General features: G+C 42.3%; 2 protein-coding genes across 4 annotated transcripts; one reads left to right on the top strand and one right to left on the bottom strand.

The window, feature by feature from the left end:
- Positions 1 to 443: 443 nt before the first annotated feature.
- On the bottom strand, positions 444 to 35,525 carry LOC124135299. Of its 3 annotated transcripts, XM_048398998.1 has the most exons (4): positions 35,394 to 35,525; positions 28,163 to 28,271; positions 12,290 to 12,704; positions 444 to 2,543 (listed from the first exon to the last, which is right to left on the bottom strand). In XM_048398998.1, exons 3-4 carry the CDS (start codon positions 12,587 to 12,589, stop codon positions 1,179 to 1,181), a joined length of 1,665 nt encoding a protein of 554 aa, XP_048254955.1. In that variant the 5' UTR covers positions 12,590 to 12,704; positions 28,163 to 28,271; positions 35,394 to 35,525; the 3' UTR covers positions 444 to 1,178. The 3 variants fall into 3 exon arrangements, with proteins under 3 accessions (XP_048254955.1, XP_046356525.1, XP_046356527.1); XM_046500569.2 differs by lacking the exons at positions 28,163 to 28,271; positions 35,394 to 35,525 and adding an exon at positions 17,524 to 17,650; XM_046500571.2 differs by lacking the exons at positions 28,163 to 28,271; positions 35,394 to 35,525 and adding an exon at positions 16,656 to 16,818.
- Positions 35,526 to 42,994: 7,469 nt separating this feature from the next.
- LOC124135300 (dynein regulatory complex subunit 4-like) lies at positions 42,995 to 52,394 on the top strand. The gene is made up of 10 exons (XM_046500572.2): positions 42,995 to 43,088; positions 43,533 to 43,646; positions 44,648 to 44,845; positions 46,078 to 46,284; positions 46,984 to 47,244; positions 48,555 to 48,722; positions 49,134 to 49,220; positions 49,715 to 49,924; positions 50,999 to 51,064; positions 51,713 to 52,394. Exons 1-10 carry the CDS (start codon positions 43,086 to 43,088, stop codon positions 51,860 to 51,862), a joined length of 1,464 nt encoding a protein of 487 aa, XP_046356528.1. The 5' UTR covers positions 42,995 to 43,085; the 3' UTR covers positions 51,863 to 52,394.
- The last annotated feature ends 19,695 nt before the right edge of the window (positions 52,395 to 72,089 follow it).

Here is a 72,089-nt window from a genome sequence, read left to right on the forward strand (position 1 = left end):
GGAGTTCGATAGACATGGCGTGGATTTATCACTTAATTCCAATGTTGTTCATTGTCATCCTTTCGTGTCATGCTTGTCATATTCTTGTCCCTGATATCTCCATATCTTGACACAAAAGGTCCTCTCTTTTCGAATTAAGTTATTCGCTAGAGTCTCAGCTAATGATGATTGTATCCACATATTGATGGACCGAAGACAGTTGTTACCTCCATGTATAGATGCCCTACCTGATAGAGTTCAACTCATAAGAAATGTACAAAACCAATGCAAAGTGGGTACTTCGCGACCAGTAATATTGTCACATTCCCTTGGTCATCCAAACAATTATCAAGACGTTATTTGTTTTTGTAATGTGCGAGGATTTAACACGCCACACACAGGATCACAAATACCCCAAGGGCGGCCATATCAAGAGATCTGTTCACGAAAGGAAGGCTTTCAGCTATGCAAAGCTCTGCGATCTCGAGCCAATAAGTACCTGTAGCCCAGGTCCAATTTTATTTGTCTTGTGGTGTACCCCAAACAAAGAGATTATTAAGAATACATGAACATTGTGCACAGTGCTATTGAAATCACCCTAATAGTAGAGACGTTCCAGACATCTTATCAAGACTCGGTCTTACCAATAGCCATTCCGACGTTAAGAGCGTGGTGAAGTCCTTCATTTTAATAATATACATGTGTGTTGTGTTGAAAATATTTCTATTAAGTCGGCTTATTGGTTTATTGGCATCCGTCGGTTGATGCATGGTACAGCGTTGAACAGTGTCCAGTTAAAGATGTTAGTGTAAATATCCTGAATGGAAGGACTTAGCAAGGAGACCGTCTTTCTCAGAATGGAACTTACAAGTTCTGAAAATTGCTGGAGTCCTGAATCCCAGTTAGCCATGGACGAGGTTTCTGGAGAAACTCTGACTCTATAACAACGAAATAGTCAACTATGTGTTCTTCAAAATTGTACTTTGCACAAAGGTGACATCTGCGTTTTCAGACCATTAGGTGGTGGTTTGAACAATTTGGTTGGATACACTGCAAACTTACACATGTTAATCTTGAACCTTGACTTCAGCGATAAATCATTCTGCGTTCTTGCTTCTGAATATGCAGTGTTTATGATCACAGTCTGAAACAATTCGCGTAGCACAAAGCCATTATGTACTTGAATATTGTTATAGATTCTATACGTAAGTATGCACATTACTCTTTTCTAAAGGTGTACCACACATGTCACAAATCTGTGTTCCTGGTGGGTTTTCGTAAGTGCATTTCTTACATTCTGTGATGCTGTCGCCGCACTTAGGGCCGTCAATTTCTGGCCCTCTACTTTTACCGCAGACTCGACAGATCGCAATCTGGTTATCGTTCATCCCCGAACAGAAGTGACAGTTCCACCTCCCTGTATCAGGGACACCCAGATCATTCATTCGCCGAGCCATTGAAGCCCCTACGTCCCCACTAGTGGTGTAGGTCTGTGGTCTGTAGCCACCATCTCTCTGGATTATGTTGGGCTTCCGCGCCATTGTATCAATATTTGGATAGATTTTGTTGGGGGTAACCCCCCTCGCTACGATTGGAACCTGCGATCTAGCAGCACTGTTGTAGGATGTTTGGGAGACGTATGCTGAAGTGCCTACAGATGTCGCTCCTGGGGACAGGGGTTGGGGGTGATGGGCGGGTCCTGACAGAAGATTACTTGGGGGGTAGAACACCTGTGAAGACCCTGTCCTATAACCTGAAGACTCTCTCGCCATAGTCCTGTCCTGAGAGACACTTGTGACCTGGGACCTGGGAGAAATTCGTACTGGAGGATGTTCAATATTGACAGCGGGAGGTTCTTCTTCAATGTCAATACCTTCGTCGGATTGTTCATCTCGGGGTGGAAGCCTAATATGTTCCCTTGAATTCCGGATCACATCTCCTCTTGCTCCATCGAAATATTTTGTTCCATATTTGGTCTCCAGGCCTTCGCGCACAAACGCCCAGTCGTCGGACCCGCTCTGAGGGGCAGCTTGGCGTTGAGGGTTCTGACTCAACCTCTGCAGGCTGGCCATGTAGTGCTCATCTATTGTTCCTTCCACATATCCAGTATCGTCCACAAAATGATCATCCTCATCAATGAAAGGCAGGTTCCTAGGAACTCCCCCGGTTGCCCCAGCCAAGACTACCTTGTTCCTGACACTACTGGGGGCGGCTGATGCATACGCAGAGTCTATTCTACTTTCACCTTCTCTAGTTTTAAAACCGTTCCTGTCTTCGTCTTCAGTGTTCTTGACTGCCGGAAGTACTCCTGTGTCCCGCCACCTTACGACATCTGAAACGTTCGCTCCTCCTTCCTTCATCTTCCTATGAAACTCGGAAAGCATTTCACATTCCACTGTAGCCACTACACATTCAAATGCTACTGCTATTATAAGCTGTAGGTCAGGTTCCCCTTTCAACACGAGTGTGTTGGCTGTGTCTGGTTGGAATCCAACGAGGCAAATAATTGATTCAGGGTCTTCAAGATGGGACCTAATTTTCGACTGGAAGAACCCACAGTAGGTCTGAAACAAGAAACAGTATTAGTAGAATTTAGTGAGAGGTGGAGTCCGGCAGAGCTCGAGATAAGCTGCGTATTTGCGTAAAATACGCATTAATTAAACAGAAATACGCAGACAAATCAAATCCCAGGGTATCAAATATGCAGTAAACACTATAAATACGCTTTTGAAATAAAATTGATGCGCATATTACTTTTAGACAAAACGATTGCGTATATAACAACAGTTAATTAAAATGATTGTGTATCAGCCGATCGTGAAATTCACTTACCGACAGTTACATTCGGAAAGGAGTGAGGGAGTGAGTTTGGTTTAACGCCGCTTTTAACAGTATTACAGTTATATCGCGGCGTGTCAGCTTAATGTGGGACGAAAGCCCGAAGTGATGCAGGTCTCAGACGTTTACCACTTCGGTGAAACCCACGAGCACGGGTATGGTGCTGACAAACCTAGAAACATAATCGGGGCGAACCGGGATTCGAACCCACAATCATAGGTTTCTGGCGTGCCCAAGGGACGCAACTCTGCACAGCGAATCGCGGCGCCTTAGACGACTGGGCCACCCGTGCCCCCCCATTCGGAAAGGATTGTGTGACAACCATACTAATAGATGCCAGTTGAAAAGCACATCATACCTAGTCAATGTACATGCTGTATCTTAAACAGTCGCTGATTGGTGATTTACAAAAGCGCCGTTCTTACAATGCTAGGTGTTGCAAACAAAAATGGTTTCCCGGAGAGGGAGCCGCAAGCAGACACAGACGGGTATAATACTATTCACATAGTTTAAGTCTTTAATGATTTAAGGGGATTGTTAGGAAATAGGTTTTAAGTTAAAATACCAAAATGTGATGAAACAGGTGGGTAAATTATTTTGGAAGACCCTCTAAAAATTGTGGATACCCAATCAAAACTCATGGGTAAAATACCCAAATAATCAAAAGCTTATCTAGAGCTCTGGAGTCCTATATTATATGTTGCTATATTTCACCAAGTCATTGCAACTTGTGTGAGTGGCCTAATGATTTTGTTGAAACGCCGTTTTGAACAGAATTTCAGTCATATCACAGTGTGTCAGCTTGATGGCGGGTAAAAGTCCGAAGTGATGGTCTAAGATGTTACAACTTTGTAAACTCCACAAACATCGGAATGGGAATGAGTGCTGTTTTACGCCATTCTAATCAATATTCCAGGATCATGTTAATATGGGACTGAACACACCAGCTACTATCCAAGTGAGTGAGTTTGGTTCTACGCCGCTTTTAGCATTATTCCAGCAATATCACAGCGGGGGACACCAGAAATGGGCTTCACACATTGTACCCATGTCAGGAAGCGAACCCGGGTCTTCGGCGTGACGAGCGAACGCTTTAACCACTAGGCTACCCGACCGCCCCCTACTATCCAAATCATTGGGTACGAAGAAATGAGCCCATTGTTTAAGCATGACCAGACGACCCCTATATTAGTCAGCCAGCTCTCTTTTAATAATAGTCTTGAGTGAGTGAGTGAGTTGGGTTTAACGCCGCTTTTAACAGTATAACGCCGCTTTTAACAGTACTCCAGTTATATCACGGCGTGTCAGCTAAATGTGGGAGGAAAGCCCGAAGTGATGCAGATCTAAAACGTTTACCACTTCGGTGAAACCCACGAGCACGGGTATGGTGCTGACAATCCTAGAAACATAATCGGGGCGAACCGGGACTCGAACCCACAATCATAGGTTTCTGGCGCGACCAAGGGACGCAACTCTGCACAGCGAATTGCGGCGCCTTAGACGACTGGGCCACCCGTGCCCCCTAATAGTCTTGAGGTACTGGGAACCGTCACTGACCCGGAATCCAAACGGGGACATTGATGTCATCTACAAATCGACACACAATCACACAACACACAATCCAAAAATAGAAATCTATGGTGAATGCAGCAATAGACGTGAATCAGGAAGTACATTGTAGAGCTAAGCTCACATTAAACCGAGTGCCTTTATTTACTACACGGATGTTCAATATGCAAACGATAGTCATAAAAGCCGTGGAATGTCAGGTAATGCATTTCTTTATTTTGTGTGTGATCAATCGTGTGAGGTCTGTAAATTCAGTGCCCCACATTTAGGACACTGCATTGTGTGAGTGGACGAAGCCGGAAAATAATCGTTTGGGCACGTACTTAATGCTGACTTATTCATATTTCCAGAAACCCTTTAATCATTTAACAAATCATAATCATCATCACCATCATCATCAATATAAACTGTTCAACTTCTTTCGACATAAATGGGTATATACAAAGTCAGACAAACTTTCTTAAAACGAGGAAACGTTTCAATCATCATCATCATCATCATCATCATCATCAATACAAACTGTTCAACTTCTTTCGACATACATGCGTACATACAAAGTGGGACAAAGCTTCTTAACACGAGGAAACGTTTCAAATCAGGTTACGGTAAGTCCAGTCATTAGCAACTGTATATCATTTCCGCATGGGGAATTGTTGCGGTAATGCATTTAAACTTCCCACTCAATATTTCCTCAAACTAACAAAGACCTATCCGTCTACACAGAACCACAATACAGACTAGTGAAACAGGTTCTTCAGCGATAATTTGGTCAAGATGAATATTCAGATCACAGCTCCAAACCGCATGTTTTAGCAACTTCCTAGATGTGTATGTGCACACTCATATTTGTTGCCTCCGCATTGGAATAAAGAAATTCTCCGGCGATGTATTTAACAAGGACCGATTTAAGTTTAGCTTTTCAACCAATATATTAAAGCTGAGTGACTATTTAGCTTTACAATCAGTTTTAAACACGATACCCATTTAGGGATTCGAACCTAGGATAACAAGCCAACGAAATGGTCACAAGGCTGCCGATGTTTGGGGAATATGTATACTCCATTCAAATACAGCCTATAGAATTTAACAAGTTCTTAAAAGTGATAAGCTGAGATCAAGATCAGATACAAGACTCCACTCCAGTTGGGGAGTTGATGCCATGTAACATACGTTTATCGTACGAAGTGACAAAATGGATCGGGTGCTCAGACGCGGTGACTTGGTTGATTCAATGTCATCGTACACCGCATGTGTTGGACGTTGCTCATATCAATCGGTGGTTTGTCTGGTCAATAATCGAGTATTTACAGGATGACGCGATACAGCAGTAATACTGCTGGCTTTGGCTCTAATCAAACAAAACACGACACAATATTCGCCTTGACATCGTCCATATCCAACAAAAAAGTTACCATGTACTAAATAGTCTATCAATACACAACTACTCCCAATAAGGGCAGTCTCCTACGACACTAGTACCCACTAGTCGGTAAACTTGATACCACTTCAACTTTCTTTGATCAACAGAATTTTCACATCTACTTAACACACCGAAGCTTTCTAAAGCGAGTTGAGTATAACGTTGCTTTGAACAGTATTTCAGTTATAGCAAGGCGTGTCAGCTAGCTGGGAGGGGGGAGGGGAGGGGGGAGGGGGGAGGGGGGGGGGGGGGGGGGGGGGGGAGGAGCTCCATGTGATGCAGGTATCCGATGACGTCTGACGCTGAAACCCACGACCTGGAATCGAACAGCACAGAGATCGCGGCGCCTCAGACAACTGGACCACCCGTGTCCCTATAAGTTCCTGACCGCCTCCGTGGTCTAGTGGTAGAGCGTCCGCCCGGAGAACGGAAGGTCCGGGGTTTGATCCCCGACCGCGTCATACAAAAAGACGTGAAAGGATGGTACTTGTTGTTACCCTGTCTGGCGCTCGACATTAAGGGGCTAAAACAAGGACTGGTCGGCCCGGAGTCAGTATACTGTGTCCGAGTGGGGTATTCATGTTAAACTGCGGCATGGTATCTCAGTGAGGTAGCACTATAAATCGGCATCAGTCCGGACTAGTACAAGCAGCCACACAAACACACACACGTGCATGCACGTCGCTATATAAGTGCAATCATCTTGGACGCGACGTTAAACCCAATTTCACCACACCACACCACACCACACCTATAAGTTCCTTTTCTCTCATTCTAGTAGGGTAGTTTAGACATTGAGTATTTACGTGGAAACAAAGTCACAAACAGCTTGTAGTACCAGTGAAGCTATGAATGATATATTCATCATAACTACATTTCATGCTTTGAGCGAAATTTACGGGTCATTATAATTGTGCAGACCCGTGAAGATCCGGGTTAGATATGTTCTTCACAAACCCATGTTTGTCTTTAGAGGCGACTAACAGGATCAGGCGGTAAGGCTCGTCGACTTAGTTGATACACGTCATCATATCCAAATTGCGTAGATCGATGCTCATTGTGTCAATCACGGGATTGTCTGATTCAAATATTTACAGACCTCCGGAATATTGCCGAGTGCGGCGTCAAACAACAAACAAACAATAATTGAGCATGTTTCATGTATCAGACGCGGAAACAATATGCAATTATGAATATCAGGCTCAGCAGTAAAGAAAACCAACAATAAACTGGAATAATCTTTCTCCATTTCTTGTTTCAGCGTATCAGGCCTCAACGTTTAGATTTTTACGAAGTAGACACATGGCTACAAGTATTTTTTTCCTGGTAGCCAGTGTTAAAATCAAGAAGTCAAGCCAATATTGTAGGTAGCCAAAAACATTTGAAATTATCTTTGATCAAATAACTATTATAATATGTACAAGTCATAGCAATAGTCTTGTATTCTAGTGGAAACTGTACTTGATTTTTGTTATTTGTGACGTGAATTTACGTTACAAGATTATATAGGTATATCCCTGCTTATCCATTGAGCATTGTTGACTAAAATAATATACCAATTAAATTAATACTTATGTATTTCGGTTCAATGTCGACTTTAGGGGGCATTATTTGCGAGTACAATTATTAAGAGATGTTTCTTCCAAGATCAGCTGTTATTTATTTTTGTGTCAACATATGCATGATATGCGTAGCAACCGAATTTAGTCGCCACAAGATATTTTTCAAGGTAGTCATTTGGCTACCTCTGAATTTTAGACAGTGGAAAAATTGAAATTTAGGTCGCATTAGCTACGAAACTTTGAGGCCTGCCGTATCCATAAATCAAGTAATAAAATTAAAAAGCCTTTCAATATTGATGTAGTTTTTGTATAGTGGCTGCATTGTTGTATCACCTCATATATCGAGCAAAACACTTCCTGGTGTACAATCTCGTTTGACTGGTTGTGTATGTTCAGGGAATTCCCCTTAAATGCCACACTGACCTACTAAAAGCAATCACCCGATAATTAACAGACGTCGTATTATATTTATGTGTGGATTGATCTGAACACTGCTGTATTTGCTAAGGGCTGACTTCATTCCAAACATGGCACCAACACACTGCAAACACCAGATTACTAAATTCACCCCTTTGGGAATCCGGGTGGGACTAGGTATCCAGTGACTAAACATGTCGTAACTGTCAGGTCGGGTGGTCAGGATCGATTGCACGCCATCGTACCCTGGCGACGCGTGACGTAAATAATAATAATATCAACAACTATTTTATTCTGGTCTAGGCTTGATTATTAATTACAGGCTGTCGTGAGAGAGCTTGAATTTTGCTGAATACGCGGTCAATCAACCAACCAACCCACCAACCAACAACGCTCGACTCACTTCATGCAGAAGAGCAGGGATGGGTATTGGCCTGAATTTCGTATTGCAGTTTATTGGAACGATTCATGTTTTGTGACACGTACAACAGTATATTGTATATGTTCATCTGTCTGCAAACTGTTATGAATCTGAATAAAATAGACACATCCATCGGAGCCCGCACATGTTTGTCAACTTCGTAGTCCGCCATTTTGCTGGATGTTGCTATGGTCACAACGCATGCGTAATAAACAAGAGTGAGTGAGTAACGTACAACTTCTTTCACATTAATATTCAGATTGTACGAAAGCAAATATAAGTTCAAAACTTCAAGGACACACAAGTGCACTTTCAAGGTAGCTTCGCGTTAAAGGAAATCATGTAACAAAGAAAGAATAGGGAAGAACACGAGGGCTGGAGCGGCATGTCACCACACGGAAAATACATATGTCAGGAGTCAACTATTTCAAACACGTGGAAATAACTCTAATTTATGTCTCAGGGGTAGAACATGATATATCAAACTTTCATTGTGACAAAGCAAAGGGCCTGATGTCCTAAATGTTAGTGGGGGGTCAGGGGGCTTAGGGTACGATGCGATAACGCAGTAGGTCTTGGCGTAGAACATCCATCGTAAGAGGTCAAAACGTATATTTTGGCTTTAAAGTGCTTAACGAAGTAGGAGAAATTTGCACAAGAGATCTCAGCGTTGAACCCCCGGGTTAGAATGGGTCTTCAGCAACACGTTTGTTGTAAGAGGCGACTAACGGCATCGGGCGGCCAGGCTCACTGACGTGGTTGACGCATGTCATCGTATCCCAATTGCGTGGATCGATGTTCATGATCTCTATCACTGGATGATCTGGTTTGTTCTTTAACTCAACAAAAATGCAACAATATTACAGCGATTCTAAAATAATGGTGTTTTGATCAGTCGATCTGAAATTCCCACGGGTGACTGTCAAGTAAAGCAGGAGTGAGTTAGTGAGAGAGTGGGATAAATAGAACTAAGGACGTTCTCTATTACCGACTTGGTGACACCAATGTGCAGATGTGGTGTTGACGGACCAAGGATTATAATCGGGGATAGCGGATCCTGGCAAGATGAAAGGAAGCAACTCTGCAGTGTTAACTGGGAAGGTGGCCCTGTGTCCCATCGTCAATCCATACCCACCTCAATTCGTCTTGAAGGAGCATATGTGTCATGACCTACTGCTGTTACACAAGGTCGACCTAATACAGGAAATTATTCATATAGCAACCAACCCTTGTATAACATTTAAATCGTAAGCTTCATATTGTGTAATACGTGTGCGCTTCGTATTTCAGGAAGCGGATTTAACTGCTGGTTTAATGTGCATAAGCGGCCATGCAGAGATGAATATATGGCTGGACTTGCTTGTGATGATGTTAACTACAGGTATTTAACCAACGTATATATCCTGTAGAACATTCACATTGAGCAGTGGGCCCTCCGGGAAAGAATAGGCGCAGAGTACACTGTATTCGTGCTTGGAACAGACACTTCTTCAGGTGTTGGCCGTTTTCGTGTTTGAATGGCTCTTGGTCAGCAATCTTTCAGTAATACTGCAAAATGGCAGGTTGCCATTGACGATCTAATACAGGAAAGCCCCACACCCCACCGCGCATTACCAAGTCATAGCTCTGACCATGAGAATATGATAATTCAAGGAAGTAGAATCAACGAGGCTGGGCCTATTTTATTACTTATACGACGGTCATGGTTGATACATAATATATCTCTAGTTGTGTAAAAGTTGTGTTAAAGTTACTTGATAAAATTGCTCTATCATAATGGCCAGTAAAATTCATGGTCCAGAATTAGCTGTGGCGTGACGTCATCATATAGAATACATTCAGGGTTGTAGGTCGGTCAAGTGTTCTAAGTTTGAACAGTGATGTTGGAGCAACGCCTATTTGTACACTTCAGACAGTGCAATGTGTGCCATGTTAATTTGCTAAATAATGTCATCAGATCAAATAGAAATACATACATACTCGAAGTGATATGATTTTGTTTGTTTATTTGTTTGTTGTTTAACGCTGCACTCAGCAATATTCCAGCTTTATGAAGGCGGTCTGTAAATAATTGAGTCTGGATCAGACAATCCAGTGATTGATATCATGAGCATCGATCAACGCAATTGGGATACGATGACATGCATCAACCAAGTCAGCGAGCCTGGCCACCCGATCCCATTCGTCGCCTCTTACGACAAGCATAGTCGCCTTTTACGGCAAGCATGGGTTGCTGAAGACCGATTCTAATCTGCATCTTCAGGGGTCCCAAAGCCTATTGGCATGATTGGTACAGTACAGACAGTGCAAAATATGCTACGTAAATTTGCTAAATAATGTCATCAGATCAAATAGAAATACATGTTGTTCGTAGTGATATGATTGAAAGAAGGGCACATGCAAGATCTACATGATAGAGGGACAGGTTGACATGCGTGTCTGTATGAGGTTGTTGATTCTGTAGCATCGTTCGGGCGTTAAATGCCCCTATGTATTTCTATATCACGGACCGGGGCTTAAAACGGAAACAAAATAACTAATGCTGAAATAATCTTTCTTCCACGATATCCTTACAAATACGCAAATACGCTATCTGATACGCAATACACCAGCAATTATAGAATATACGTCTCCTCAGACGCAACTACGCAGTATACTAACAAGTAACAATTATACAACTGACGTTTTGTCACAGGCAAACATGCAAACACGCAATACACCAAGAAGCAAAGTCCTCAAAGCTACATGACCAACAGGAAAGTACATATAATGTGGCATTGCTATGTCAGTGTAAGCATATGTATGTCCTAAAACATATACAACCACATTTGACAATTTGTGGGTCACTGCAAGTGAATCTGATCTGGCAACGAGCTTTGTGTTACAATCAGTATATGTGTCAGGAGTCAGTGACTAGGTTCAAATGTCAGAAAGTGACGAATGGGTTCACGGACTTTCCATTACGTGGCCTCTCGATGCCCAGAAATAGACACCTCAAATGGCGAAAGGATCGCAATCATTTCCTTGAAAAAATCTGGCAATGGGCCAAACAATTTGCTATTTCATTAACGATTCAAGTCCTTATGTTCCTGATAGACACTACGTCGCTATATAAGAGCAATAATCTTGGACGCGACGTTAAACCCCATTTCACCTCACATCTGATAGACACGACAGAATATTGAGACTGGTAAAATAACACTAGAATTGGTTTGTCATATATACTTACGACAATAAATAAGGGAACTAACGATTTGCATGTTGCCATTATTGAGGTGTACATGTACAATGCGGTGGCGTTGCATCTGAACGCAACACTTAATCACAATGAAATTTCACATCATGCATGAACAGCACCTGGTGCACCTACACACAAAAGCCAAAGTGTGTCAGCCTTCCGCGGAACTCACAATCACAATGCACATGAGCTGAGCACACGCTTGAGAGAACCCCCGAGACAGTATGGCAATGGACAAAATGGTGACTTGTGGCTATGATAGAGGGGGGCATCAACATCCCAAGTTGACGGACTTTTTGGCAAATCCAAAAATGTAATTTCTCGACTGTGGGACAAGTACCGTCAAACTTGTGAGGTTTGCAATGAGACCTGGGCGGGGCAATACCATGCAAACAAATTCTGTAACCCATTGCACCCCACACACTTGATACTAAAGTCTTACAGTAAAGGTCTTGTCCATTTCCTATCACAAATCCCCAAGTTCCCATCCAAAGTCTTCTATTTCCTGTCCTAAGACCCCTAGCCTATCCCCTATCCAAAGGCCTCCGTTTCCTATACAAAGGCCCCTATATCCCATAAAAAGATCTCTATTTCCCATACAAAGGCATGTTTCCTGTCCAAGGGCCTCCAATTCCCATCCAAAGGCCTCTGTTTCCCATCCAAAGGCCTTTATTTCCCATCCAAAGGCTTCTGTTTCCTATCCAAAGGCCTCTATTTCTTATCTAGAGGCCATAATTGTGACAAAAATGTCGCAATTTTATAACAGTGTTAATATATCATGTGAACCTGTATGACTATAATGTACAGATAATACAGACTACAAAATCAATGTTGTCGGAACTCACCTTCAGTTTCCTAAATTCACGCTTCCATGGCATCTTGTATAAGAGAATAAAATATTTTTCAAGATTTTTGAAGGCCTCCGCTGCTTTATCAGGAATCAACTTCCCTCTCTCTGCTGTCTTTTCAATGACAGCCCAAAACTCCTGATATTCAAATCGACACTTCCTTTCGATGCGTGACAGGGAATCTCGAACTAATTTTTTAACAGACTTTGACACCTGCCCCATCGTTTGAGACCCCAGCGCTGTTTCATTGTTGAAGGATTTTATGTAGAGTACCCTCGCTTGATCCTTTCCTTCCATGTCTAGACCTGGCCTTTTCTATATCCATACAAAGCTGAGGGTGTTTAATACCAAATGTGTGCCTGTTCCTGGGTGCCTGTTCCTTCTGGTGTCGATGGTATTGCCCATGCTTTGTCTGAAACAGTCAGGACAAGTCAGGGAGTGAGTGAACTGCTATAACTGCATGATCAACAATATTTCACCCATGATGTATGACAACCGGTTGAGTACACACAAACAAAGTCATGATCCTGTCACAATAATATAATTGACTGTTCCACAAAGCTACTTTTGACTGAGTGATGTATATCAACATGACAGACCTCAAAGATGGCAAACAACAGAGAGGTCAGGCTGAAGTATAGATGAGAAAAAAATAATAAAATCTGGGATACATAAGGTCTAAAATTTGTGATTCAGAAGAGGAAAACATCATTAACATCTTTTACTCTAAAACCAGAGAAGATCCGGGTAGTGAATAGGTCTTCAGCAACCCATGCAACGACAAACCTTCCCAGTGTCTTAATTGATTCAACTTATCTACATCCTTCCCTGAAGAGATACTGGAATTCGCGTCATGAAGATAACTCAATCACTATGTTTATTTCGTTGAGGTACATGTTATCAGTTATCCTGTTATCATGACATTGAATTGTTTTGGTACATTGTGATATCATCAGTGTTAGAAATAATGGGGTTGGGGAGTCCTCTTGAGGATACAAGTTATCAGATCATGTTGGGGATAATGGTGATGTGGATTCATAATAAGATCAGTGAGGTAAAATGGGGTTTCAAGATTTTTGCACTTATATACCAGCCTGCATGCACATGGGAATGGCTGTGTGTGGTTAATTGTACCAGTCCATATTAATGTCAGTTTAATAGTACCAGACCTCTGTCATACCATGCCACAGATCAGTATGGATCCCCCCTGCATACACAGTATACGGACTCCAAGCCAACAAGTCTTCGTATTAGCCCCTTAATGCCGAACACCATGCAGGATAACAACAAGTACCATCTTTTAACTTCTTTTGATATGACACGGCCTGGGATCGAACCACCAACCACCTGCTCCCTGGGCAGATGCTCAGTCTTCTAGACCATGAAGGCGTTGTGAGAAGTCAAGGAGGCTCTGGGGTCTGTGAGTTTTGGTTTAAGTTCCTGAATCTATGTACCCCAGAGCTATAGATAAGAAGCATATTTGTGTAAAATACTGGGGGTACCCCCTAAAAATATTCAAAACCCAATTATTTTTAATTAGCTTGCGTACAGAAACACATGCATTAAATGAAAAACTCAAAGGTATAAAAACAGCTTGTGTAAATACCCACTGCAGCTTTTTCAGCATGCATACAAAGGAGCCAATTTCCGAAACACAGTTATGAGCTAATGTACTTTCCGAGTAAAGCCTATATATTTAGAACAGTTATCTAAAACATTATTTCATTATTTTTAAATCTTAAAATGTTCTCTAAATTGGGGAAAAATCCAATAGTGTGGTGAATAGGTGAGTGAAAAAGTATTGGTTACCCAATGAAAAATGTAAAAACCCAATCGAAATAGAAACCCTAGAGTAAAAACTCAATTGCTCAAAAAGTTATCTGGAGCTCTGGGACCCCTGAAGCTGTAGCATATACCGTATTCGACGTAATAAGCGCCCAGGGCGCTCTCAAAATTAGAAATAGGGGGCTCTAATTAGAATATTATTTTGGTGGAAAAAACAGGGCTGAAAGATCGTAAATTTCGTTTATGCTGACAGCCTGAAATGTTGACATACGACAGATATATTTTTCCAGAAATTAATTGCCCATAATTAAGGGTGCATATAACACATAAGTGCGTATTATACACGAATACATAAGTCTTGTGTACATTGATCAATTGGAAGGGGTGCTGATTGGGATTGTTCACTAGCCAATATATTAGCATATATTGCCGTGGGCGCTTATTAGAGCGGGGCGCTTATTACGTCGAATACGGTAATGAGGGTTATGACAAGAGCCTACTGCCTTTCATTTCTTTCCAATTCTAAACTTCAGTTTTGCAAGAGAGTTGAATCAGAGTTTAAAAATAGTGGCAATCGTGTCTGCATAACATGTATGTAGTTTCTACATGGGTCTGGGCAAAGCTCTTATCTTTATGGCAGAAATAAATGCGTCTACTCCTCCAACTCGTTCGTTTCAACTAATTACAACTTTAAGTGTTGCACCTCAGAACAACTGGCAGGGACGCTCATCAAAAACAGAGGTGAGGTGAAATGGGTTTTTACAACGTGTCCAAGATAATTGCATTTGTAAAGTAAAGTGCATGCACATGTGTGTGTCTATCTGTGTGGCTGCTTGTACTAGTTCGGACTGATGCCGGTTTTATAGTCCTAGCCCACTGAGATACCATGCCGCAGTTTAACATGAATACCCTACTCAGACACAGTATACTGACTCCAAGCCAACCAGTACTTGTTTTAGCCCCTTAATGCCGAGCGCCAGACAGGGTAACAACAAGTAAAATCTATTAACGTCTTTTGGTTTGACGCAGCCGGATGGAACGATTGTTTCAGTAACATCATGCAGTGTGAAGACAACAGAGCTGCAGGTCAAAGACATTTCCAACTTTGCTAATAAATCTATGAGACCAGAGCTGTAGGAGTGTAATCCGTAGGTAAGATAAGATTCAAATCCACTACCAACAGCTCCTGGCATGATAAGGGCCGTAACTCTGTATGTCAAATTGCAATGTCATAGATCAGTGAATTAACAAATCCGTATGAACAAAATATGTCAAAAGTAAAACAATAAGCACTTAAACCTAAATATTAGTTGAGGCCAGTTATATTTTAGAAAACACAACACAATTATTATAACCTCCAGCATAAGGCCCCAGAAAAGCAGACAAAAAACATCACAAATCCAATGATTAAGATGTCATAACCAATCCATCCTTATGTCACCATGACCTAATGTCAGAAACCATTGCTCATGCTATCAACCATTGATTTCCCTGATCACCAACACCATCATCGAACTGTATAACTTAGTGCTGTGAAACAAGTTGAATACTTATTCACACACTCAAGAGGCTGAGTGTTTGCACCAAGTAATGCAGATCCTGTCCTGGGGCAGTCAACATCCTTGTGCATGTAAACACAACCACTCCAACATAAGTTGTAGATCAATGGACAAGGTGTCCTTCACGACCTTCTGTGGAGATTGACAGGTTTCATTGTTCATTCATTCATTGGACTTCCATTGTCCACAGCGGGATTAGTGTCTATGTAAAGAGGGGTTTCAACGTGCTCTGTTCTGTCATGTAAGTAACTGGATGCTGGCCCATTAGTAAAAAGGAGTATCTATTGTCCTAAATGATACCACTAAAGACATGATTTTCTTTGTTTGTTTGTTGCCTAACGTCGCAGTTAGCAATATTCCAGATAGATGACGGCGGTCTGTAAATAATCGAGTCTGGACCAGACAATCCTGTGATTGACATCATGATCATTGATCCATGCAATTTGGATACGATGACATGCATTTTTAAACATAAAAACAAGTAAAATCCTGCTATAACCCCCATTACCAACAGTTCCGGGTACCCGATGAATGCATGATAGACACAGGTGAATACCTCGATGTTAATTACGTGCACTGTTCCATGTAACGTCCTCGTGTATTGAAACGCGATTGGGATATGATGACATATGCATCAACCAAGTCAGCAAGCCTGACCACCCATCAGTCGCCTATTACCACAAGCATAGTCGCCTTTTTATGGCAAAAATGGGTTGCTGAAGATCTATTCTACCCAGGATCTTCACAGGTCCTAAAGACTAAAGACATGAAAAACTATTTGACTAACACACAAAATAATATAAACGTGGACTGTTGATGTAATGATGTCTGGAGCAGACAAATCGGTGGTCAAAAGAATGGACATCAAATTTACAGAGAGTCAGTTTACAGTGGAACAGTATTTTCATCAAAATAGAAAGTATGACTGGTGACTCAAGCATTTGAACTACAAGCAGATCCTGACATGGCTAAGGGACACAACACCACCCTATAATTGGAAGGAGTAGAAACATACATACCTCCCTGAATCATACATAGCCGTCTCACTGATCTCCAAGCCAGGAAATAATTTATTGCAGCATGGGTTTTCCAATAGTGTAAAGAGGTTACCCAAAGTTACAATTCAAGCCACTAGTCCAACCTTAAGCTGAGCACATGATTCGATCTTTCTAGGCCAGCACATCCTGCTTGGGCAGGCATACACTTAAAAATGATTTGACTATGAATAACTAAATTAGCATGACTGAAACACAGTGGCAACCAATACGAACCCCCCACCCCCAAGCTTTTCTAGGCCAGCACATCTCCCCCCCCCCCCCCCCCCCCCCCCCCGCCGCGAACATGATCCAGACACACATCTCAGCGCTTCAGGTAACATCCTACCTGTTGAAGGAAGCGGTACGAAGCTGTACAATCTGGTGAATACTATTGTTCTATTCAGTAAACGCTGGCAACTAAAGGTTTCATATTGATAGATCTTATGTAGGCTACAAGTCTAAAGGTTTCTTCGTTGTGTTGTCAAACCTGTAGCAACTGGTTTAGGTCGAGCGGTAGTATCGGTGTATGTTAGCAATATCCCGTTCTGCGTATCCAACTCGATATATAACATTTGGACGTACTGGGAATACTTAATGGCTGAACGAGTCCCACATCATTCGTGTATATGACACAGCAGTATGGATTGTTGAACAAAAATCTCGTATCAAGCCGGAGACTCGAGAGTGAGGTCACCGCGTCCCTATCGTATGCCAGTTCTCTTGGAACGTTTTAAAACCAAAACACCCTGTGGTGATTTGTTAAGTGACAAACTGACATTACGTTTCTCTTGGAATAACATTCACGATTAAAACAAATGTATATATCAAGCTTGCGACGAAATAGTCTCACCTCGTATTCTGGAATGTTACAATGGCGTCGTGTCGGACGAAACAGGGGATTCCCCTAAAACTTGAATCATTGACGTCAGCATTTTCTGAGACCATACAACCGGTTACCTCCCTTGTGATCGGGTTCATAGAAAACTTGTCGTACGAATGCGGATTGTTTACTTTCAAGGGAGCGTTCATTTCAGTACAACATTTTTCTATTGTGTTACTATTTCAAAGGCCGTTTGTGGCAGGAATATGTCCTGCCATTTGTTAATTATATAAATGCAATCCGAGGAATGGCATATAGGCATAGGGTTCACTGGGTTGTTGTTTTGTAAATTATTACTTAACATTGTCGCGGATCAACATTCAAACATGGCTTCTTATATTGCAGAAGGAGTGAGTGAGTTGGCTTTAACGCTGCTTTTAACAGCATTCCAGTTATATCGCGGCGTGTCAACTTAATGTGAGAGGAAAGCCCGAAGTGATGCAGGTCTCAGACGTTTACCACTTCAGGGAAACCCACGAGCACGGGTATGGTGCTGACAAACCTAGAAACATATTCAAGGCAAACAGGGATTCGAACCCACAATCATAGGTTTCTGGCGTGCCAAAGGGACGCAACTCTGCACAGCGAATCGCAGCGCCTTAGACGACTGGACTACCTGTGGCCCCTATTCCTGAAGGACCTTATGTTTATGCGAGTTTGTATAGTTTTTATTTGTTTTTCTTTTGCTGTTTTTGCCGCACTTTGCAATATTCCAGCTATATGACGGCGGTCTGTAAATAATCGAATCTGGACCAGACAATCCAGTGATTGACATCATGAGCATCGGTCCACGCAATTGGGATACGATGACATGCATCATCCAAGTCGGAAAGCCTGACCACCCGATCCCCTAGTCGCGTCTTACAAGCCTATTCTACCCCGGATCTTCAAGGGTAGAATCCATATAAGGGTAGAATCCATATTGGAACTATAAGATTTAACTACAGGACTTGGCGTCAGTTGTAACTGATGAACTATTTGTTCGATAGATATAATAGATATAATTATAATATAGATATAATTTCTATTAACCATAAACAATTTCTTTTCTTTTCAAAGCCGTACGTCATGTATATATCCGGCGGGAGCTTAAGTAAGCCTGTGCAATATTGCTGCCCCATTGCTGCCCGTGATTTAAGTAGGGATAACGGAATAAGCCGAGTGGACCCGCCTATCAGAATCCACAAGTCGTGAGTTTGCATCCCAAAACAGCTGGTGAACGCCCATGAGCGGCGCCACTATGGGCTACCTCCCAAGCAGGCTAACAATCTGAAAAATTGTTCGAGGCAGCGTTGAAAACACGACTCGCTCACTTTTGATGGACAGAGGCAGAGTAACTTGTCTCATGTCCAATTTCTCCACTGACAATGTAATTATCGCCATGTGATAATTGTACCAATCTGTAGCTGTTTCCCAAACATCTATAACACCACAGCAAGCAGTTAGCCATCAGTTACAATAAACGAGTATGTGAGTGAGTTGGGTTTAACGCCGCTTTTAACACTATTCCAGTCATATCACGGCGCGTCAGCTTAATATGGGAGGAAAGCCTGAAGTGATGCAGGTCTCAGACGTTTACCACTTTGGTGAAACCAACGAGCACGGGTATGGTGCTGACAATCCTAGAAACATAATCGGGGTGAACCGGGATTCGAACCCACAATCATAGGTTTCTGGCATGCCCAGGGGACGCATACAATACACGAGGCTTCCGCCTGTGTCTCTTCACCATGCTCTGGTCGTTGGCGGTAAGGGGCGGTAAGGGGTAGGTAGCCAAGTAGTTAACGCCGAGGTTCCGGGTTCGATTCCACACATGGGTAAATTGTGTGAAACACATTTCTGGTGTCCACTGAATATCAGCGTCAAACTGGTTGTTCTAGATTTCAGCAAAATAAACATCCGACCAATTAAGTTGTTAAGACACCAAGTCATTGCCTTGCTATATATCCCCACCTCGGTGAGATAGTCCAGTGGTTGGTGAATGACTCATGTCGCTGAAGACCCGGATTGGTACAATGTGTGAAACTATGAGGAACTGGTGTGTCTGGTCCAGGTTCGATTCCGGGTTTTCTAGAAACCCAGCAGTCTATGCTCGTTGTAGGATGCAACTTAACGGATCGGGTGGTCCGGCTCGTTTGTTCGTTCCCCGACAGCGCGGATCGTTGCTCATGATATCAATCACTGGACTGTCCCAGACTCGATTATTCACAAACCGCTGGAATATGGCTGAGTGCGGCGTTAAACAACAAACAAGAAAATAAAGTTAACAAATTATATACCTACAGGTTTACAAACAATATGGCTTCCTCCCAAAGCTGGCCTAATATTATAGATGATGTCCAATCTATTGATCAAAAAAGCATGTATTGTATTACAAAATAGCCATACTATGTTTCTAAAAAGGATATACACGAGAGCTACTGAACGTTTCTAACTACTGACAAAATCAACAAAAATTCAAGATGGCCGACATGTTTCCTGAACATAAGTTTAGACTGTGGGATCTTTTAACTCTAAAACAGTATGCTAGTACTCATATTCATAATATTAACTTGGCACACTAATACACTGAAGTATAGTTAACACTTATGGATATGAAACCCCGTCACCAGAGCCCTCAAATTTTTTCAAGATGGCCGCCAAGAGATTGATGGATTGACATGGAACATCAATACACTATTGGTCTGGACATATTTGAGTGATTTGAACTTCTACTTTGAGGTAAACAAACCCAGGGATGTATATAGAATACTCAATCATTTGCATAAATACAATATAACCACCAAATAGCAACATTTATATCTAAATTGACATGTTTTGGTGAGTTGAACTATCAATGTTGATTGTTATTGTCTGTATCTACTTATTGGCAAGACAGTAAACACTATAACAACTATTGTTTTCATTCATGTAAATATGTGTTGAAAGAAAGTATGACCACGTGAGTTTCTCTCAAAATTAACCAAAAACCAGAAGTGGGTGAGTTATCTCCCTTACAGTTCATAGTTATTAGTTTAACTCCAATATAACCACCAAATACCAATATTTGAATAAAAATCTGAAAGTGTGTGACCCACTGCTCATTTAAGTACATGATTGTCTGATTCGTGAACATAATTACGCGAATAATAGTGGCAAATTTATCACGGTGTATGTTGAAAATTGAAATTGCAGGGTCATTTTACCTAAGTCTCAGGTTCGTCATCGTCCTCTAAGAAGTCTGGTTGCTATGCATTGATACAGCTTGCACTAGAGCATTCCCAAAACACAACACTTAAGTGAGATCATATTTCCGACACGTGCTTCTGTTTGTATAAGTCTTTTTTTGTTGCAATTACAGCAGATGATGTCCAGGAATGCTGAAGGTGCTGCAGGCTGATCTGTCGGTATTGGTAAGCATCGTCCATTTATCATGTGCGATCCCCACTCCAATAGATTCATATTGAACCCTTTCTACTCCATCATCGGATTGGGTGGTTTGTTGTTTAACGCAATATTCCAGCTATATGACGGCGGTCTGTTAATAATCGAGTCTGGACCAGACAATCCAGTGATTAATATCACGAGCATCGATCCACGCAATTGGGATCGATGACATGCATCAACCAAGTCAGCGAGCCTGGCCACCCGATCCCGTTAGTCGCCTCTTACTCCAAGCATAGATGCCTTTTACAGCAAGCATGGGTTGCTGAAGACTTATTCTACCCCGGGTCACGTTCATTATCTGGCAGTAGACACAGGGGCTCGGGTATCTTATGGCTGCAGATGGTGGTGGCAGAGTTTGTGGCTCTACATGTGATATATTCTTCGTCACCTTCTCAGAAATATCACTTGTACCGTAAGCTATCCAGCCATTCTTCCTTTGATCCGCCACATAAATACACAAGTTATTGTTCGCAAGTTTTGCTTGAACAGTGTTGCACCCAGCTCTCTCCAGTTTGTCACCCAGATCATCTTCCCCAGGCAAGAGAGTTAACTGACTATAAAAGTCCAGTTTCCAGCCTTGCCGAACTAGGCTGGTATTATGGAGTTACATTTTGACTGGACTAATGAGTCTATGCATAGTCCAGTCAAAATCGCGCATCGAAATCGAAATCCGGTTCGTAAACTGTCGTTCAGATTTCGGTCGATTGCAGGGTTTGCAAAGTATGTGCACCGCCAACTCGTTGTCAGCAGATATTTTCCAAATCTTTTCATGTTTTTAATCAAGGTGCTCACGTGATTTGATGCATTTCGCGATGTAAGACCCGTTTTATGACACTATAGATCTTGATTATTGATCAGATCGTCCTGACTGGGCGCCACCATTTTGTTTGAAGCAAACGCAAGTGATACGAGAGGTGGAATCTGATTGGTCCACAGGAGAGGCTTAGAAGGGACATAAGTTGTAATAGACACTGGTGGCGCTACGATCGAGCCCAGTAATTCAAGCCTAGTTCGGGAAGGGTGGAAACTGGACTTTTAAAGTCAGTTAACTCTCTTGCCTCGGGGAGATGCCCCCATATGGGCAATAAAGTGCTGTTTCTTTTTTCGTTGTTCAAGACTGCTTCCTTCTTCGATCGAATGACCATTTCCCCTGAGAAGTGGGTCAGGCTCAGAAATGACAGGGTATATAGAATATCCTCAACAAGACAATTTCGCGGCATTTGTTACGTACATTCGGGAAAGGCGGTTTATACTCGTTTTCGAGATACAAAAATCAGTTTGACATGAATACCCCACTCAGACACAGTATCCTGACTCCGAGCCGACCAGTCCATTTTCTAGCCCCTTAATGCCGAGCACCAGACAGGGCAACAACAAGTACCATATTTTAACGCCTTTTGGAATGACGCGGCCGGGGATCGAACCCCGGACCTTCCGCTCTCCACTAGACCACGGGGGCGGGCTCAATAATATTCCAAATAAATAAGGCATGAGGAGCTCCAATAATATTTACAAGTATTTTATCCTCCTGACTCCCATAACCTTCTTACCACCATACCCGTGCTCGTGGGTTTCACCAAAATGGAGAACGTCTGAGACCTGCATCACTTTGGGCTTACCTCAAGCAACAAGCTGACACGCCATATAACTGGAATGCTGGTTCAAAGCGGCGTTAAACTCACTCTCTCCTGCTTACGATATCCCATAATGGTTATGGCCATGTTTGAGTGAGTGAGTGAGTGAGTGAATATGGTTTTTAGCCGCTTTTATCAATATCACGGCGGGGGACACCAGAAATGGGCTTCACACATTGTACCCATGTCGGGAATCGAACCCGGGTCTTCGGCGTGACGAGCGAACGCTTAAACCACAAGGCTACCCGACCGCCCCTGTCCATGTTTGAGAGAAAAACAGGGCCATGAAGACAGGTGTGAAACTTAAGTTATATACATTTCTTATACCAAGTGAATTCTGACAGAAGTCACTCATATCCATAGTAAGACTTGTGTAAATTGAAAAGTGGTTGTGGGATATTACGTTTCCAGTGCGTTAACTTTTGCTACAAACTACATAACACAAACAAGGTGAGCTACGAACAAATCTCGGTTTAAAATAAGTATTACCAATAATAGGGTATTCCAAACAACTTAAGTTGTTTTTCCTGTTATTTTCAAATTCGTAATCAGTAACTACAAGAAAGTTCGTGAAATAGGTACGTCATAGTTATGTATCGAAATATTATGGAAATACCATAAACATTATACATTCTTAAAAAAGAACAAATCTTTCAGGATGTTCTGTTGAACTCATTGTTATCTTTACAGTTTGTTACATCCTTCTTCTGAGACGACTGACGCACTATTTAAATTTATTCATTACACTCAAGGGGGCATGGGTAAGTCGTCTAAAAAGGCGCCGCAATCGCTGTACAGAGTTGCGTCCCTTGGACACGCCAGAATCCTATGATTGTGGGTTCGAATCCTGGTTCGCCCCGATTATGTTTCTAGGTTTGTCAGCACCATACCCGTGCTCGTGGGTTTCACCGAAGTGGTAAACGTCTAAGACCTGCATCACTTCGGGCTTTCCTCCCACATTAAGCTAACACGCCGTGATATAACTGGAATACTGTTAAAAGCGGCGTTAAACCCAACTCACTCACACACACTCATTACCCTCAAACGACAGATAATCCGACGAATCATTCGTCACCACTCGCCCCTTTCCGTAACCTATTAGGCTTGTCCCGGAATAACACGAGTTGGCCACGAATGCCGACGAATATATCTAACATTTACATGTGGTTTGTACTCTTGAACAAATTCAGCCCCGTGGGGATTACGTTGAAGAAATAGCCTCCAGAATGCTAGGATACCGTATGAGCTTACTAATGAGTGTTTGTTTGTTTGTTTGTTGTTTAACGCCGCACTCAGCAATATTCCAGCTAAATGACGGCGGTCTGGAACAGCTGATCCAGTAATCGCTATAAACTAAATATAATTGTTGTTGCGATTTGCATGCAATCTCAGTTCACATATTCAGTCTTATACGATTCACGTAATGTTGTGATAGATTTTATGCCTCTTCAATCAGATCACAAAGTTTACTGACTCTTCTTGAATGAACCACGATTCTAAAGACTATAGTAGTGTCCTTGATGTTGTTTGACGGCGGACTCTATTACATATATAACTATGACGGTGTTGTGTAAATAATCGTCTGAACCAGACAATCCAGTGATTGACATCATCAGCATCGATCGGTTGCTGGTTGCCTATATTTCAACGGATTCCTGACGGTCTGTAAATAATTCATCCTAGACCAGAAGAACTTAAGTTTGTTTGTTTGTTATTTAACGCCACACCCCAATATTCCAGTTATATAACGACGGTCTGTAAGTAATCGAGTCTGGACCAGACGATCCAGTGATCGACATCATCAGCATCGATCCACACAATCTGGATACGATGACATGCATCAACAAAGTCAGCGAGCCTGGCCACCCGATCCCGTTCGTCGCCTCTTACGACAAGCATAGTCGCCTTTTACGGCAAGCATGGGTTGCTGAAGACCGATTCTAACCTGTATCTCAACAAGCTTGAGCACCCGATCCCGTTAGTCGCCTCTAACGACAAGCACGGCTTCCTGATCTACCCGGATCTTCACGGGTCAGATGACCCTAAGAGCGGACCACACCTTTAAGCCATTTGGTATTTACTCACGTGTTATCATTGAAATTGGGTATCAATAGTTAACAATATATTTTTTACAATATATCTTTGGTCTATTGGGTCCAGTCTGTTGAGTAATGTCTCATTTGCATGTGTTTAGTTACTGCCCCAAGGGAAACGTATCGGATGGCCTCAAAACCAATGTAGTTATTTATTAATAGTTTATGCGCAGTCCTGCACACACACACTCCTTTCTGGATCCGCGTGGGAGTCCACTGTTTGATAATATCAACAACGCCCTCGACTTTCCTTCACGGTATGACTGAGCGGATTGTTCTTTAGCGTCAAACAAACCGCTCACGAGGGATGGGTCTCATGCATTGTATACAAGTCTGACATCAGACCCAGGTCCGCACACGCCGAGCCGACGCTGTTTATGAGAACACCACCAAAGAGTTTTTTCTTCATTTCATATTCCGCTAAATATATAGTTTTGAAAGAAAAAATAACGGTAAAAGACCGAAACGCATTTAGCGCTATTCTGCAAACACCCGACCTTCTAGATCACGTGTCCTGACGTCATAGACATTGCCGTACATCATGACCATTGCTGTTCTACATGATGGTTGCATTGTTGGATACGGCACAAAGTCGTATGAGTCGTGGGTTCTGACAACATTAGTTGACTGCATTCTACAACAAATGTCCATAAATTGGCGTTCCAATATGGCCGACGTGTCGGCCATTACCAAATCGGAAGCTGTTGTTACTGATGCGCCATAACATCAAGCTTCGTTGCACTAGCCTTGGCTGGGAGATGTATGCCAGCATCATACAGCCCAGATATTATTGTGGCAGCAATTTTGAAAATCAGACAATCTGTTGGGCATATTTCAACCGTAGATTTCCAGGCCAAAACTGGACAAAGTGGCGTGGACATGGGTGGCGTGTGGCGTGTGACCCATTGTTAAAAAAAAACGATTGCCAGACAGCAACCAGAACCAATAGATGTCAGAACTCGAAGGCTCTGAAGGCCCTGACAAGGACTCCGGGGCTTTTCCGTCATGTTGGCGTCAGTTGCATTGGAAGGGCATAGCTAAAATACTTTAATTAAAGAATAAAAATGAAATTTAAATATGGCAGTCCGATAGTGATGACAGGCTTACGATGAGAATCATGACTTGTTCGAGTAAGCTTAATCACTTCAGTGACCAGTCGCCAGGGTCAGTGAATCACGGACATTTATAAATATTATAGGGTTGATTCATGAGCTTTGGGTGTGAAATGAAAGTGAAAAGAACCAAGACAAAAAGCCCCCTTGCATAACCTTTAAATATCCCCCGACAGGGCAGCTTGTTCAGTGACGGCTGTCGTAACGCACCGTTGCATGTTTTACCAAGTTCCATTCTGTCAAAAGGTTTGATTTTTCAACTTTGTACACCACTATCCCACATGACAAACTTAGGAAAAACTTAATTCCTTGATCCATGGAGCTTTTGTTACAAAACGTGGTGAACTCAGATATAGTATTTATATTCAGAGGTTGAGGACAATTTGTGAAAAATGAAAGCAAATGCCATCTGAGGTTTACTGAGAAAACAATATGAAAATGCTGGACTTCCTCATTGATAACATCTACGTAAAACTTTGAGGTAAGACATTAAGGCAAGAAGCATTAAGCACCAACTGCGCTCCTCTTCTTGCGGATCTGTTTCTTTATGATTGTGAATCTGATTATGAATCTGAATTCGTCAATTCGTCTGAATGAGTCAAAACAAGGTAATTTGGCCAAGAGGTTTAACTTAAGCTTCAGGTATATCGATGATCTGATATCGTTCAATAACAATCAAATAGCCAATTCCCTTCCACTGATTTACCCACCTGAACTAGAAATAAAGGAGACGAGTGAGACCGCTTCATCTGTGACAAAACACTCTCCACAAGACTGTATGACAAGAGGGATGACTTTCCAAAAGTCAACTTTTCCTTTATGTCGAGCAATATTCCAGCAGCTCCAACTTTTGGTGTTCACAACTTTTGAGATAAAATCGAGCCAAGCTCTTTCTACCAAAGAGCACCACACGACTCTTGCTCAGAAGTTGTTTGATCAAGGTTACAACATTCAAGGCCTCAGTAAAGCTTTCAAAAGGTTTGATGGTAGACATGTGGAGGACATTTCCAAACTGACAAAAATGATGTCCGATGCAATTCCCTATTTTGACTTGTACCACATGTTCCCGTGTTATTTTCAGGTGAACAATTGATTTGCCCTTGCATGTGTTTGTGACGGGTGCCCCCGGTGGGGCAGGATACGCTCATCTTTTCCCGAATACCTGATATCATTACTATTTGATAGTGATTCATAAACACATGCTCATGATAATTATAGTCGGCATCGTACAATCGACTCTGCTTTCTGCAGAGATTTCTATTGGATGTGGAAGGGGTTTTGAAGCTTTTTTTACAAGAACATGTTTTGACCGTCATGCAACAAATACACGTGCTGGAACGAACTTCATCTCCCCATTTTGTTTTGAAATATTCGCTTCATACTGTTAGTGTCGTTACTCCTCCTGCAAAGTATCTTCACGCCATAGTTATTGTCCTTTCTGTAGTTCCACGTATTCAACATATCGCCACATGCTTATGAGTCTCAACGTGACGTTCAGAGTTCCCATGCCAGTGAGATGCTAAAAACTACACACGTGTTTTGACTGGTTATTATGCTTATATCGACCTACGCGATTGCGCTAGCTACAGATTCGGGAATGTGAAAGTGCGTTGAAAATATTTTCCAAGAAAAACGAAACGAAAAAACAAATGATGGTGACACCTGAATTAGGCCATTAGGATCTACAAAAAAATGAAACTGCTGGCCCGATAAGAGTTTGACATGGGCGCCAGGCCTACGAGCAGGTGGTTATTTCGGACGCTCAAGTATTCAACTTACAAATAATATCTTGATTTATTGTTATTATTTTGAAAAACGTGAACTAATACTATTGTTGAGCAGCAGTACTGTCAACCTGTCACTGCCATCTTAAATTTGTAAGTTTGAATTTATGGTACGCTTCATATATCATTTAATGATATGAAACTGTAAAAATGAATTTGAGTTGATTTGAACACTGGGTGTGTTCTGGTTCAATGTCATAAGAAGCCGTGTTACTCTTTATTCCTTATTTTATGACATCAATAACTCACTGACTCACGATTTTGAGATACCAATAAATATATTTATTGATATGACAATTTAGATTATTAGATATCAAAAACAAATATTAAAAAATGAGTTATTGAATCGTAATTCGAAGTTAAGATATCAATGAATAATCTGTCGACATGACAAATGCGAAACGTATTATTTTATATTCGAAAATCTTTTTTTTACGACAGCAAAAGTTTCTTCTTGATACAACATGTCTGTCTAAGATGAGACACACGCCCAACCCCACCCACAAAAGTTATTCTAATACGAATACTTGCTAAATCTTTCAACTCTATCCGTACATTACCTTGAGTGGATGTAGAATATAGAGGTTTGGTTGTCCTTTAGCATATCATGTTCCAGGATCCCTGTGTAGGCTGAACAGAGTTCAAAAACTCCTGCGTTGTTTAACGTCGCTAAAACATAAAATCATTATAATTAATATATTAATCATATGTCATTAGGGTGGCGGACATCCCCGCCGCAAACAGGATCATCCTATTTCGGGAGGACGGATAGTATTTCATCGTCGCTAAAACATAAAATCATTATAATTAATATATTAATCATATGTCATTAGGGTGGCGGACATCCCCGCCGCAAACAGGATCATCCTATTTCGGGAGGACGGATAGTATTTCATCTGTACTACAACGATCTACAAGTAACTTTTGAGTGAGTGAGTATGGTTTTACGCCGCTTTTAGTAATATTCCAGCCATATCACGGCCAGGGACACCAGAAATGGGCTAAACAAAAATTGTTCCCATGTGGGGAATCGAACACGGGTCTTCGGCGTGACGAGCGAACGTTTAAACCACAAGCCTACCCCAACGCCCCGGGTCAATGGCGCATTCATTTCACCAGAAATGGGCTTAAGACATTGTACCCATGTGGGGAATCGAACCCGGGTCTTCGGCGTGACGAGCGAACGCTTTAACCACAAGCCTCTACCCCAGCGCCCCGATGACATGCCTCAACCAGGTCAGCGAACCTGACCACCCGATCCCGTTAGCCGCCTCTAACGACAAGCATAGTCGCCTTTTACGACAAGCAAGGGTTGCTAAAGACCTACCCTATCCCGGATCTTCAGGGGTCTTATCTGCCATGTAGCTATGATATGTATATGTGTGAAATCATTACTAATAAGATGCTAATTCCCATAGTTAATGTTCATGTATAAAGTGTATCCATTGTATTCCACATTTACTGTCAAACTGAACGAACAACTATAATTCCAGAATTGCAGTGAACAAGTTTCCAGTAACATTATTTTAAGATATTCCCCGAAAATTATTCGGACCTGATTTTACCCCAGACTTGTATAAATTGAATTATTAAACATATATCACTATCTTGAAACTATGAGACATGTGACTCACTTCGGGCAGAACATGAACACTAAGTAGAAGTTACCTGAAACGACATAGAAGTAGAAATATTTCAAATTAAATAATAATCTACTCACAGGCTACAAAATCCAATAGACTGGCCCCAAGTAAGTAAATAATATATTAAATACCACCCCCCACCACCACCCCACACACAACAAACATACAATTAAACTACGAAACAAGTACATAAATAAATAAATAAATAAATAAATAAATAAATAAATAACCAGTGTTAGAGTAAATACTCGCTGGCTCAAAATATTAACTGGAACATTGCGGCCGTTATTAACTGAAGTCTGCAATAACCTCTCAGACACCTTGGCTCCAAATTCGAACAAAATCAAAGCAGAGGTTCTGGAGATATCTCGCCAACAGTTTCCGGAGCCAAATACTTTGGCTGTCGCTTCGCACACAAACACGTTGGCGGGGGACAAACATCCCAGAGTGAATCATGTACAAACATTCTCCCATACAAATAGAAAGGCAGTAGATATAGCTAGCCTACCTACGTGCAGTGTGACGAGGTGTTACCTCCAGATACTACCAATGCATGCGGAGATGATTATTGACCACGATTGCCCCTTTCCGACTCGAGATAATTAATTCTTCAGGGCGTATTTTCAGCCTGGCGCTCTTATAGTTGCCTTTCACGGGAATTCCTTTTTACTATATATATATTAACTTAGCCAACACCCGCTCTCATTATGCATTGCAATGCCAAGGGCGTAACAATAGAAGTATCACACAGGCTGAGGAAAGGGATATTTCTCACTTTGATTCTACATCCTTAACAGATCGACCTCTGATGCTGTAATTAGCGAACAGACATGAGAAGATACAGCAAGCAATTTCCTTCCTGTCAATATGACTAACGGCACAGTCATGGTGGGGTTTTCCTTGCCAGTTTACGAAGCACAATGACTTATCCATCTTGATTAGGCATTGTTTGTTTGTTTGTTGTTTAACGCCGCACTCAGAAATATTCCAGATATATGACGGCGGTCTGTAAATAATCGAATCTGGACCAGTCATCAGTGATTGACATCATGAACATCGACCCACGCAAATGGGATACGATGACATGCATCAACCAAGTCAGCGAGCCTGACCACCTGATCCCGTTAGTCGCCACTTACTGATTAGACACTAGCGCCTTCGGCAACGGTATATAACTAAATATAGAATACTAAACGAGCTCCCGTGTAATACCAATTTTATGAAACGAGTGAATGGTATCTGACGAGCGACAGCGAGTCAGATACCACAACTATTTACGAGTTTCATAAAATTGGTTTTACACGGGAGCGAGTTTAGTATTTTATTTATTACTTGCCATTTATAACGTTTTTAGAATTATACTGTTGAGTATGAATAGGCTGACACCTACACGATCCACGGCATAGTCCAATTAAGTTTAACAGAATAATACTTCAAACACGTCAAAAGTTGAAACGTATGAATTTAATACCATACAACGGTCCATCTTTAGAATTCACAAAATTATCGTAGGGCTAAGACTATCGCAACTCACATAGCGTCGCCTTGTGGAACGGGCCTTGCACCTCAAAGTTTACAATAACGTCACAATACCCGATGACGCAATTTGTGGAATTTTGTTGCAAGATCCATCGGCGAAACAATGCCATGTGACGTCAGCCTAGCAACAAGGTTGCTGGGGTCATCGAGTGTGCATAAGTTCCTTTCAGTGATCTATCAACTCCACACGCAATGTCGTTGAATTAGCCAAGGGGTGTTGAGAGCTTTCAATATTTGTTCGTGAAACGTGTTCCGAGAGTACATAAGCACGCGTTTTGGTATTACACAATATGTAATACAGCTGTATGTTTATTAAACGGGTGATCTCTTCACGGGCAAGTAATAAAGGTCCGTATCATACAATCATGCTTTTAAACAGGTTCCCTTGACTTGGCAGGCGCAGACAATTAATAGTTTTATAAAACCTGACCATTACAAATTATGAGTACGAACCGTGGCAATACCGGGTTAGAATTGTTCCACAACAATGTTGGTCGTAAGAACACTTAATGGATCGGGTGGTCAGGCTCGGTGCCTTGGTTGATTGCGTGACTTCGTACCCCGACGGCGAAGATCGTGGCCCACATCCATCACTGGCTTTTCTGGTACAGACTCGAATATTTACATCCTCTCATATAGCTGGGTGCAGCGTTAAACAACGAACAAACAAAACATGTACAATAATAGCTTTGAAGTCAGGTTTAGTTTGAAGAAGATCGCCATGCAAATACATTTTCTCTGCAACGCAGATTAAAGGGAAACGCCGTCAATTGGCAGTCTCAGAAAGTTGGATTCATGTCTTTTTAACACTGGCTACCCCAGTATTCGGATGTTTATGAGTTTTGCACGTTAAAACCTTTAATTAAATAGAAACAATGCCCCAGTATCACAAAAGACACGACCTACAAGTTCTGGCGTAATAATAATGTGCTTAGAGTGAGTGAGTTGGGTTTAACGCCGCTTTTAACAGTATTCCAGTTATATCACGGCGTGTCAGCTTAATGTGGGAGGAAAGCCATGCAGGTCTCAGACGTTTACCACTTCGGTGAAACCCGCGAGCACGGGTATGGTGCTGACAAACCTAGAAACATAATCGGGGCGAACCGGGATTCGAACCCACAATCATAGGTTTCTGGCGTGCCCAAGGGACGCAACTCTGCACAGCGAATCGCGGCGCCTTAGACGACTGGGCCACCCGTGCCCCCTAATGTGCTTAGATATAATGCGCACCCTAAAGCATGCAGAGCTCCAGATAACCTTTTGAGCAATTGAGTTTTTACTCTAGGGTTTCTATTTTAATGGGTTATTACATTTGTCATTGGGTAACCAATATTCTTTCACTCATCTATTCATCATTCTATTGGTTTTTTTCCCACAATGAGTGAACATTTTAAGATTTTTTTAAAAATGAAATAATGTTTTAGATGTATATAACCGTTCTCAATATATAGGCTCGACTAAGTAAGTAAATTAGCTCGTAATTGTGTTTCTGAAATTAGCTCCTTTGTACGCATGCTGAAAAAGCTGTGTTTCAACATTTGAGTTTTTCATTTCATGCATGCGTTTCTGTACGCAAGTTAATTGAAAGTACTTGGGTTTTGAATGTGTTTTGTTGTTGTTGTTGGGTTTGTTGTTTGTTTGTTGTTGTTGTTGTTTGTTGTTGTTGGGTTTGTTGTTTTTTTGTGTTTTTTTGGGGGGTGGGGGGGTATTTTAGGTAATACGCTTCTTATCTGACTGCATGCTCAAACCGTCACATTATTACCCCGATCAATGGATCAGTATGCATTCGACTTTCATTGTGGGGAGGATATAACTTGTCCCAATGTGGGGAATATTCTCACCCAAACAACGGAGCAACATTGTGTAGATCGCAGGGTCTTAACGACAGCGGCCTCTATGGAGCGAGGCGACATGTGTCCTCGTGAATGTGTTTGCATCGAATCATGAAGCCAGACATGAAAAATGGAGCAGAGAGCTGTAAGGGGCAACCATTTGATTTTCAGGGTGATCGAGTGGATTTGGGGTTTAGATCAGCTTTTTTTTGTTTAGTTGCTCAACTATTAGATAAAAATGTATTAATTTATTTTTCATTTATTTATTTATTTATTTATTTATTTATTTATTTTATTTTATTTATTATTTGGGGGGTGGGGGTGGGGTGGGGAGTGGGAATGAATCCCGCCCAATCCCCCTGAAAATCGAATTGTTGCATGCCAACTCTCGTTGGTTTGTCAGACTGCCATGACCCAGCCCCCTGAGCTTAAAGTACTTCGTACCGAAACTTCACGCATTAGAAAGGTCCGGTACAGTAACAGCACGTGAGGATACCGGGTCAGAATAGATCCCCAGCAATATATGCTTGTCTCCCCGTGAGGATACCGGGTCAGAATAGGTCCCCAGCAATATATGCTTGTCTCCCCGTGAGGATACCGGGACAGAATAGGTCCCCAGCAATATATGCTTGTCTCCCCGTGAGGATACCGGGTCAGAATAGGTCCCCAGCAATATATGCTTGTCTCCCCGTGAGGATACCGGGTCAGAATAGGTCCCCAGCAATATATGCTTGTCTCCCCGTGAGGATACCGGGTCAGAATAGGTCCCCAGCAATATATGCTTGTCTCCCCGTGAGGATACCGGGTCAGAATAGGTCCCCAGCAATATATGCTTGTCTCCCCGTGAGGATACCGGGTCAGAATAGGTCCCCAGCAATATATGCTTGTCTCCCCTTGAGGATACCGGGTCAGAATAGGTCCCCAGCAATATATGCTTGTCTCCCCGTGAGGATACCGGGTCAGAATAGGTCCCCAGCAATATATGCTTGTCTCCCCGTGAGGATACCGGGTCAGAATAGGTCCCCAGCAATATATGCTTGTCTCCCCGTGAGGATACCGGGTCAGAATAGATCCCCAGCAATATATGCTTGTCTCCCCGTGAGGATACCGGGTCAGAATAGGTCCCCAGCAATATATGCTTGTCTCCCCGTGAGGATACCGGGTCAGAATAGGTCCCCAGCAATATATGCTTGTCTCCCCGTGAGGATACCGGGTCAGAATAGGTCCCCAGCAATATATGCTTGTCTCCCCGTGAGGATACCGGGTCAGAATAGGTCCCCAGCAATATATGCTTGTCTCCCCGTGAGGATACCGGGTCAGAATAGGTCCCCAGCAATATATGCTTGTCTCCCCGTGAGGATACCGGGTCAGAATAGGTCCCCAGCAATATATGCTTGTCTCCCCGTGAGGATACCGGGTCAGAATAGGTCCCCAGCAATATATGCTTGTCTCCCCGTGAGGATACCGGGTCAGAATAGGTCCCCAGCAATTCATTTTTGTCTCCCATGGGATACAGGATCAAAATAGATCCCCAGCAACCTATGTTTCGTCACGCAGTAAGGCGTTCCCGTTAGAATAGGTCCCCATGCGTGTGGTGCTAGGTGACCAATGGAATCAGGCGGTGATATCAGTGTCGATTATGTGTCATAGTATCCAGACTGCGTGTGGCGTTGCTCGTATCAATGCCTGGTTAACGGGTCATTACACAATCATGTACAGGCCCATTGTAAGACGGGTAACTCGGGTACCCGGGTCGGGTTGGTACTCAGTAGGACCCGGGTACCCACAGGACTACCCGGACCCGTGGTTAATCATGTGACATATTGTTTAATGACAAAAAATATCTAGAACTCTGGTTACACTACAAGTCACTAATGTTCGCATTTCTTTCTGACTATGCACCCATTCCTTCTGACTTTTCATATGGTTGAATAAAGATGTAACTTAAGTCAACTTCAGTGTATGCATGGCCAGATCGTTTAATACATGTATCAAAATACGTTTTGCAAGTGCTGTAGCAAAAAAATATATTCCCAATCGGATATTTTGTATCTCTTGAGACCTATATTGGGTACCCGGGTAGGGTCGGGTAATAGGGGTGTGGGTACCCGGGTAGTAAATTTGGACTCGTCCCAGCCCTAGCCCATTGATATAGTTGGATTATTACTCAGTGTTGTCTTAAGCACAATTCACCAACTAACTGATTCCTACCCTAGGTCCACATTTCTAACATACCTCCAATAGTTCGAAGGTCGTGAAAGCTCTTTGATGTTTGGATGACGTCACTGCCTGCAGAGTGACAGTAATATGCATACACAATCGAACCAAGGTGTGTCGAACTTGGATATGTCGAATTCCCGGTTGTATACTATTACAGATTTGCACCTGATATATTTACACTAGATCACTAGGGTAACTTTCGATAATTGAAAACAGGGAAATCTAGGATTATATAATATTGACGCCTAATTGGTACTGATATTCTCATGGATATGAGAGAATGACATATGCATATGCTACCTCGAAAATATTATCATATTTTACAGATATTTCGTCTACGAAGATGTGTGTGAACCTGTTGAAAACCAGACGACAGTGGACAAGGAGGGCGCAGACGACAGCGCAGACGACAGGCGGAAGCAACGCATGTACCTCTGAGATATTGGAGGGAGTGCAAATTCAATCTCCATACACCTCATGGAAAGAAATGCAAGCATAATCGAACAGTGTTGGACTAATTTATCAGTTGCATCGGTTTATAAACAGGATATACTCACAAAACCCCACTCGCAACCTGTGAAAAGTCGTCTGCGATCTGCAATGACATGGTTCTATTTTTAGTCACAGCGGGAAAACCGTGTCTGTCTAGCCAACACAATCTTAACAAAAACAATTGGGTTTCCCGTGTGATACTGCAGATATATTGTCAACTTTGTCGTTATTCTGAGTGAAAGAGGCTTGTAATGTTAGTTTTCAGAACATGGCATTTAAAGTTATGTCCATTGTGCTTACCAGTGACCTTTCGTCTTGATAACCAACAGTCGCACAATAACTAACAGTAGACATTGTCAATATATTTATCAGTGTCAACATCGCATTGAAGAATACAATTTCTGCACAAATATCTTTAAAATTAATATTTAAACGTATTCACATATATAAGTACAGCGAAATTATATTTGCTACACTGAAACTGAAAATGAATTGTTTGTCTCCGACGTACGCTTCATGCTTATGCAATTTAAGGGAGCTTGATGGACGGAGCCTCCCGTTGGGGATCCAGGTTAGAATAGGTCCCCAATTCTACCCATGCCTGTCGTAAGAGGCAACTAAATGTTCTAGGTGGACAGACTCATCGTATCGTGGCACATTGCTCATACTATCAATCACAGGTTTGTCTGGTCCAGACTTGATTGTTTACAAGCCGACGTCAATATTGCAAAGTGCGGCCTCAACCAACAAGCTTTTGATGAAGGATTGGTGAGTGGCTGCAGAGTAGGGTATGAACAAGTGTATATGAATTTAATGAACTTTGGGCAATATTCCAACCGCGCATGCTACGGTGGATAATGAAAACAATAAACTTCACACTTTGTATTCCTGTATAGCATCGAAGTCACCACTGCTCTCTCGTGTGCCCCATACTTTGCGGCGTTAAGGCGACTGTGCCAGACGTAAGAGGCGACTAACGGGAACGGGTGGTCAGGCTCGCTGCAAGTCATCGTATCCCAATTGCGTGGATCAATGCTCATGATGTCAATCACTGGACTGTCCGGTCCAGACTCGATTATTTATCTCAGCGGGGCTAGCGCTATAAAACCCGCATTAGTCCGAATTATTACAAGCACCCAATCATTGCCTTATTCGTTGTGGGTTTGAGAAAATTACATGGGGACATGGGTACATGGAGATGACTTTTAATACATAAATATTTAAACTGAATTGTGCCATATTCTCATTCCTGATTCTGAAGGTACCACACGCAAATTACAATTGTTTTATCTTCTGGGTTACACATGCGCCATGTTGAAAGTTATCTTGTTGTGTCCTGTACTAGATAGGATGAGGATGCGAGTAATTTCAATGCCAGATATAAATCAACTGTTGTGAAATAATTCCCCATCAGTAGGTATTCCGCGTTTGAATAGGTACCCAGCAATCTATGCTAATTGTAAGGGGATTGGGGCGGTCGGGTAGCCTAGTGGTTAAAGCGTTCGCTCGTCACGCCGAAGACCCGGGTTCGATTCGACCCGTGAGGATTCCGGGGTAGAATAGGTCTTCAGCAACCCATGCTTGCCGTAAAAGGTGACTATGCTTGTCGTAAGAGGCGACTAACGGGATCGGGTGGTCAGTTCGCTGACTTGGTTGATGCATGTCATCGATCCTAATTGCGTGGATTGATGTTCAATATATTAATCACTGGATTTTCTAGTCCAGAACCGATTATTTACAGACCTCCGTCATATAGCTTGAATATTGCTGAGTGCGGCGTTAAACAACAAACCAACCAACAACGGGGTTCGATTCCCGACATGGGTACAATGTGTGAAGCCCATTTCTGGTGTCCCCCGCCGTGATATTGCTGTAATATTGCTAAAAGCGGCGTACAACCATACTTATTCACTGTAAGGGGAGTGAGTGAGTTGGGTTTAACGTCGCTTTGTACAGTACTCCAATTATATCATGGCATGTCTGCTTAATGGGACACATGCCTCAGAAATCCACGACTACGGGTACGGCGCTGACAACTCTAAAACAGTCGGGGCGAAATGGGATTCGAACCCATGACCATAGGTTTCTGGCGTGCCCAAGGGACGCAACTCGACTTGCGGCGCCTTAGACGACAGGGATATCCGTGTCCCGAGTTGCAAGAGGCGACTGAATTGATCGGTGACCAAGCTTAATGTTGGTTGACTGCGTGTCATGGTACCCTTTAGCGTGGATCCTTGCTCATAATATCAATCATTGGACGACCCGTGAAGATCCGGAGTAGAATAGGTCTTCGTAAAAGGCGACTTATGGGATCAGGTGGTCAGGCTCGCTGACTTGGTTGATGCATTTCATCGCATCGTGGGTAGATGCTCATGATGTCAATCACTGGACTGTCCGGTCCAGACTCGATTATTTACAGACCGCCATCATAGAGCTAGAATAATGCTAAGTGCGGCGTTACCAACAAACAAACAAGCAAAGTTTACGACAAATATGTCAGTAATGTTCTATAAAGTTCTAAAGTATAGATACTCACATCTGTTGGGTTTTTTTCTAGAGCTCTTTATGATAATATCAATCACTGAACTGTCTGGTCCAGACGCCTTTATAGACAGACCAACATCATAAAGCTGACATACTTGAGTGCAACAAACATCATATACTCACTCCTCCTCTCCAAGCCTATACCACAAATCTGCCAGAAATGTTCTATCCAGACCTTAGGTATAGCAGCTACCTATTTCTGTTTTTCCGGTTTTTCTGTAAATCTTCACCAGTCACGTCTAGACATAAATTATGTAGGGAAATTCAAGGACCATCTACCCGTGACGGTCCGAGATATTGCTACATCGTGTCGCGTGCTATAAGTCACGTAGATTTTATTATGCAACTTCACTCTCGTATTTCAAAGTTAACAGCACTCTTTTCAAAATCTCTTTCATCAGTGACACCAACACGCTTGGAAGCACGTACAAGAACGCGTTCAAGAACAGGTACACGAACAGGCTGATGGAAATATATACAGTAAACTACGGTTATAACGAACTACGGTTATAACGAACTCAAAGGGGCCACTAATTTTAATTCGTTATAACCGTAGTTCGTTATAAGCATATGTACAACATCTATATAAAAAATGGACGGCACCAAGAAACAGTTCGTTATATCCGACAGTTCGTTATAAGCGTGTTCGTTATAAATGTTGTTTACTGTATGCAGAACTATATGAGAAATTATTCACATGAGGATAATTGCAGTCCTAAACATTCATGACTAGATTAGGAATTGAGTCATAAATTTTATGTTGTTTAGTAAAAGATACCTGAATTCCGTATCCAAAAATGGTTGTGTGACAATGAAAAGAAATACTCGCGAATGCTGTCAATATTTTTACAATAAGTATGTTCTCCTAAATATAATACCGACTTTCGTTTCCTGCAGGTGAAGCGCCCGTAAAAAATATTTACTGCTATGTTCGCATATGTGGATTTTCCAATTTTCACTGCGCAGTTGAAATAACAAGCATTCAGTGATGGTGACATAATCATTCCGAATTTATTCAGAGTTAATTCAGAGTTAATTCAGAGTTTATTCAGAGTTCATTCAGAAAGTATTGACTTTAGCATATGATTGCGAGGATAAATGTAACTTTGCTTACATCACAAAGATCCTTTGTAACTCACAGCGGAAAACATTCAACATTTCCTCTTGTGTGTGAACACGTCAGGGATATTAATACAAATAGCTATGTTAGAGAGTGACTTCACGCATCCTGGTCGTCCAAAGTTAGTCAAGGTGTAGACATTATAATTAATAACTTCTAAAATCGATATAGATCAAGTGGGCGGACAAACAGATTGTGTTTTCAGCGACATTGATCGCGTTATAATAACGTATAAATAAGGTCTTTAAATACTTTAATCAAACAGAGAAGTAAAATGCAAGAATAAATCACACATTAATAACAAAAAAATTTTTTTTTTTAAATAAACAGCGTTTTGGTAACAAAGTTTCAATTTCTTAATATACCTTTTTGTGTTGTTGTTGTTGACATTTTGAGACAAATGCACAGTTTTCCGTAAAGTAATACCACACTGCGGTAATCTTTTCATGGGCCTCTCTTATGATTTGGTTTAAGGATTGGGTTGTTTTTTAAATTGTAAAAAAAAAAGAACAAAGTCTTTTTTACAACCATCCTCTATGTCTCCAGGTCTCGCATTTCGGTAGTGTAGCTTTATCGACATGTGACCCCAGGGGATATTGAGAAGGATGCACGACACATCTCTAAAATGAAAGTGATATGAAAAAAAGGATGAAATAAAGGCAAAGGGCTTGAGGCTTTCTTGTGACAAATCAGGGGGTTACGTAGAGGGAAATGTCCGAGTATCATCCTATTCCTTAAAGATAAGGGGTCACGGGTGGTCCAGTCGTCTAAGGCGCCGCGATTCGCGTCCCCTAGGCATGCCAGAAACCTATGATTGTGGGTACGAATCCCGGTTCGCCCCGATTATGTTTCTAGGTTTGTCAGCACCATACCCGTGCTCGTTGGTTTCACCGAAGTGGTAAACGTCTGAGACCTGCATCACTTCGGGCTTTCGTCCCACATTAAGCTGACATAACTGGAATAATGTTAAAAGCGGCGTTAAACCCAACTCACTCACACTCGCTTAAAGATAATGGCGCAGAGCATCGGTGGCTGGGTTGGTTAGTGAGTGAGTGAGTGAGTGATTAAGTTTGGTTTTACGCCGCTTTTAGCAATATTCCAGCAATATCACGGCGGGGGACACCAGAAATGGGCTTCACACATTGTACCCATGTCGGGAATCGAACCCGGGTCTTCGGCGTGACGAGCGAACGCTTTAACCACTAGGCTACCCGACCTCCCCTGAGTTGGTTAGATCGCTGACTTTGAGTACTGGCGATTAGATGCCTCTCTCTGACAGTGTGGTTTCGAATCACGGACAGGACTCAACCCAAAACAGTACTGGAAGCTTTACCGAGAAAGTGTTATCCCAAACATTACGTTTGTTTCATTTGACAACTTTCTAAATGGCATTGTGTGTTCAAGGATATATATGTGTTTACCAGATATTTTTATCTCGCCAAAGGTGTATCTATATGCTTAAAAAATGAACATATAGGTAACACGCTGAAACACAACATTATGCACATATTTAAGCTTTTAGGATTATGCAGCAATTTAAAAATATTTAAAAGTTTATTTCTTACCGTAGTGTCATGTATCGCCGTAGTTGAGGTCGATAATTATTGTCCTCAAGTCAAACGTTGCTGGTTCGAAACTCACTGGCGACACATGTTTCCCGACAAAATTTGAAATAATTTCCTTTTCAAAATATAAAGAAAATAGTTCCGTCTGTTTCAAGTGTAAATATATTGCAATGTTGGTTCAAGATCATGTATGATTGACAAACAAGTCTCCATTCCTGAAGGGGCCGTCGGGTAGCCTTGTGGTTAAAGCGTTCGCTCGTCACGCCGGAGACCCGGGTTCGATTCCAGACATGGATACAATGTGTGGAGCCCATTTCTGGTGTCCCCCGCCGTGATATTGCTGGAATATTGCTAAAAGCGGCGTAAAGCCATACTCACTCACTCACTCACTCACTCCATTCCTGAAACATAATGGAGCGTTTAAACAATAGAATGACGTCACAGATGTTTTATTTCCCTTTCCTAATTGACTTGCTTTAAATTCATCACTGAAATCATAACGGTAAGACAAAGAAGAATCTTCTCGAAATGTTAATTCTATCCCACTTTGGTGAAAAGTTTGGCCTGTAAAACTGCGTTGACAAATTGTAAAGCTAAAACCCTCTGCTGTGGGTTTTAAACATTCTCTATGGACGGTTAATGTATATTCACTGAGTTTGAAGGGTTTATTTAACTTAGCGACTGTCCGTTTATTATAGTAGTGGGATTCCCTATTATAAATGATGGGTAGTCTCTTAAATAAAAAGGCGGATATATTTGTGACAGAAAGAGTTGATTCGCGATTAATAGCGTCGTATGTATTCATCATATCTACTGCATATATAACATGCATTATTGTATAGGCAGAATGTATGCAATCAATAATATGTAAAATTACAAAGGAAAATGAATGTCACGCAAAAACGCCGGATACGATCCCGGATCCAATAGGAGTGGCCTAACACGTGCACAATAACAGAGAATGTTGCCATTAGACTTATCTCCCCTTGACTGAGCAACGCATAAAAGATCATTGACTGACTTTGGTATTTTCTCCAAGCAAGATATGAAATATTTTATATATAGAAACGAAAACTAAAAGGAAAAATGAAACATTCAATTTGATAACGTATGATTAACATATGTATCATAACATAAAGTATCATTATTATCAAAGTCAATGTTTTGTGTCATTTGTATGTACAGTGTCGATGCTATTGCCCTGAATTGTTTGATAGGCATGTTCATTGTTCAATCAACCGTGATCAAGACTGTACACACACTGCTTCCTACCTGTATATATACCTGTCAACCATACTCTATATATCACTTGCTTGATAACGGTGTTAAAACCTACAACGAAACGTCGCTCCTAATTGTAATAAAGAAGTTGTTCATCCATATATATTATCCTTACTTATGTTCAAATCAGTTGACGTATGACAATGTTTTCTATGGTTAACAACTTCTTTATAGTCTTGCTTGACAACGGTATAATCTGTCTCGAAACGTCGCTATTACAGTAATAATAATAATAATAAAGAAGCTATCCATACAAATTGTCTATTTTATCATTGCCCTGGTTTGTTGTTGAATCTACATGACAGATATAACGTGTAACTCTCCGATATGATTGGACGAAAATTAGAACATCCATCCATTTCATTATGTACAAGATATAATGTTCATATTTCATAATAAATTTCAAAAGGAAAGGGCGTTACCTTTTTTGGTGATCAGTTATAATTAACTGGGTGGATCATAGTTTCCGTGGTAGGAAGTTCGCCGATCAGTTGAACATACCGATGTGTCATGCTGCTCATTTGTATTGCCTCATGGCTCAAGTTAGAAACATTTCCGTTGTGTGGTGTGTGTGTTTTTATCGCCTAATCATGGTTAAATATATTTGAAAGAGCTAACCGTGAGACGTCTTTAAAATATATTACAAAAGATAATAATATACTATATAGGTTTGTATTATATTGCTGTAACAAATTTTAGTATCGATCTAGGTTTATTAATGTCAATTATTAAATAAAGATAGATGGATCTGCAAAGTTTAAGAAAATAAATTGATGGGTCAAGCAAATCATTTCGTTATGAATTAACAAAAGTAAAAACGACCCAAAAAATTGATCTAAAATAAATAATATTTCTTATGCGATATAAGTAGAGATTTTACTTAACCCCATTCCATTAGATGAATCAGCTTTGAGTCAGACTCGGCACTCCTCTGTCGATTATCGGACAAAGGAAGGAGATTCGGCGGCCGCGCAATGAAAGAGCGTAACTAGTGTAATGCTGAGTTACGCCCCTTGGTTGATAATTTGTAGAATAAAGCGATATTTTATGTTTCATTTATGAGTGCTTGTTTTTGTTTTCATTCTCACGCGTTAAAAAGTTAGTGATTATGTTTAATTTTGATAAAGAAGTATTTTTTAATTTGGGAGACTACTAACGAGATCTCACATCCGGGTTCTTGTTGCTGTGGACAACGGGAGGAAGCTCCATTGTTGTGTTGACTTTATTTCCTCCCCACAAACGTCAAAATGGTAGGTGCATCGAGGGTCTGACCTTAAATCATAGCAGTAAACGTCCATGACTGTTCTAACCCACTAGCATAGCTGAGGTCGCGATGGTAGGCAGCTTTGACCGATTTCTCTGAAACAGTTAAGAGTAACTTGGGGACGTGTCTCCTATTTTCGCGACATCTTGTTTGTTTATTAGTCCGTTTATTATGGTGTGAAGATTGGTTTTGGTCGTTCGGTTCGTGAAGAATCAATTTTCAATGGTACGGCTTGTTTGAAGTGAAACATATGTATGCATTAGATATACAAAACGCTTCTGTATGATTATTCTTAGCTCACTATTTCATATTTACGACAAGTTTGTGTTTTCAGTTTTTAGTAAGACTTGAGTTACTGCCTGCTTTATTTTGATATGACATTGTTTTGCTTTCTTCTGGTAGGAATCATTTATGATTGTTGTTTCTGTAGCCTCCCAAAAAGAAGAAGAGTGGGAAGAAAGGCAAGAAGGGGAAGAAGTCTGGCAAGGCAAAAACCCCAACCGTCATAGATGGAATCTCAACAGAGGAAATGACAAAAGAGCAGGTTTGTTGTATTCCCGCTTATTCTGTTAATTATGTAAATTATATGTGTATTTTACCATTTCAACCTGAACATTTTGTATGAGAAAATGGATAAAAGACTAGATTCAATGTTATTAAATGTCCTGAGTACGACCCGGGTCAGCACAGGCAACCCAGACCTGTGCATGGTTAGTCATGTGATATATTGATTATAACAATAAAATTCCATGGTTACACTTGCTAATTTGTTTGCATTTCTTTCTGACTTTGCACACGTTCCTTCTTACTTTATATGTTTGATTAAAAACAAAGCTTCAGTCAACTTCAGTGTGACCCCTGAAGATTCCGGGGTAGAATAGGTCTTCAGCCGTAAAAGGCAACTATGCTTGTCTCAAAGGCGACTAACAGGATCGGGTGGTCAGGCTCGCTGACTTGGTTGATTCATGTCATCGATCCCAATTGTGTGGATTGATGTTCATGATGTAAATCACTGGATTGTCTGGTCCAGCTTCGATTATTTACAGACCGCCGTCAGAAAGCTGGACTATTGCTGAGTGCGGCGTTAAACAACAAACAAAACAAAAATCAACTTCAGTGTGTTCATGATCAGATTGTTTTATGCTAGTATATCTAAATACTTTTTGCCTCTGCTCCAGTAAAACAATCCCCAACTGAACATTTTGTACACAACTTAGACCAACAGTGGGTACCTAGGTAGGGTCGTGTAGTAGGGGGAAGGGTATCTGTGTAGGGAGGGATACCCGTGTAGTAAATTTGGACATGTCCAAGCCCTACTATGGACGAAATTACATTTCATATGTACTTTTAAATTTTTTTGTTAACTATAATAATGGGAAAATAATGGTCTGCTAGCACAAGCAATACTTCAACTCTGTTCCTTGTGTATTTCTGGATAGTAGAAATGAAGACATATTGGGAGATTTGTTGTACATGTGCATCTTAAAGAAAGAAATATGAACTCATAAACAAGGATTTATTAACTAACCTATTTTGTGATAATAGCTGGAAGAGCACATTGTCCGGCTGCGAGATGAGTTGGATCGAGAGCGGGAGGAGAGGAACTACTTCCAGCTGGAGCGAGACAAAGTGAACACGTTCTGGGAGATCACAAAGCGTCAGCTAGAGGAGAAGAAGGCAGAACTCAGGAATAAGGATCGGGAAATGGAAGATGCAGAAGAGAGACATCAAGTTGAAATCAAGGTATGATACCGTATTCGACCTAATAAGCGCCCAGGGCGCACTCAAAATTAGAAGTAGAGTGCTCTTATTAGAATATTATTTTGTGATAAAAAAAAGGAGTTGAAAGATGGTAAATTTCGTGGTTCATGCTGACAGCCTGAAATGTTTATATACGACTGATATATTTTTCCAGAATTTATAATTGCTCATAATTAAGGATGCATATAACACACGTATTATATAGGAATAAATAAGTCTTGTGTACATTGATCAATCAGAAGGGGTGTTAATTGGGATTGTTCACTAGGCTTATTACGTCAAGTATGGTAAACATTGTGTGCAATCTCATAGTGTTATATAACCTGTTGGATAACCCGTGGATGAAATTGTTCTCATTTTCACTCATTAACAAGACCATATTTTTAATCCAAAAATATATATACATGCATTGTAAAGGCATAGAAGTTAGTAATAGCTCCCAACATGGGCACATTTCTCTAATGTTATAGGTGCTGATACTTCATCTCAAATTATTGTGATATATTTCCATATATTGATTAAGAATATAATTAATTATTCAGTTGTGTAAAGAAAACTTACCTTTGTAGACCTACAAATAATCAATTTCAGACTCACTATGACTGTCAGTCAAAAGGACCAGCAAAATATTTGTTCCATTTGCACAATATAAATTGAATTTGCTTTTACTTTAAAATCCCAGATTAATCCCAGAGTAGAGTGGTCGATTTCACTGTTGGCCTATATACTTTTAAAATTACAAAGGGTTTGCTGAAACGTAAAGTAGATAGCCCCTGTGTGTTGTATTTTTTAAATTTGATCATCTTGGTTGTATAACAGCCAGCCGCCATTTTGTAATGTTGTGTACAACAACATCTTTAATTGCTCATTAAATCCCCATGAAATGATGCAAATGGAAGCCAAGATTTAATCCCAGAGTGCCGGAAAAAAACTGTTTGGGTTTTAGGAGTTATAAACTTTCAGAGCCCTGCAAGGTGACTACACGACCTGACGTTCGGCTACTTCATGGCCTCCACCATTTAGTTATAAACCAGTTTGGGGAAGGGCCAGTAACTTTTAAAAGGAGCAAGCCCTGCTCTCTACATACAAATTTGTTGATAAATCTACCCCTGAAAGTATTTAGTCACAAAATGAAGATGTGTTCGTGTCATATCCCTGAAGGGTCAGTATGATAATTCTGCTACCATTCCTACACGTTGGTCTGTGTATTCCAGGTGTACAAACAAAAGGTGAAGCACTTGTTGTATGAGCATCAGAACAACATCTCAGAGCTGAAGGCACAGAGTGCAGTGTCTCTGAAATTAGCTGAAGACACTCATCAGTACGAGGAGAAGGATCTTCGGAAGGACCGCCGTGCTCTCAAGGTGGAACTCAAAGAGCAGGAGATGGCTCATGAAGATGTTATCAAGAATCTGAAGAGGGTGAGTGATCTGATAACGTCTCTTTCTCTTTTACCATCTTTCCAAGGCGAGAGTGTCCTCTAGCCTAAATCAAGCCTAATATTCACCCTTGCCATTTCAAGCCTTTTTTCGATTGTGGCGCCACCCCTTGAAGAACAGGAGTTGTGTCCCTTGTTATTAAAACCAGATGTCCAATCAGGTCGCTGTTCTTGTTTCCAATGGCTTCACAATAACGACCACCATAGCAGACGACCTAGTCAATCAGATGATGAAAAGATTCCTGATTATGTCCCTGACAGACAAACAAAATGACAGATTATCATAGTAAAGATTAGAAGGTAAAGCAAAGTAAGAAAGTAAAGCATTTTGCTCTTTGTGTTTCAGAGAAGGTGAAGGGAGGGATATATAATACCATCATGTTATAGATACTGTCGTAGCAGGATAACTATAGACTGACCCACAATGGGAACACATGTTTTCAAGCATCAGACACGATGTGTTTTTTTTTTCTTATTTTCATCTCAAAACATATCAAATGAGATTTGAACCAAGATGGCAACACTGTAGTGTATTGTTACTCATGCCTAAATACACAGAACAGATGAATTTGATTGCTGTGGCCATTTTGCCAAATATTGCAAAAATTCGTGATTAAAAGTGTTTCAGTATAATATTGAAATTCACAGGGTTCTTTAAATATGTTGTTGTGTTTTCTTCCAGAAAAATGATGAGCAGATCACGGAGCTGAGGCGGGACTTCGAGCGCCAGGCACGGGAGATTGAGTCGAAGTACGAGAAGAAGATGCGAGCTCTGCGAGATGAGCTGGACCTGAGGAGGAAGACTGAGATCCATGAGATCGAGGAGAGGAAGAACGGTCAGATCAACACCTTGATGAAGAACCATGAGAAGGCCTTCAGTGATATCAAGAACTACTACAATGATATCACGCTCAACAACCTTGCCCTCATCAACACACTCAAGGTAGGGAAATGACATGTAGTATTAAGAGCAAACGACAGTTAGGAACTGGCACAAGTTCCGCTGTCCTTTCCAAAACTTGGTGTTTATTATCTTGAGGATGAGGACTCCAAATTAGATTGTTTGTGTCAAAGTTAGTATCTTTGATTTACATTTGAATACTATGGGTGTTGTCTCAACTAATTTCATTAAGATCAGATCTTAGTTCTCACAACCACTAAACTATCTGAGGACATCCTGTTACAGGTCAGTCAAAACAACCTTTCGCTAACTTTGACCAACCAATCAAATGACAGACATGAAATTGACAATCGCGAATCAGATATAAGATTTCTCAAGCTATATAGCACTAGTTTCAAACTGAGAACTACGCTTTGAAAAATATTTTGACAATTCTTGATTCAAAATTTCAAAAATGAACCTGGATGGCCTAGATACTGTGGCAGTACTTCCCACGGGCAAGCAAAGTCTCTTCCATTCAAATATTTATCCCACTGAAGCAAGAGATAGGCGGAGATTTTGACAGATTCAGTTGGAAAGCCAGTAACTGTCTTTCAGAATACCCAGTGTTAAATTTTTCGAGGTTGCATGGTTAGATTAGACATTGTGACAGGTACTTTCCTGATCTGGTAAGCGATGCTCTGATTGGTTGGATGAAAGTTTGTTCTGACATGACCCATAATAGGATGTCCTCAGATCTTTGTTTTGCGATAGTGAGAACTAAGATCTGATTTTAAACATATTATGTCTGAACTTTTTTAATCATGTTCACCTGAATCAGATTTGCATAAGGTGTAGGTTGTCAGAAAAGTGCTGATACCCATTTTTCCTATAGCATTTATCATTGACCTAAAGAATGCTCCAATAATTTAAACTGACAAAATATATGTGACACAAGTAGTGGAGACATGGTTTCAGTGGAAATAGTGTGGATATTTTACCAACACATTCTAGTAATTAAGACAGTGAGTAATTCAACATGGACATTCCAATCTATTATAAGCATAAAGCTTTACAAAAAAATTTATTTTACAAATGGTACAGTGGTAACCTAACTGCTATTACAGAGAGTTCTTGGTACTCATAAATAGATACAACCAGCATTGGCGGATCTTGAATAATGGTTCAATGGATGCCCCCAAACCTTTTTTCAGATACCATACATGTTAAACTCGCCCTCAGCTAAGTCACATCGTAACTTGGGTATCATGTGTACACCATCGTTTGCAAACTCCAGGATCCTTCTCTGAAAAGTGTTGGTTATTCAGGAAATCATGATTGTCGCGACCAATAGTTGGCATTTTGTGTGGCAGGAACAAGTTGAGGACATGAAGAAGAAGGAGGAGCGGATGGAGAAGCAGATGGCGGAGGTGATCGCCGAGAACAAGCGGCTGACGGAACCGCTGCAGAAGGCCCGCGAGGAAGTGGAGGACCTCCGCAAACAGCTCGCCAACTATGAGAAGGATAAAGAGACCCTCCGTGTAAGTACATCTGTCACATGGAGGAAGAGAGGTGGCTTAGACTATATACAAGTTCAGTCTAAGTATCACTCATACATATATATGACTCAATATTGTTTAGATTTTATCAATACAAACATAGAGACCAATCACTCTTATTAAATTCAGTGTTAGAAAGTTGTCTTGCTATTGATATGTACTGCAGTTATACAACCTTTATAGGAATGAAGTTTAGCAGATTAAGTTCATATGTGATGATCTGTGGATTTGAGTTAATCGAGGGGAGGTAATTTGTGAAGGAGTTGTGTCCCTTTGATCAGGAAGGGCGTGAGTAATTAATGGTATTTTGTTTGTTTATTTGTGAAACTCAGTAATTGTTTTTGTTTAATTGATGTTCATTTTGAATCATTAGTTATAAATCTCTGTCTGCAGATGACCAAGGCCAGGTTACGTGTAACAGAGGATGATTTCCGTGCACTTAAATGGGAGCACGAAGTCTTAGAACAGAGATTCCAGAAGGTAACGCAAATGAAAAATCATACTTTATTCTTGAATTGCATTGATTAGTTTAGTTTATTTCTACCATATTTGTACAACAGCACTGGTCCGTGACCAGGAGAGAGTTTGGTTAAACTCTTAAAACAAAATTTCATGTATAATATAGCGTGTCAACGTGATGGAGAAAAGAGGAAAGTGATGCAAGTCTCAAATGTTTACCACTTTGGTGAATTCCACAAGCATGGTCTGGTGATGACAAACCTAGAAACCTAATCAGGATGAACAGAGATTCAAACTTACTATCTAGGCTGCCTAAGGGACGAAATCCACATCAAACTGCAGTGCATAGATAAATGGCCAGCGGTGTCTCCCAATAACCATGATATAATAACTGTATAAAATTACCTGTAAACTTTCTTAAGATAAGGCCTTGTGACAAAATCTTTAGGCTTAGATAATTCTTTAAGAGTTTAGAGAATGTGAGAGGATGTCTATGTTCTTGTTTGATGCTGCAGACTCAGGAGGAGAGAGACGATCTGTACCGCAAGTTCGTCAAAGCAATCCATGAGGTTCAACAGAAGAGTAACTTCAAGAATCTCCTCCTGGAGAAGAAGCTGAACGCCTTGGCCGACACCTTGGAGAAGAAGGAAGCCCAGTTGAACGAAGTCTTATCTGCATCTAACCTTGACCCCACCGCTCTCACCGTTGTCACGCGGAAGTTAGAGGTACGCTGTAGTCGCATAGCATACGTAGATCCAGATTTGGAGTAGACGGATGCACCTACCTTCTTTTTGAAGTGTACTTAACATTTATACATTCGGAAATTTCATAGGTGATCCAGAAGACTGAAAGTAAATGTATAACTACACTATGACGAACTCATTTGGGGAATATATTTTGAACAGAATAAGGCGATTACTGACAGCATATTCCGGTAGCAAATTTCATTATTTCCAAAAAGCTGTTTCCATGCTTGCATAGTTACATGTGACAGAATTCTACTCCTACCGTGTATCCTTGTGAAGATATATGTAGGACTCTGATCTTTAGTAGGACTCTGTTCGTGGTGGATTCTCATATCTATAGCAGATTCCACAAATAGGGCAGATATTGGCGTATACTCAGATCTATGGCAGATTATCATATGATACTAATAACAGGCAGTTTCTATAGCGCTAAATGTCATATAGGTTCAAATAAAGCGGCAGATATTCGATGATCAATGTTGTGATTTCTCTGGATTATTTTAATCATGTCCCATTTAGAGCAGCAGCATCATGTGCAGGGATTGCATGTCAGAACTTTTTTTAAAGCATTCCCCAAAGTTTCGTCATAGAAATAATTTTCTAAGACCTTCTGCACCATCCTCTCATGTGCCGGAGTTGATAAAATCCTGCATATGTTCACACTTCCCCACTTCCGACTGAGTAATTATTTTTTGAAAACCATTCCAAAATGATACAGCATTAGGATCTTTAGATACTGGTCTCTTCCTCTACCAGCATTAATCCGCCATAAGAAAACCTTCATTTTGTCTATCGGTAATAGACGTTTAACTTACATGACATCACATCTCAAGCATGTCATATAACATTGAGAATCCGCCCCAAATTAGAGTCCTGCAATAGATCTGAGACCTGTATATATGAGGTACAATGATGGGCAACATTTTTTTCTAAATTGTGGGCTTGAATAAAATCTCATCAATTATTGCCTTTGTCACATGGTTTGGTTGATACATTTGTCCATTTGAATTCGATCTGTAGGCCAAATGTTACATCTTGTTCTTGATATTCTAGGACGTGCTTGACTCCAAGAACAGTGCCATCAAGGATCTACAATACGAACTGGCCAGAGTGTGCAAGGTAAAGCAAAGGCTAATACATGCTATTGTGTGGTTTTCAATTAACACCCGGGGTAGAATTGGTCTTCAGTAACCCATGCTTGCTGTGAGAGGTGACTATGCTTGTCGTAAGAGGCGACTAACGGGATCGGGCAGTCAGGCCTGCTGACTTGGTTCATGCATGTCATCGTATCCCAATTGCGTATGTCGATGCTCATGATGTCAATCATTGGATTGTCTGGTCCAAAATTGATAATTGCAGACCGCTGTTATACAGCTTGAATATTGCTGAGTGTGCGGCGCTATACAACAAACAAACAAATCTTTAGTTGTACTTCTGGAATAAAATCATTCTCTGGAGAGTTTTGAAAGGCTGCTAGAACTATAAAGGAACTGTATGTGTTTGCTTAATGTAGGGTGTGTATAATTTAGGGCTTAATGTTCCTGGCCTAGATCAAGTATATTTTCACATGCAATCCATCAAAATAATTGCAGTATGGAGTTTACATGAGTTATCTCCCTTCTCCTATAACAATGTCTGCAGAAACATAATTTAGATCTTTATAGGCGCACATATCATACTGGTTGTATTTTACTTACAAATTTACAAAATGCACAAAAATATAATTGTTTTGAATACTTGTAATGACATCCGTTCTTTTCGCATCAGGCTCACAATGACCTGCTGAGGACCTATGAGTCCAAGCTACGTCAGTTCGGCATTCCAACAGAAGAACTTGGCTTCAAGCCCCTCGAGAGTACAGTCGGCGGTCAGACCCTTGGACATGGTCCAGCAGGACTTGTGTCTGCTCCATCCTAACATGTTAGCATCCCCATCTACCCATCTATTTATTGCCAGAAGCTAAGCATCAACATTGGAAGTAAAACATTTTTATTTGATACACGTTATGAAAATATAATTTTTAAGAAATGCCTCATTTAACCGAAACTGAAATGTTTGGGGCCAATGTTTTGTTCTAAAGTTTTTATGTAGGGTACATTTTGGTTTTTGGATTTTCCAGTCTGGTTTTAAAACAGGCATTGTGAAGTTTATTTCTTTTTTTTAGTATGTACATTAGACCAAACAAGCTCATTTATGATTATGATACTTATTTTAGTAAATTGTGGGTCAGTATATTGTTGACTTTCTTCCGTCCAATATTTTTAAGTCCAAAGGCAGTATATTGTACGAGATGTATTTTTACTATGTGTATCATGTTGAGTGAAATTAGCAGGGCATCGATTGCTACAGCCTCATTTAAACAATGTACATATCAATATAGCGGGTGTGCACATGGCCGGCGTATTGTACAGTCTGTGATATCTTGAGAAAATAAATTTACTCACTGAAACTTGCTTTTGATTTTTTATTTAGGAAGTTCAGAGATGGCAAACATTATTTAAAACATAATCACAACTTTGTGATATATTAATGTTCATGTTTGGACAGAGTGCTGACTAAGAACAAGTCCCTTGGTTGATTGTGTGATTCGTACACTGAAGGTGTATGGTACTGCTGATACCATTGACCACTGCTTGATCCAAAGCCAGAGTCTAGTAAAATTTACACAGGAGTTAGCTCAGCTGAAAATACTCCCTTTTTAGTTGAAATCAACTTCTTCTTGATAATAATTGTATTGATGTCATGGAGAAACTTATACAACTCTGTGATGTCTGACTCAGTGACGAAGGGGATCCGGTGTCAGCCTCTGTGATTAATATGGGGGTTGTGTCAGCCTCAGTGACTAAAATGGGGTAATGTCAGCCTCTGTTACAAAAATGGGGATCAGTTGTCAGCCTCTGTTACAAAAATGGGGATCAGTTGTCAGCCTCTGTTACAAAAATGGGGATCAGTTGTCAGCCTCTGTGACTAAAATCAGGATCAGGTCTCAGCCTCTGTGACTAAAATGGGGATTTGGTGTTGGCCTATGTATCTAAAATGGGGATCAGGTGTCTGCCTCAGTGACTAAAATGGGGATCAGGTGTCTGCCTCAGTGACTGAAATGGGGATCAGGTGTCTGCCTCTGTGACTCAAATGGGGATCAGGTGTCTGCCTCTGTGACTCAAATGGGGATCAGGTGTCTGCCTCTGTGACTCAAATAGGAATCGGGTGTCAGCCTCTAACTCAAATGGGGACCGGGTGTCAGCCCCTGTGACTCAAATGGGGATCAGGTGTCAGCCTCTGTGACTCAAATGGGGATCAGGTGTCTGCCTCTGTGACTCAAATGGGGATCAGGTGTCTGCCTCTGTGACTCAAATAGGAATCGGGTGTCAGCCTCTAACTCAAATGGGGACAGGGTGTCAGCCCCTGTGACTCAAATGGGGATTGTGTGTCAGCCTCTGTGACTCAAATGGGGTCGGGTGTCAGTCTGTTTCTAAAATAGGGATCAGGTGTCAGCCTCTGTGACTCAAATGGAGATCATGTGTCAGCCTCTGTTTCTAAAATGGGGATCGGGTGTCAGCCTCTGTTTCTTAAATGGGGATTGGGTGTCAGCCTCTGTGACTAAAATGGGATCAGGCATCAGGCTCAGTGACCAAAATGGGGATTGGGTGTCAGCATCTATGACTTTGCTTTTTTGGGTGTCATTCAGCATCATGGCTTGGATCCTTGATATTTGATAGTATATTTCCAGTTGGTTTGTTTTGATTTTACACCTGTTAATAGGCCTCCGTCAATTCTACAAGGAGCAAAGGGTGTGTTGATGTTTATTGTAATCATGTGTTGTTTGCAAGTTTAGTCACTATTCAATCAGTCTGCCTCCGTGGTCTTGTGGTAGAGCGTCTGCTGGAAGAGCGGAAGGTCCGGGGTTCGATCCCCGGTGGCGTTATACTAAAATACGTTAAAAGGTGGTACTTGTTGTTACCCTGTCTGGCGCTCGGCATTAAGGGGCTACAACAAGGGCTGGTTGGCCCGGAGTCAGTATACTGTGTCCGAGTGGGGTATTCATGTTAAACTGTGGCATGGTATCTCAGTGAGCTAGCACTATAAATTGGCATCTGTCCGGACTAGTACAAGCAGACAGAAACACACACACACACACACACACACACACACACACGCGTGCATGCACGTCGCTATATAAGTGCAATAATCTTGGACGCGACATTAAATCCAATTTCACCTCACCTCACTATTCAATCAAGGGACAAACCACTGAAGAGGTACGAAACAAGTAACGGGATCGGGTTGTCAGGCTCGTTGACTTGGCTGATGCATGTCATCGTATCCAAATGCTCAAGATATCAATCACTGGATTGTCTGGTTCAGACGCGATTATTTACAGACTGACGTCATATAGCTAGAATGTTGCTGATGACAGTGTTAACAACCAACTATTGAATAATCGTGGTGAGTGGTCAACGACACTGTCCTTAATTGGCATAAGCAGGGGCATAGGTGGCACCGTGTTTGAGGTGCCGCGATTCTCTGTGCAGGGTTGCGCCCCTCAAATACGTCAGAAACCTACGGTTGTGGGTTCGAATCCCGGTTCGCTCCGATTATGTTTCTTGGTTGTCAGTACAATACCCGTGTTCGTGGGTTTCACCGTTGTGGTTAACGTCTTCAGACCTGAACACTTTTGATTTTCCTCCCACATTTGGGTGACGCGCCGTGATACTGTTAAATGCGCCCCTAACTCACGCACGAGCGCACCCACCCACCCACTCATTCACTGTATATGGCGGTCAGCGTTGCATGTCGAGAAAGTAGAGTAGGCCCAAATGTTTAATTGTGAAAGCGAAAATAGGATGACATCATTGAAATCCCGAGTAGTTTATTTTTAGTCCCTGAACATAAAGAAAATCAAATACCAGATGGGTGACGAATACTTTCCTCGGAATAGTTGGGAGTGTGCCAGATTGATCGGCACGCAAGACCTGTATGTTTAGCTCATTGTGTAACGCAGTGGGAGCGTTTGACATATTGATTGTGTAGTATTATTGCATGTGCTCATATTAAGTTTAAAAAATTTAAACGGCAATAGTATAATATAATCGTTAAATATCGAGGTTAGCTATACATAGACGCAATGTTTAATTGTCGCTTTTCTTGCCGCACGTTTCCTTGTAGTAGTAACCCGGATCGTGAAGATCTTGAATATAAGCATCGATAATGGCTGTATTCTTGTCTTAACTAGTGACTGAGTGAATATGGTTTTACGCCGCTTTGGGCAGTAGTAGTAGTAGTAGTAGTAGTAGTGATGGGGAGTGTGTGTTTGTAGTAGTAGTAGTAGTGGTGTGAGTGTGTGTGTGCGTGTGTGTGTGTTGGGGGCGGGGGGGGGGGGGGGGTTGTGGTGGTGGCGGGGGTGGTATTAGCGCTAGCAATAACGCACCCAAAGAGCTTTGAAATTAACATGACAGTATTGATTTTCACGTGCACGATGAGCGTTAATTCAAATGAGTTATGAGTTAGTTGTGTGCTGAAGTTGTCAGGTGGCAGCATGTGCTAATGATTCGCCCCAGTATGGGAATTCAGAATAGAAACGTTGTGTACTTGGTTAATTAGAAATAAAGATTGACATATTAAAGTGGACTTGGTCCAGAATTGGTGGGTAAAACTGAAAAATAGTCACTGTAGTGTAGTTTTAAGAGATACATTAAACGTTGGAACTTGTTTCATGGGGTTCTGTTTCGATATATGAGGTTATCATCACTCTAGTAGTAGTAGTAGTAGTAGTAGGTTTTACCCAAAACATGTCGCTGTTCTTTACGCACGTTTGCTGGTGGTGGTTGTAGTAGTAATGTTTATTGCTTAGCTCTCGGCAATATTCCAGCTATATGACGGTGCTCTGTAAATCAGACAATCCAGTGATTGACGTCATGACGTCCCCGCAATTGGGATACGATGACATGCATCAAACCAAGTCAGCGAGCTTGACCACCCGATCCCGTTATTCGCCTCTTACGACCAGCATAGTCGCCTTTCACGGGAAGCATGGGTTTCTGAAGACCTGTTCTACCCCGGATCTTCACGGGTCTTACAAAACTTGACAGCATGTGGTCTCTTCGTTCTCCACAACGGAGTATGTTATAGCCGTGAAGTCTTTACGAGGATAACAATGTCTTTGATTCAATAAGGCTAGTATGTTATTTACTTTGTTGCAAGGAGAACATTAACAGACATTCAAAACCAATACAAATAATCCTCCAACTTTTCGAACCCGGATCTTAACGGGTTTATTTCGTCCTTGAAGAAGGCGCTAACCTGTACATATATCATGATCCGATCTTTCAAAACGTTACAATACACTTGCCCAGTATATTCATAGTGATAAGACAAAGCTATTACCGTATTCGACGTAATAAGCGCTCCGCTCTAATAAGCGCCCAAGGCGACATTTGCTAAAATATTGGCTAGTGAACAATCCCAATTAGCACCCCTTCCGATTGATCAATGTACACAAGACTTATTTATTCGCGTGTAATACGCACTCGTGTGTTATATGAACCCTTAATTATGGGCATTTAATTCTGGAAATACATATCTGTCGTACATAAACATTTCAGGCTGTCAGCATAAACCACGAAATTTATCTTTCAACTCTGTTTTTTTCCACCAAAATAACATTCTAATAAGAGCCCCCTATTTCTAACTTTGAGCGCGCCCTGGGCGCTTATTACGTCGAATACGGTAATATATATGACGCGTTTTCCACGAAATACAGAACTTCATTGTCATAAAGCGTGTCGAATATGAAGCCACTTGTGCCAGGTTTCACGCACGCATGCTGAAGAAAACCATACTTGCATAGCCACTATGTAACTGTTATTTAAAAAAACGGTACCCATGAAAAGAGTATATTTCCCGAGGAGTTGATAAGACGTGATCAGAAACTGGAGTTCATTGAAGACGCGTCTTTTCCGTAACTAAATGTTTGAAGAACTAATGTCAACGAAGTTCAGTGTTGCGACAGGCAGAGTGAGTGATTGAGTATGGTTTTACGCCGCTTTGGGCACAGAAATGGGCTTCACACATTGTACCAATGTCGGGAATCGAACCCGGGTCTTCGGCGTGACGAGCGAACGCTTTAACCACTAGGCTACCCGACCGCCATACAGCTGCCAGAAATACAGTAGTAGCCATAGCAGTAGCAGTAGTTGTGATGGTGATAGAATTGATAATAGTGTCAGTAGTATTTATACTGGTGATCGTGGTAGTAGTTTTGTTTGTTGTTTAACGCCGCACTCAGCAATATTCCAAATATATGACGGAGGTCTGTAAATACTCGAAACTGGATCAGACAATCCAGTGATTGACATCATGAACATCGGTCCACGCAATTTGGATACGATGACATGCATTTTTAAACATAAAAAAACAAGTAAAATCCTGCTATAACCCCTATTATCGACAGTTCCGGGTACCCGATGAATGCATGATAGACACAGGTGAATACCTCGATGTTAGTTACGTGCACTGATCCATGTAACGTCCTCGTGTATTGAAACGCTACACTGACAGTGCATTCAGCTTAGGTAACCGTTACAACACGTCCTAGGACTAGAGCCGTAAGCCCAGCAAGCATGCATTGATAAGTGAGACGCACGGTGGAGTCACGTACAGAGAGACACTCTTGAGTCTCCCTCCTTCACCTTGGGTTGAGCATGTAGGCTGTATGGGATTGGAGGGGGATAAGACATTTAAATACGATTAGTTCTTTGTTAAACTGTTTGTTTTTGACGTTTTGTCCGGATTTTTAACATAATGCGATATGCTAAACTTAGGTAATGGAAATATGATTTTTTGTTTTTTTGTTGGACAATTACTGTTAACATAGTTGTGGGTGGTTAATAGTTTTTTATGTCATAGTAAACATGTAAGGCTCCCATAAATAGACGTTTTAAGGTGAGGTGAGGTGAAATTGGGTTTAACGTCGCGTCCAAGTTTATTGCACTTATATAGCGACGTGCATGCACGTGTATGTGTGTGGCTGCTTGTACTAGTCCGGACTGATGCCGATTTATAGTGCTAGCCCACTGAGATACCATGCCGCAGTTTAACATGAATACCCCACTCAGACACAGTATACTGACTCCGAGCCGACCAGTCCTTGTTTTAGCCCCTTAAATGCCGAGCGCCAGGCAGGGTAACAAGAAGTACCATCTTTTTACGTCTTTTCGTACGACGCGGCAGGGGATCGAACCCCGGACCTTCCGCTCTCCGGGCGGACGCTCTACCACAAAATCACGGAGGCGGTCTGGCGTTTTAAGGAAAGTACCAGTGAGTCTTGCATTAACTGTTGTTTTATGCCGCAGCCGAGATAATATCAATATGTACAAACAGCCTGTAAGTAATTGCGTAACTCTGTCATTGATACGAGGGTTGATTGGTAAGTTCAAAGTCTCACGTAATGGAATTGCTTGATAATATGTTGTGGATATAACATGTCATTGAGGCATATCCACAAAAATCCCGAGTCATTTGTGTCAATTATTTCACGTGAAGTCAATATATTATCAGTGGTCTGTGACCTTTGGAACACCTGTGAAGATCCGGGTTAAAATAGGTCCTCTGCAACCCATGCTTGCCGTAAAAGGCGACTATGCTTGTCGTAAGAGGCGACTAACGGGATCGGGTGGTCAGGCATCGTTTGATGCATGTCATCGATCCCAATTGCGTGGATCGATGCTCATGATGTCAATCACATCTTGTGGTCCATACTCGATTATTTACAGAGCACCGTCATACAGCTGGAATATTGCTGAGTGCGGCGTTAAACAATAAACAAACAAACAAACAAACCTTTGGAATTAAGGATAAACTTGAGGAACGCGCCGTGATCAAGTGCTTGCCAAAGGTGCGTATCGACCCCAGCACGTGCAACACGTCGAGGTCGGACGATGCGATTCGGAGAAGAGGGGAGCGAGCTTCGGGTCAATTTAACAGTTTTGCAACGTCGAGTAAAACGCATATCACATGTGACCCGTGAATATCCGGGGTAGAATAGGTCTTCAGCAACCCATGCTAACTGTAAAAGGCGACTATGCTTGTCGTAATGGGATCGAGTGGTCAGGCTTGCTGACTTGGTTAATGCATGTCATCGTATCCCAATTATCTCAATCGATTCATATGATGTCAATTACTTGATTGTCTGATCCAGACTCGATTAGTTACAGACCGCTATCATACAGCTGGAATATTGCTGAATGTTGCGTTAAACAACAAACAAGCAAACATCCTACATATGAACTTGCACGAAAAAGAATAAAACAGTACTGCACCTTGCATCTCCAACTCTTAAGTAACAGATAGAAAATTAATATAAAAACTTATATGACTATATCATCAGATTTTTGATGTGCATTTGTTCGCATATAGTCCTGCACCATGACTGAGGAATCCATATTTTTTAGGTACACTAAACTACGGTTATAACGGACTCAAGGGGACTACTATTTTTAGTTCGTTATAACCGTAGTTCGTTATAAGCGTGTTCGTTATAACCGTAGTTTACTGTATTTTTTTTTAAATTTAGCCAAGGCAAGTCTAGATCAAACAAACCAAGTCTAGTTTGCTTGAAAACAGCAGAAGAGGAAGGTTCTTTCGAAAAAATATTTTAAAGACAAGTTTTCATTGACTTAGTGTTAGACGAGTTCGCATTTTTACACACATGTTCTCTGCGGAATATTCCCTGTGTAGGTTAGTGGGTATAAACTAATTTGGACATACATATGTTATCTAAGCGAACTTTGAGCCCTATCGATATGTTTTAACGTAACCGTCCGCACTTGTGACACGTATTATCTCTGGATGAATTCGTACAAAGATAGGTGATCGACTTGGCTTTTCCCTGCCTTTTAAACCCAGGGTCAAGGACATGTACTCGCACTCCAAGTACCCCCGGCTTTAAAACCATTAAGTCAGCTATTGTAAGGGGGTCAGTCCTTAGGGTCTATACCCCGTAAAGGTGATTGCAATCCATCAATTATGACACATGTTTATGTTCTTGAATATCCGTATGTTTGTTTGTTTGTTTTTAGGTTAACTTGTTTGTTGTTTAACGCCGCACTCTGCAATATTCCAGCTATATCACGGAAGTCTGTAAATAATCGAGCCTGGACCTGACAATCCAGTGATTGACATCATGAGAATCGAGCTACGCAATTGGGATACGATGACATGTGAGCCTGACCACATGATCTTGTTAGTCGCCTCTTACGACAAGCATGGGATGCTGAATGAAGACCTATTCTAACCTGGATCTTCACGGGCCTCTTGAATATAAGCTTCGATAATGGCTGTATTCTTGTCGTCGGAACGAGTCACTGAGTGAATATGATTTTAAGCCGCTTTGGGCAATATTCTATCCTTATCACGGCGGGGAACACCAGAACTGGGCTTCACACATGTTCCCATGTCGGGAATCGAACCCGGGTCTTCGGCGTGACGAGCTAACGCCTTAACCACGAGGCTACCCAACCGCCCCTCATCTAAACTATTACTACCTGGTGGATGAAATGTATAACGTTTAGTTTAGGGACAGGCACTCCGGGAGACTAAATAGATCGGGTAGTCAGGTTCGGTGACCTGGCTGCTTGAGTGCCACATGAGTTGCTCTCAATACCGCACGCCGGATTGTCTGGTCCAGACTCGATTATGTACAGGCCGCCATCATACAGCCGCAATATTTCTGAGCGCGACGTTACACAACATACACATGTTAAGCATAGTCTACACAAATGTGAATAGCATTCTTACCCTGGTCAACGGATCAGTGAGCACTCAAAATTGCATTCTCAGCTTCCTGAGGAGTATACAACACAAGCTGCCTGTTTTGCTTTTGGTGTGTATGTAACAATCATAGGATGTCATATTGATACCGTGGTGGTTCACGTGTATAAAATACATTATAGATGCAGTGCGTCTGACGGATTTTAGGGGGCACGGGTGGCCCAGTCGTCTAAAGCGCCGCGACTCGCTGTGCAGAGCTGCGTCCCTTGAGCACGCCAGAAACCTATGATTGTGGGTTCGAATCCCGGTTCGCCCCGATTATGCTTCTAGGTTTGTCAGCACCATACCCGTGCTCGTGGGTTTCACCGAAGTGGTAATGTCTGAGACCTGCATCACTTCGGGCTTTCTTTCCACATTAAGCTGACGCGCCGTGATATAACTGGAATACATGTACTGTTAAAAGCGGCGTTAAACCCAACTCACTCATTCACTGACGGATTTTATGAATGCGTTTCGTATAGCGTTCTGTTGAGATGCGTTGGACGATGCTTATAACAGTATTTCGGTTATCTATCGAGGTCTAAGTTCAATCCACTGTCGGGTATGTAGTGCGAAGGGGTATTGACCTTCGACTGAAATCTACCCTCAGAGGTATACGTGTCTTTAATCCAGGTCCACTTGTTAAAGTAGGACTATGTACAAACGTTATTGATGGTGGCTTGTTTAAGTGTGACCTGTTCGATAACAATCTATCTTGGACTTAGGCGAACTGACGCCGGTCTTATACCCGACATAACACCCTGTAACATATACCTTCATTACAAACCTGAAAAAAACACCCGCAATTCCACACTGCAACACCCACCCGCAACTCCATACTGCAACACCTACCCGCAACTACACACTGCAACACCTACCAGCAACACCACACTGCGACACCTACCAGCCACACCACACTGCAACACCTACCAGCAACACCACACTGCAACACCTACCCGCAACACCACACTGCAACACCTACCCGCAACTCCACACTGCAACACCTACCAGCAACTCCACACTGCAACTCCTACCCGCAACATCACACTGCAACACCTACCCGCAACACCACACTGCAACACCTACCAGCAGCACCTCACTGCAACACCTACCCGCAACACCACACTGCAACACCTACCAGCAACATCACACTGCAACACCTACCCGCAACATCACACTGCAACACCTACCCGCAACACCACACTGCAACACTTCACTGCAACACCACACTGCAACACCTACCCGCAACACCACACTGCAACACCTACCAGCAACACCACACTGCAACACCTACCAGCAACACCACACTGCAACACCTACCAGCAACACCACACTGCAACACCTAACCGCAACATAACACTGCAACACCCACCCGCAACACCACACTGCAACACCCACCCGCAACACCACACTGCAACACCTACCAGCAACACCACACTGCAACACCCACCCGCAACACCACACTGCAACACCTACCCTCAACATAACACTGCAACACCTACCAGCAACTCCACACTGCAACACCACACTGCAACACCTACCCGCAACACCCCACTGCAACATCTACTAGCAACACCTACCCGCAACACCACACTGCAACACCTACCAGCAGCACCTCACTGCAACACCTACCCGCAACACCACACTGCAACACCTACCAGCAACATCACACTCCAACACCTACCCGCAACATCACACTGCGACACCTACCCGCAACACCACACTGCAACACTTCACTGCAACACCACACTGCAACACCTACCCGCAACACCACACTGCAACACCTACCAGCAACACCACACTGCAACACCTACCAGCAACACCACACTGCAACACCTACCAGCAACACCACACTGCAACACCCACCCGCAACACCACACTGCAACACCCACCCGCAACACCACACTGCAACACCCACCCGCAACACCACACTGCAACACCTACCCGCAACTCCACACTGCAACACCTACCCGCAACACCACACTGCAACACCTACCCGCAACACCACTCTGAAACAACTACCAGCCACATCACACTGCAACACCTACCAGCAACACCACACTGCAACACCTACCAGCAACACCACACTGCAACACCTACCAGCAACACCACACTGCAACACCTACCCGCAACACCACACTGCAACACCTACCCGCAACTTCACACTACAACACCTACCCGCAACACCACACTGCAACATCTACCCGCAACACCACACTGCAACACCTACCCGCAACACCACTCTGCAACACCTACCAGCAGCACCTCACTGCAACACCTACCCGCCACACCTCACTGCAACACCTACCAGCAACACCACACTGCAACACCTACCAGCCACATCACACTACAACACCTACCAGCAACACCCCACTGCAACACCTACCAGCAGCACCCCACTGCAACACCTACCAGCCACATCACACTACAACACCTACCAGCAGCACCTCACTGCAACACCTACCAGCAGCACCTCACTGCAACACCTACCAGCAGCACCTCACTGCAACACCTACCAGCAACTCCACACTGCAACACCTACCCGCAACACCACACTGCAACACCTACCCGCAACTCCACACTGCAACACCTACCCGCAACACCACACTGCAACACCTACCCGCAACTCCACACTGCAACACCTACCCGCAACTCCACACTGCAACACCTACCCGCAACACCACACTGCAACACCTACCCGCAACACCACTCTGCAACACCTACCAGCAGCACCTCACTGCAACACCTACCCGCCACACCTCACTGCAACACCTACCAGCAACACCACACTGCAACACCTACCAGCCACATCACACTACAACACCTACCAGCAACACCCCACTGCAACACCTACCAGCAGCACCCCACTGCAACACCTACCAGCCACATCACACTACAACACCTACCAGCAGCACCTCACTGCAACACCTACCAGCAGCACCTCACTGCAACACCTACCAGCAGCACCTCACTGCAACACCTACCAGCAACTCCACACTGCAACACCTACCCGCAACACCACACTGCAACACCTACCCGCAACTCCACACTGCAACACCTACCCGCAACACCACACTGCAACACCTACCCGCAACTCCACACTGCAACACCTACCCGCAACTCCACACTGCAACACCTACCCGCAACACCACACTGCAACACCTACCCGCAACACCACTCTGCAACACCTACCAGCAGCACCTCACTGCAACACCTACCCGCCACACCTCACTGCAACACCTACCAGCAACACCACACTGCAACACCTACCAGCCACATCACACTACAACACCTACCAGCAACACCCCACTGCAACACCTACCAGCAGCACCCCACTGCAACACCTACCAGCCACATCACACTACAACACCTACCAGCAGCACCTCACTGCAACACCTACCAGCAGCACCTCACTGCAACACCTACCAGCAGCACCTCACTGCAACACCTACCCGCAACTCCACACTGCAACACCTACCCGCAACACCACACTGCAACACCTACCCGCAACTCCACACTGCAACACCTACCCGCAACACCACACTGCAACACCTACCCGCAACTCCACACTGCAACACCTACCCGCAACTCCACACTGCAACACCTACCCGCAACACCACACTGCAACACCTACCCGCAACTCCACACTGCAACACCTACCCGCAACTCCACACTGCAACACCTACCCGCAACACCACACTGCAACACCTACCCGCAACTCCATAATGCAACACCTACCCGCAACACCACTCTGCAACACCTACCAGCAGCACCACACTGCAACACCTACCCGCAACACCACACTGCAACACCTACCCGCAACTCCATACTGCAACACCTACCCGCAACACCACTCTGCAACACCTACCCGCAACACCACACTGCAACACCTACCCGCAACACCACACTGCAACACCTACCCGCAACACCATACTGCAACACCTACCCGCAACACCACTCTGCAACACCTACCAGCAGCACCTCACTGCAACACCTACCCGCCACACCTCACTGCAACACCTACCCGCAACACCACTCTGCAATACCTACCCGCAACTCCACACTGCAACACCTACCCGCAACACCACACTGCAACACCTACCCGCAACACCACTCTGCAACACCTACCAGCAGCACCTCACTGCAACACCTACCCGCCACACCTCACTGCAACACCTACCAGCAACACCACACTGCAACACCTACCAGCCACATCACACCACAACACCTACCAGCAGCACCCCACTGCAACACCTACCAGCCACATCACACTACAACACCTACCAGCAACACCACACTGCAACACCTACCAGCAACACCACACTGCAACACCTACCAGCCACATCACACTACAACACCTACCAGCAGCACCCCACTGCAACACCTACCAGCCACATCACACTACAACACCTACCAGCAACACCACACTGCAACACCTACCAGCAACACCACACTGCAACACCTACCAGCCACATCACACTACAACACCTACCAGCAGCACCCCACTGCAACACCTACCAGCCACATCACACTACAACACCTACCAGCAACACCACACTGCAACACCTACCAGCCACATCACACTACAACACCTACCAGCAGCACCCCACTGCAACACCTACCAGCCACATCACACTACAACACCTACCAGCCACATCACACTACAACACCTACCAGCAGCACCCCACTGCAACACCTACCAGCCACATCACACTACAACACCTACCAGCAACACCACACTGCAACACCTACCAGCCACATCACACTACAACACCTACCAGCAGCACCCCACTGCAACACCTACCAGCAACTCCACACTGCAATACCTACCAGCAACACCACACTGCAACACCTACCAGCCACATCACACTACAACACCTACCCGCAACACCTCACTGCAACACCTACCAGCCACACCACACTGCAACACCTACCAGCAACTCCACACTGCAATACCTACCAGCAACTCCACACTGCAACACCTACCCGCCACATCTCACTGCAACACCTACCCGCAACACCACACTGCAACACCTACCAGCAACACCACACTGCAACACCTACCCGCAACACCTCACTGCAACACCTACCAGCAACACCACACTACAACACCTACCCGCCACACCTCACTGCAACACCTACCAGCCACATCACACTACAACACCTACCAGCAGCACCTCACTGCAACACCTACCAGCAACTCCACACTGCAATACCTACCCGAAACACCTTTCCACCACACCACATTGCAATGACATAATAGCTTATCGTTACTATCCTGAAAACATGTAGAGGTAACAGACAGCCTTGTCTTACCCACGTGAACATCATTATGGCATTACGTGGTGTTTCAAATGATGACATACCTATAGATAGAAACTAACATCGGCAACCATGACCAAGGTAATAGATTGCACTTCGACCTACATTCCCAACACTCTACACCACGAGTTAACCCTTGACCTGGGAATTCATAATTCTCAGTTTACACATAATCAGCTCTCACCGTGTTGTGCGAATTGAAAGAACTGGCCTCGTTTAGCGTCTTGCGTATCGAATATAAGTGGTTACTGCGCAGACGTGTTTAGTTGTTGACGATGCGACGTTGTAACGTGAGCTGAGGGTTGCGTTGTTCAGCTAATAGATGACTGGTCTGGTCGTGACTGGCAATATCACCAAAACAATTATACACTGTACCTAGAACAGGCTCAAATCATTACAAGGACATGAAGCTGTGGCAATATCAGTTGCCAGTTTGCAACGAGTTTGTTATCACAGGGTATTCACGACCTACTGCTTGTCTGATTTTTATAATTGATAAGAATAATCTTTGTTTCTCGAATTGAAGGTGGTCTCTGTTAAGTCCAATATAACTAATTCTAAAAAACATATATTAGTATATTATATTTTTCAACATTGCGATATATATTTGTATAACTTGTAGGGCCATCGTCATATAGCTAGAATATTGCTGGGTGCTGCGTTAAACAAATACACACATATAACTTGTAGTTAAAATCATTTGATCGCATGACGCAGAAACGCTGGTATATACCGTATTTCCTCGATCAAACGTCGGGGTACGGGGCATCTAATAACAATAAACGTCGGGTCGGTTAAACTCCAGGAACATTTTATGCCCGGATTCGCCCAATTATTTTCTTTTCGTAACGATCGATCTACCGTATACGTACTACATATTGCCCCCTCGGAACAGACACGTTTTAGATATCTTTAAACTACGGTACCGAAGATGGATCTGAGCGAATCATTAGTCGGAAAATGAAAGTATAAACGCCGGGCCTCTATTAAACGAAGGGGTCTTAAGAAATATACGACCAGTCTTTTAATCGAGGAAATACGGTAACTGAAATACTTCTCCCTGCTTCCTACGCTCCCTCCATCCCTTACTCAGTGTTTCTTCTGGATATAAAACGTCAATATGTGTGTCATCAAGTGTTTTTTATCAGTTCATTCACCACTGGGGAACAAGTTGTTGTTTTGTTGTGACAGTTTTAATGTCCGTATTTATATCTATTTTTTTACTTCCAACATGTGTATATGAATATCCGTTTTATGATACACTCGTTTGATCCAAATAGAACAGGCATGATGCTTTTAGTATAAAAAAATTATGACTCATGCCTGTCGCCCTATTCCGAGCACATTTATGTATTGCACATGGAAATAGACAAGACCTCAGCAATGACCCCAAACAAACCCCAATCGGACCACAGATGACCTCTGTTTGTCCAGAGTGAAAAAAAACAGGCATTGTTAACATAAAACCTCCATATTTAAATATATAACCAACAAGACTTTGTTAGATGTATTTTCGAGATAAATGCAAAATCCATACAAACTAACGCCATCCATACTGGTGAAGATCCTGGTTTGGTAAGGTCTTTAGCAACCCACCCCAACTAAGGGTGGTCAAGCTCGCTGACTTGGGTGATGCATGTCCTCCTATCCCAATTGTGTGGATCGATGCTCATGATATCAATCACTGGATTGTCTGGTCCAGACTCGATTATTTACAGACCGCCGCCATATAGCTGTAATATTGATATGTGCGGCGTTAAAAAACCCAAAAAACTTCAGAACTCTTTGCAGATATATCCAACGTCAACGCCAGAAAATAAAATATCACAGATTCCATTAAAGCGTAAAACTCCCCAAAAGATGCAGTGAAAATTGTATGAATGTCCAACGTAACGCCCATATTCAATTTTAAGAAAAAGATAGCACACAAGCACATAGACACACATACACACCACACAAAACAACACGCGCACGCACGCACGCACGCACACACACACACACACACACACACACACACACACTGTTGAATAAGTATGACATTAAACCCAATTTCACCTCAACTCCCCTGGGCCAAACAAATCAGTGGCTGATATCATGAACAAAGAATCACACCATCAGGCTACACATTTTCAGACAGGTCCCACACTCTAACCAAATAATTCTTTTTTAAGTTGCTGACCACAAGTATTGCATATGGGCGCAGGGAACCTATTCTGCCCCATATTCCATACTTGTTTGTTTGCTTGCATAACGCGCACACACATAATTCTTAATGTATTATAAATGCTACGGACACCTGGATAATTTTTGGACTATGACGTCAAATTTATTACACGATAATACTGAGCGTTAACTCTACTTTGAAACACAGTACGTGCGTGTACTAGTTATACCCCATATCTCGTGTCAGGAAACAAACGAGAGAGTGGCGCACTTCAGTGCATTTAGCAAAGAAAGGGGCCAAATGACGTAAGATGATACCAGCCTTATCTCTCCAACAGCATGACTCTGCCCTGCTCACCGCCAGTGCCTGTGACGTCCCATTAGAGTAGGAGTGTACTCTAACCAGATGACCACACCAGCTGGCCACAGTTGGTACACTAGGTTGCTAGTCTGTCTTACAGACCCTGATACAAATATATCCAATGCAAGTCTATAATGTTTGGCAAGTCTAGATTACTGCAGCATCAATGAAGAGAGTCTCTGGACTCCATTTCATTATATTTTTATTGAGATAATTTAACAATTGTTTTTTTTCTCTGTAAGATATGTTTATTTCAGAGACTAGATTTTAGGCTAGTACACTGCATGTGACCAGTTAGTCTTTCTACCAAGACCCCAGAGAATAAAATAGAAAAAGGAGTCCAACTCAAGTCTAGAATCATTTGGCAAGTCTAGATTGACAAGGCAAAATAATGACAGATGGTCATTTGAGGAGTTAATATCACTTCTTGCCGTTTGTTATCCTCTCGAAAATGTTTCGTTGTATGTTTCTTGACCAGTGTGTATTCTTTCGCTTCCAACAGCAGTTTTCTAGTTTTCAAGAATTTATTTTTTTAAGTTGATTTTGTATATAATCATATCGAAATATATGACAAAGAATTTTCTTGACCCAAAATATTTTTTTATACTTTTGTTTACATTTTTTAAGATTTTGCAAACACGAAACTACTTTTTTATTTGCAAATACAAGGAGTGGTAAACCGTCCCTGTGTGTAAGGTGGGGAGAATTTACGTTTCAAGGTTTTACATTTGAAATGAAATTTCCGGGAGAAAAACTACACAAAAGTATAATTATAATAAATAGGATATTTCATGTGATGAAATATCCTCTATGTATTCCATAGTAAATGTATAGTACATGTATATGTATATGTAGTATATGTACTAAAGTAGATATATGTGCAGGACTTGCTACGTGTCTATTGACAGGGCCCATATGTATAAACGACCCAGTAAGAGTGAGTGAGTGAGTATTGTTTTACGCCGCTTTTAGCAATATTCCAGCAATATCACGGCGGGGGACACCAGAAATGGGCTTCACACATTGTACCCATGTCGGGAATCGAACCCGGGTCTTCGGCGTGACGAGCCAACGCTTTAACCACTAGTAAGATAATAAAACACATGTTCTGTTTATAATAGAAAAGAAAGAAACGTTTTCGGTTGGGAGACGAGGGATGACTGTTAACCTCTAGGCCTCACATAGAGGAATTGCGTTATAGTGAATTATTTTGTTGTGAGTGAGTGAGTCAGGTTTAACGCCGCTTTGAACAGTATTCCAGTTATATCACAGCTGTTAGCTTGATGTGGAGGGAATCCCGAAGTGATGTAGGTCTTAGATGTTTAACATTTTTGTGAAACCCACGAGCATAGTATGGTCTTTTATTGTCGACAATATATGACGTGATAGAGGTACATCCAAAAAACGTCAACCCGTGAAGATCCGGGGTAGAGTAGGTCTTCAGCAACCCATGCTTGTGTTAAAGGCGACTATGCTCGTCGTAAGAGGCGACGAACGGTATCGGGTGGTGAGGCTTGCTGACTTGGTTGATGCATGTCATCGTATCCCAAATGCGTGGATCGATGTTCATGATGTCAATCACTGGATTGTCTGGTCCAGCTTCGATTATTTACAGACCGCCGTCATATAGCTGGAATATTGCTCAGTGCGGCGTTAAACAACAAACAAACAAACAAAACGTCAACTGAGCAAATCGTTTCACCTGTAACACGTCAGAAAACAAAGCAGGGGTCTGTGACTTTGGGAAATTGGACAAACTTGAGGAACGTTTGGTGATCAAGTACTGCGTGATGTCGCTTTGTTTATATATGTTTGACTCGTCCAGAATATGAGGAGACCGGTCTGCATCTGGACAAACTGGCTTTCACAGTGAGTGAGTGGGTTTAACGCCGCTTTGAACAGTACTCCAGGTATACCACAGCGTGTCAGCTTAATGTGGGAGAAAAGCCTGAAGTGATACAGGTCTCCGACGTTTACCACTTTGGTGAAACCCACGTGCACGTATTTGGTGCTGATAAACCTAGAAACATAATCGGAGCGAATTGGGATTTGAACCAACAATCATAGGTTTCTGTTGTGGCCAAGGGACGCGATTCTGCAGAGCGAATTGCGGCGCCTTAGACGACTGGGCCACCCGTGCCCCCATACATATTCTCTTCGCATGCGCCCCTCATGGTTTATTCTCCCTGCAGTGTTTTATTGTGCGTTAAACAACTCCCATTCGCCGTTTTTTTCTTAAATAAGAGTGTCTTGGGTGTAAAAAGTTCTGCTAACCAGTTTCAGTGAGAGTGATTGGAAACATCATTTTATTTTGACGTCATGGTAACCTATGACGTCACACTGGTCTACAAGGGCATAGTTATGCAACTTCATTTTAGCGATATACCCTGGGAAATATCGCTTGATGTCACCCAAGCGATATCTCCTGCAAAGTCAAGTCTTTTGGGGGATAAATTTAAGTATCACGAGCTAAACCCGTTTATTAGATGTACGCTATGCGTCAGAAATTCCTCACAATCGTCACAAGATATACAACTTGCAGTAATTGTCACATTCAGACGTCGCAAACAAGAGTCAATTTCAAACTGACCCTGGTCAATGACCAACCTTGTCAACTTCACCCTGTTTACCAGCATTCCTCCGCATTCCCGCATATTTATATTCTCCACAAGCAAGTACGTCATATATCTTCCGAATGATGCATTGCTGTCAAGGCAGTCGTCATTCATTTTATCTCGTGCGGCACGTGCATCGCCAAGCGTCAAGTACATTGCACCTGTCACTCAAACCTGCCAAATGAACCTGTGTTATCTATTGACAATGACCTCACAATGTTGTCGGTTCCATAGTAACTGCCGGTGATATAGTTAATATCCAAGTGATAAACGACTAAAATATGCAACAACAGTATTTTAAAGGTACAGTTACAGAAAACGGAAACTTTAATGTTTGGTAAGATATTAGTATAAAAGTTTGCAAATCCAAGCATTCTAAATCAGGAATCTGAAAGTTTGGATTAAAATTAAGACATTGTATGTCTTTTCACCATCAAACACCCCTTTTCTATATATGTATAAAGTATATTTATAAAACAACACGTGTTGTTGTTATATAGAGAGAGGTATTGATAGTGACAATTTTAATCAGACGTTTTGTAGCGTTGAAACAAGCAAACGGAATTATATACACTTCCTGAGCTCCAAGTTCACTGCCCCGGTATAAAGGGGTGGATGTTGGATGAGGATGGGGACATGGGGGGTCCAAGGGGACGTTGACCGATTTTTCTAGACATAAACAAATCTAGTCCGGCGTTCACTTCACCATCTGAAATGTGGGTCAGTGATCAGGCCTAATGCGTGTGAAATCGGATTACTGTGTGGGATGTTAAACATCAAGATAATTACACGAGATTGTCCTCTGTATCGAATGAAAACAAACAGCTGCATGAAATTTGTTTGTGATGTAAAATTCCTGTCGCAAAATTAACATCAA

This window comes from Haliotis rufescens, unplaced genomic scaffold (assembly GCF_023055435.1).
Source record: "Haliotis rufescens isolate VD_foot unplaced genomic scaffold, xgHalRufe1.0.p SCAF_19, whole genome shotgun sequence".
In the NCBI taxonomy this organism is placed as follows: domain Eukaryota; kingdom Metazoa; phylum Mollusca; class Gastropoda; order Lepetellida; family Haliotidae; genus Haliotis; species Haliotis rufescens.

Excerpts from the sequence above, each read along its gene's own strand:
- LOC124135299 (XM_048398998.1), bottom strand. The coding sequence starts at position 12,589 with ATGGAAGGAAAGGATCAAGCGAGGGTACTCTACATAAAATCCTTCAAC. Across the intron at positions 2,544-12,289 it reads GTGAATTTAGGAAACTGAAG|ACCTACTGTGGGTTCTTCCA; the intron begins GTGAGTTCCGAC and ends TTCTTGTTTCAG.
- LOC124135300 (XM_046500572.2), top strand. Across the intron at positions 49,925-50,998 it reads TTGTCACGCGGAAGTTAGAG|GACGTGCTTGACTCCAAGAA; the intron begins GTACGCTGTAGT and ends TTGATATTCTAG. Across the intron at positions 51,065-51,712 it reads AACTGGCCAGAGTGTGCAAG|GCTCACAATGACCTGCTGAG; the intron begins GTAAAGCAAAGG and ends TTTTCGCATCAG.